This window comes from Neofelis nebulosa, chromosome 2 (assembly GCF_028018385.1).
Source record: "Neofelis nebulosa isolate mNeoNeb1 chromosome 2, mNeoNeb1.pri, whole genome shotgun sequence".
Classification (NCBI taxonomy): domain Eukaryota; kingdom Metazoa; phylum Chordata; class Mammalia; order Carnivora; family Felidae; genus Neofelis; species Neofelis nebulosa.
The window spans coordinates 88,162,866-88,234,954 of NC_080783.1; positions in this window are offsets into that span (position 1 = coordinate 88,162,866).

Here is a 72,089-nt window from a genome sequence, read left to right on the forward strand (position 1 = left end):
TTTTGATTTAAGTTTATTTATGTATTTTGACAGGGAGAGAATGTGTGCTCACTCTGCCAGCGCAGAACCCTGTGCCACTGGCTCAAACTCACAAACCGTGAGATCATGACCTGAGCAGAAATCAAGAGGCAGACGCTTAACCCACTGAGGGATGCAGGTGACCCTAGTTAAATGATTTCTTGATTTGGTTTACTTGCATTTCCATGATGAATAATAACATTGAACCCCTTTTATGTGTTTATAATTTGATATTCTTTTTGCCCATTTTTTGTGTATTTGTCTTTATATTACTGAGTTAGGAATTTTTAAAATCTATATTCTAGAAACAAGTTGTTCGTCATATATATGCATTGTAAATACAAATATCCAAGTTTGTGGTTTACTTTTTTCATTTTCTTAATGATCCCTTTTGATGAGCAGACATTATTTTGTCACTGTTGGTCTTACTGATTCTTTTCTGTTATTGTTAGAACTCTGTGTTCTGTGGTCTGTAGAAATATTTGTTTACCCCACATTATAAAGATGTTCTTCTCTTTTATGCTACAAGTTTAATATTTGTAACTTTTACATTTCTTTCCATCATTCACCCTGCACTATTTTCTTCAGAGCTTTATTGAAGCATAATTGGCATACATTAACTGCACATATCATGGAAGAAGCCAGGTATGGCATCTCAAGGGAATCTAGCACTTCAGTCTAATGGAATTTATGTTATTTCATTTTCTCAGAGTTCTAAGCACACATTTTCAATATGTACCTGCCATGCCCTTTTTTAATCCCACCAGTATGATGTATACTTTCAAGTCTTAAAGCATCATTTTATGTGGTCTTTTATCCAAAGCCTATGAGTGAGGCAAAGTGGTTTCATCCCATTCTACTTATTAAGCCACAAATAAGTTAGGACCAGAGGTTGCTATGAGGACCACACTGCTTTTCAAAGATTCTATTACTTTTTCTTTTTTTTTTTTATTTTATTTTTTTTTTAAATTTTTTTTTTCAACGTTTTTTATTTATTTTTGGGACAGAGAGAGACAGAGCATGAACGGGGAAGGGGCAGAGAGAGAGGGAGACACAGAATCGGAAACAGGCTCCAGGCTCCGAGCCATCAACCCAGAGCCTGACGCGGGGCTCGAACTCACGGACCGCGAGATCGTGACCTGGTTGAAGTCGGACGCTTAACCGACTGCGCCACCCAGGCGCCCCTACTTTTTCTTTATAATTGTGGTTTTAAAACACACACACACACACACACACACACACACACACACACAACATAAAATTGATCATTCATTGTGACCATTTTTAAGGGAACAGTTTATTGGCATTAACTACATTCACATTGTTGTGCAATCACTACTACCCATCTCCAGAATTTTTCATCACCCCAAACGGAAAGTCCATACCCATTAAATAATAACTCATCATTCCTTTTTCCTTGGTAACCACTGTCCTATTTTCTGTCTCTAAGAATTTACCTATTGAATTATGTTTTATGTATGATGTGAGATAGAAGACAGGGTTTGTTTTTTTTCCCATATGAATAGTTATTTGAGCACCTTCCACCTTGCCAATTTTTACTAAATGGTGCCTGTCTGGATTTTTGGCTGAAATGGCATTGAATCTATAGACCAATTTGAGGATAATTGAAAAGCATTGAGACTTCCAATCTATAAACAGGGTAAATCTCTTACCGAGGTCGTCTCTAATTTTTCTCTGTAAATTTTTGCATTTTTGCATAGATGTAGAGAATATGCACATTTCTCACTAAATGTATTTTTAATTTTTGTTCTCTGAAGGTATTGTAAATGGCATTTTTTAAACTTCATTTTTGATTGCTTATTTCTAGGCAATTTTAAATCTTCAAATAAGCCTCAACTGTGCACAAGGTAAAGCCCAGTTGCAGATACTGAGAAAACCATATCTTATATACATGCCTGGTACTTGAAAATCATTTTCTGAAGTAGCTATAATATGTCGTTGTTGCTGTTGTTGTTGTTGTTGTTGTTGTTGTCTTCATGTGGAACAAGAGGATGGAGAAGTTAGATGGTATTTCTGGAGTAATGTGTTAAGCTAGCAACAGGGCCAAAAAGAATCCAGAGTTGCTGGTACCCAGTCCAGGGTTCTCATGGGGGGCACTTATAAAAACATCACTTGAGTAATACTAATAAAGCTGCCAACAGAGACATGGTGTTTATTTGCAGATGGAAAGAACTGAAGTCTTTTCAATTATACTTATGAAGAAGTATAACATTTCCTATTATAAATATTCATAATATTCAAAGGTCATTCTGACACAAGTTTCTTGGTGAAACACAGAAATGCATTCACAGTCCCATTATCACCAGGAGCTCTATTATCAGTGACTTCGTGTTCAAGGGAACATTTTGAAAGCTCTTTTACAAGGATTATAAAAATATGGAGTTGATGAATTGTATACTACTTGACCTTATTCATATTGCTATTTCTGAAATTCTATGTCAAAAAGTAAGTAATTTAAGTGTCTTGAATGATTTATCAGCAAGCTCTTATTTATTAAATGAATCATAATATTTTATAAGTGATGATTAATGTTGTACAATCATAAAGAAATTCATCTTCCACCATCTCCATATATATTCCATAGGTGCTAGATCGTCAATCCGAGATTTTGGCCAGTTTCAATATGTTTCCATACAATATAAATAGTTTGTTGGCCTCTTTGAATGAAAACAACACCATCTCAACTAAGAAAGTAGTCCAATTCTATTTAACAATGGAAACTGACTTTAATTACATAAGATCTTTTCCCACCCTCCTGGCTGAGATCTATTTCAGCAGAAAGACACAATAGGAAAGAGGGTGTGGCTAGCTTTACCATCTGGCCCTTTCACATCCTCCCTCCCTGAGCTGGCTAAAAGTGGTTTCTGATGCTTGAGGGAGCACAGGAGGGGAGGAAGACATATGTGGACTGTGGACGGAATGGAGAAAAGGGAAGCAGGGAAGTTCTCACTACTCAATAGTCTTATAAGTGGCATCTCACTTTCTGAGACTTGCATATATTTAACACTGCCTTACTCTTCTTAATGTGTTTGTGTCTTTTTTCTGAGAATCATGCAATCTCCTTTGAAATGGGTGACTGCGTCTCCATGCAGATTAATATGAAGACCTTCAATACCTATTCTTTAGTTTCCCTCTGCTCCACTCCATTACTTTCTAGGCTGCCCTCTATAGGATCTAAGTCAGTCTCACTGTAAGGAAACACATTTACAGATTGCAGGAATTAAAGACAAGGGCATCCTTGAGGGGCCATTATTCAGTTTACCACACATATCAAATTTGTTTTAAGACAACTGCAGAGCTATTAAGTGAATATTTTATAGGCACATATGCCTTCTATTTTTTCTGATTTTTTTCTGATACTTATGTTAATACTGCTGTTTATTTATCAAAAATATTTACTTAGTATTTATTACAGGCAAATGTTATAATCTAAAGGTAAAGATATGAATATGTTCGGCAGCTTCTTTGAATAAACTGACACTCAAATATGTTTGGCTAGTATGAAAGGTTGTAAGACAGATGGATAGTAATTTATAAAACAACCCATCTGGGTCAAAGAAATCACCTATACTAAAAGTTTTGAGCCAAAATATGTTGTATTAAAGATACGACGTGCTATTTTACTTAGAATAACAAAGGAAGATATACTGACAGTCTCCTTATTCAACTCGGAGATCTGTTTATTGTAGTAGCTAGTATATCTTGGTATTTTCTCAATTATAGATCAGTTTAAATCCTCTCAAGTCAGATGTTTGAGGCTTGGGACTATTAGTTTTTATCAGCCACATTCCATTGTAATAAAAAGTTTTCTATAACTGACAAAGCTGTATCATGTAAGACAATTAATTATTACATAGTAGTTCTTTTTTTTTTTTTTTAACGTTTATTTATTTTTGAGACAGAGAGAGACAGAGCATGAACAGGGGAGGGGCAGAGAGAGAGGGAGACACAGAATCTGAAACAGGCTCCAGGCTCTGAGCTGTCAGCACAGAGCCCGGACGCGGGGCTCGAACTCACGGACCGTGAGATCGTGACCTGAGCCGAAGTCGGATGCTTAACAGACCAAGCCACCCAGGCGCCCGCATAGTAGTTCTTTATACTTCCATGTCAAGACCTGGGATCTAGAATTGGAACGACCTGTGTTTAAAGCTCTTTAATACGAGGTGAGTCTCTTTATCTCTTGTGAGATAATAGAAGATATATAATAAATGATAATATGAACACTAGGAGTATCTCTTGTGAGCAGTGTTAGCAAATTATTCGAACCCAAGGAGGGGGGTCATAGGAACATCTAACTTGTAGCCAAATCGGACAGAACTGGGAACTACTACTTGCAATTGGCATCTGAAGAGGGTGGGGATCAGTTTTATGGATCTTATGCTATCTCCAGATTCATAGTGTCAGACCTACATTAAACTGTAGGAGACCCAGTGAGTGTCATGGAGAATTGTTTGGTGTGTGGAAAAACTTACACACATTTGGTGACAAGAAGTGTCAGTAGTAAAGTGTTCTGTGTAAAAGTAAAGGAGAAACACACAGGATAAGAACTGCAGGTTTTTACAATTCACCTCTCCATATTGTCTTTCCTAGACTCTAAAATATTACCTACTTTGTGGGCTTGTTTTGAGATTAAATGAGGTAATATGTGTAGACTACTGAGTGCTTTAATTATGCATAGTCACACTAGTGCTTAGTAACAAATAGTTAGGACATAAAAATGTTAGTTGTTGTTAGTATTATTATTACTATGGCCAGAATAGTTTAGATCTAGACAGAGACAGGAAAGAGAGCATTTAACTTTTGTTAAATCATTTAGATGATGCTCAGACTATTAATATTCATCTCAGAAGAAGTGATCTTAGATCTTGAGATGAGATTTTGAAATCTCATCTAGATTTTGAAAATTCCAGAGATTAATTTAGGCCTTCTTTAATGTTTCCTCTGCATTAGATTGTTCAATCAGGAACAAAATTATGAGAAATAGTTGGTTGACAATTTAAAAATGTGATCAATTCTATAACTGTGATTAGGTTCATATCCAGAAGTGAAATATATCCAGTATTTATTGTATTAAAAAAAAAAAACAAGAAAAACAAACTTCAAAGACTAAATTTCTCTAAATCTCCATATGTGCATATTATTTACTCACTAACCGATTTTTGAAAAATCATTTAGCTTAAGGTCAAATGTGTACTACAAACACAAAAAACATATAAAATTATTAACAATTATTCCATAAATGGATGATACAGAGATCTAAATCTAAATAAAAAAGTTAAACAGCAATTTGGTCAAATTAAATTTTTTTAGAAAATAGATTAGTAATTTTTATAATTTAATAACTAAAACACATAATCCAAATTTAAGCAAAAAGCAAAACTGTAAAGCAGTAAAAAACTCTGAGAGATTATAATAGAAACATATAACCATAGCAATTCAAAAGAAAACAGAGTAATTTAAGTTTCAGTAAGTATGATATAAAAATTACTTTCAAAATTCTTCTAAAGCCATCACCAAATTGTTCCATGTCATAGAACATATGACATTAAAATTTCTCTTAAACTATGTCAGGATGTGATGGGAAACAAGGGAAACCAGAGAATAAAGAAAAGATCAAGTTTGATTTTCTTAACCCTTGCCTTATCCTTTAGATTGAAAACACCTCTCCCTGGTGTCACAGACTCACCCCCAAATAAACACAACTGTTGCACACCTGTCTATGAGAATACAGGGTAAGGATCATTCTATCTTTAGTCTCATTCTCAATGATACATTGTGTTTTCACAGTACTTGTTATTTTGCTCAGAGATCTTTCCAAATATCTACTATTTCCTTTCATTCCACAAATATTTATTGAAAACTTCCTGTATTTCAGACACTTCCTAGGAGACGAAGGCATAGCAGTAAAGAAGCCTGACCAGTATTTTGCCCTTATTAGAGATTATACTTTTGAGAAGAAGGACCATAAAAAATACAGTAATAATATAAAATGCTAATGTAATAATGCAGAAGCAGGTGACAGAGAGTGACTAGGATGCTATTTTACGTGTGGTAATCAGAGAAATAACTTGACATGCAGTGTCTATTTAACTGTAATAATTTTTATTTTTCTATCATCAAAGAAACAAATGGACACATTTTTTTTTCTAAAAGGATCATCTTAGTTCTGGTCCCTGAAGAGGTAACTTCACCAACTTAACAGTTGATGCTATATTTGAGCTTTTATAGATACATAAGTTGGAAGTTGTTATTGAGCTACACTGACATATTTTTGGTAAAAGGATTACTATAAATATGTGGCATGTGGATTACTGTTTTGTATACAAGGAGCCAGGCCAAAAAAAAAATTAAAAAAACTTTTGGGGTTCCAAGTGAATTGGCACAATTACTTTTAAGAGATCATTTATTTCCTAACCAATTGCTTCCATTTTTGCCATAGTAACTGGTAAAATAAAGCAAAATTTTATATTTACCACCTTATGTCTCCCAGCAAGTTAGTGTCGTAACTAGACCTCTTGATTTCCTGCTATATCATAGTTTCTAAAGCTAACTTGATCTTACTTCTCATAAAAAGCCACCACCGTATTTCCTTGACTTTAAGGTATCATTGAGTGTAATAAGATGCACTGTTATCTTGAAAAAGAAAATGTCAATTAAACTATAACTGAATGGTTATGGTCACTTAGACTCATATTTTTACTTTAACCTGAAAGAGCTCTTTTAGACTTAAGTAGACATAGAGTTTTGTCTATTATCAATCTAATGCATTCATATAAGGAAAGAACATTCAAAGTAAATTGTTTCTGAAAACTTTACACAGACTACAAGTTTTCTGAGAAATTTTTCAATTCAGCCGTTAATATCTTCAAAGGTACTGAGGAGATAGCATTTCTTAAAATCTTACACAGAATAATTAAACTTCTTTAGTAATGGGCTCCGAGCCAACTTCACATTATGAAAATCTGGCTTAATTTAGAAAACCATGTCAGGAATTTTTGTTAAACGGTGTCTTTTCTGATGGTGTCGAAGAGTTTCAGAAAAACACTTTCTGTATTACCTCTGGACTCTCATACAAGCTACTGCCACCTTCCTGCAATTTTTCCTCTGGTATTGTGATGGTTGTCCATGCACAGCTAATGGCAACGATGCCAAAGCTGCAGCCAGGGTGATGGCTGCTTTGAGACATTATTTATTTCAATACACATCCATTAAAGATGTTAACATGTGGGGGGAATATCAGTGTGTCATGACTGATGAAACAGAGTAGTCTAGTGAGCTTATTCAAGTATCACTGGTTGAAAAGGAACAAAGTAAAAATTTCAGTATGCTCGTTTTCCCTCTTGTTTCATAAGTTAAATTAACCTAATGCTTATCTCTAAAATAGCAAATTGTTGATTTGTCCTAATACACTCACATTCCCTGAATAAACTCAACTTGTGAAATCTACATCTTCCCTATCCTTTTTTTTTCTTTTTTTCAAGATCTGTGAAAGCTCTAGAAAACAAAATTCTCAGTAGCAACTGTGATAGCTAACTACATTTCAATCTGAGATGAGCTTCCTTGGAAAAAGAAACTTTGTCTAGCTTGTTTTTTGCTTAAAGCTTTTGCAGCAGGAAAGATAAAGAAGTGTTTTAGGGTGAATGGAAATTAAACTGAAGGCAACAGAATTTGATTAAACTACTCCCTTGTGCTTCAACCCTTAGGGAGATGTATGTGAAAAGTGGTTAACCACAGTCAAATCCAAGTTGAAACACACAGTTCCTTTTTTGCTACTTGCCTCTTCCTGCTTAGTACATCTAAATAAATTATCTTTGAAAGGTACAGTCCATGCCTTCCCCTGCCCACCCCCCTTTCTCTTCCAAGCTAAATAGTAGATTAGGTGTGTCAAGTCACAGTTACACATTTTGTTTTGTTTTTCCCTCATCATTGTCTCGATGTTTGAAAGCAGGTAGATACTGAAGTATAGGTGTCCCTAGAAAATGTTACATGGTAGACTGGCTTTCTGGCTGCCAAGAGATTCTCCTCAGAATCCAGTCTTTTTCTCTTCATTATAATTTACATTCATGATCATACCTGTGCATTGATAGTTGTGCAATCTTACAGCAAAAGAGATACCAACCACACTCAGAAGCAAAGATATAATAACCAGATTTTTTGTTATTAATTTACAAGGAGAAGTAGTCATATATTAAGATATGTATAACTCAGTTTTATCATGTTCAACATAGCTCCTTTTTTTATCCATCCAAATTTGCTCCTTCTACAGACCCACCAACTTAATTGTCACTGGATTTTTATAACTTAAACCAAAAACTTTGGACTCGTCTCTGACTTCCTCATTCTGTAAGCCTTTACAACCATCCTATAACAAATCCTGTAGACTTTATATTCAAAACATATCTACCATTTGGCCATTTCTTTCCATTTCCCTGTTACCACACCAGTCCAGATCACCATCTTCTCTTGCCTGGATTATTGTAGTAACCTACTAAAAAGTCTTATTATTTCACCCCTTGCTGTGTGCTAGTGTATTCTTAACACAGCACCAAGACAGATCCTAATAAAGTCTCCTTTGGTTAAAACTCACCAACTTTTTCTAACAGAGTGAGATTCAAAATCTTGAGGATAACCTACAGCAACCTAATGATCCTATTGCCCACCTCTCATTCCCAATTAATCCCTCCTCAAATTTTGTGGCTTACTCTTTGCTTTATTTTTCTCCATATAATTTACTACCATCTAACATGTTTGTATATAACACTACTAAATAAACTCCACAGCGCAAGGATTGTGGCTTATTTTGTTGACCGTTATGGACCGTTATGCAGAACAATGACTAGTGCATGGTAGACATCCAAAACTCAGTGAACAAAGGAATTTATTGTCAAGTGAAGTATATTCTTTGCTTTGAGATAATTATCAAAACTGTAAGGTACTAGGTGAATACAGACTCAAAGGAAGAACAATTATTTGAATGTTTCATGTTACAATTTCCATGGAGATATAATATGTATTATATTTAGAGTCCAGGTTGAGTGAGTTATTCAGACTTCCACTTCCCTGAAAGTACGTCTTTTATCTTATTTAATTTCATTTTTGCTTAAAAAATTTTAATTATGCAAGTAACATATTATTGCATTAGTCTCTTCATATGAGTGTATAAATATTCCATTTGAAGCTTTAATCTCTTTTTTTAAGTTTACTTACTTATTTTGAGGGGGGGGAGGGGAGAGTGAAAGAGACAGAGAGAGAGAGAGAGAGAGAGAGAGAGAGAGAGAGAGAGAATCTCAAGCAGGGTCCACACTGTCAGTGCAGAGCTCAAACTCACAAACTGTGCGATCATGACCTGAGCCAAAATCAAGAGTTGGACGCTTAACTGACTAAGCCACCCAGGTGCCCCAAGCTTAAATCTCTTTTGATCACCATCCTTCTTTCTCCCCCTCCTTACTGGAATTTGGTGTATCCTTCCAGCAGAAATTTAAAAGACTGTTTATACATTCAAATACATTAGAAAAAAACATATAAAATTTTTCGTGTAGGTTTTTAGTTTTACATGAACAATACCACAGTGTACACATTTTGCAATTTGTTTTTGTCATTCAAATATGTTTTCAGCTTGTCTGTGCTAACTCATGTAGGTCTAGTTGAGTCCTTACAGCTGCTATATATTATTCCATCAAATGAAAAAACTAGATCTAACTATTTTCCTATTTGGGGAACTGTAGTTATTTTAGGTTTTAATTTGGGGAAACAGTTCTTCATAAAGCACTTTAGTTCATCTCCATATGCATATGTGAATTTGCTTTTTCTGAGATATTTAAAATTAGAATTGCTGAGTCACAGTGTAAGTATGTTTTCAGTGTTAGCAGATATTGCCAAATTCTTCTCCAAAGTTGCTTTACTGCTTCACTCTCCCATCAGGAATGAAAACAACACTATTTCCTCACAACTTTTCAATGCATTATTAGCATGTTATTAGTAGTTTTTCATTTTTCCTAATCTGATGAGTAATAAAATAATTATTCTGTAAATTTAAATTGCTATGATTACAACTGAGAATTAATATATTTATATATATATAAGTCATTTTAGTTTCCTCTTCTGCACACTGATTATTCATATTCTTTTCTGATTTTGCATTTCACTTTTATTTTCATGTTTTATCAATTATATATAGATAATATGCTTCATCCTCTATAGTGTATTTTTCAGGATTATTTTTCCACCATTTTTAAATCAAAACATTTGAATTCTGATGTTATATTTTTAGTGTTTTGGCGCATCCATATGTGGTTAAACCTAGTTTATAATGCAATAAATTATGATAAAAAGTCAGGATAGGCATAAAATCAAGTAGGGAACATCTGGGTATAAAATGTTCTGGTGTGCCTGGGTGGCTCAGTTGGTTAAGCGTCTGACTTCAGCTCAGGTCATGATCTCATGGCTTGTGAGTTTGATCCCCACATTGGGCTCTATGCCCACAGCTCAGACCCTGGAGCCTGCTTCAGATTCTTTGTCTCTCTCACTCTTTCTCTGCCCCTCCCCACTCATGCTCTGTCTCTCTCTGTCTCTCAAAAATAAATAAACATTAACAAATTTTTTAAATGTTCTAGTTATTATCTTGATGGCATCAGGAGTTGATTCTTAATGCATGTTCTGTGTGTGTGTATTAAACATTATATAGTATTTTTTAAAAAACTCACTGTCTTGACACTCTTGCACTTCACTTCAGTTTTCAGTTTTTCAAGTGCCTTCTAATTCTCACTGTTTTCTTTACGTACCTTAACGCCAGCATTAAGATAATGTCAAAGGTCTTTTTGATATTTTTATTCCTGTCTCTACTATGAGAACATTCTAATCTCTTTGTTGCCTTCTGTGCAACACTGGCAGTAATGTGTTTTATTTGCCTCTATTTTTCACAGAAAAAAAAATATTTTTGTCTCGCTTCCTATGATTTCTTTTAGCAGTTGATAGTTGAGAAAAAAAAAATAACAGAGAAGCAAAGGTAAGTAAACTGCAGTGAAAAAATTTTGAACAGGAATCAAGTAAGTTATTTTGTGCCTTATGAGTATTTAACACAGGTGAAAAGATCAATTGTTCCCACCCTTAGAATCTTTGCATTTCCATTGACATAAAATGAGTCTTGTCTCTCCCATTTCTGTTCTATCCCCATAGTAACTGCCTGGGAACTGTATGTGTGACTTCTGCTTTGCCCTAGGTCACTTAAATCAGTTTCTTTAAGGAAAAATAAATGTTCTCAGACTGTAATCTCTTGAAGGACAAAGGGCAGATCTTGTAGTTTTCTTTGTTCAGTGCCTGGGACAACATTATGGTGGTGAAAATTTTCTTTGATTCCTACTACTTCAGAGTAAATAGTGGTTATTAAGTCACCAGAATTTTCTCCTCTCCTTCTATTGTGAGGTACCCAAATACAAAGGCGTCTATTCATACTTTTACTGGAAAATAGTCTGAACAAGTAATGCTTTTAAATCTCATTGCTTCCTTTATGAATTTACTACTAACAGCATGTAAGGGTGTCAGAGAAAAGACTTTATGAATGTCAAATAGCTTTATCCAATATTTATGAACTATATTGTGTTAGAATTCCTATGGAGTTATTTAGCCATCAAACTGCCCTAAAAACAATATTTATATTATTTTAAAATCCAAAACTCAATATAGAAGAAATTCAAATGCTCCACTTTTTATGAGAAGCTATATATAAATAAAACTTTTTCTATGTCCTTGAAACTGATCCATATGAGAAAAAAAAATTAAAAGTATGTTTTTTGTGTGTTCTAACTTATGACTTTTCTGGATTAGTCTTATAAATAAAATTATGTACACAATTTACATATATATATATATATATATATATATATATATGTATACACACACACACACACACACACACACACACACAATAGTAAAGCAGGCATAATCTCTACTAGTGTTTACTTATAGTTGTCAGAAGACCAAATGTCTTCACAGGACACCCTACCTAAAACAGCTCATGGCAGTATATTATAAATTTGTTTGTTCATATTTTGGAGTCTGTCTTTACCTTTAGAAAGACAACAAGGACTTTGATTTGGTTTGCTGACATATTACCCATACCTGAAGCAGTTATAAATGAATGAGTGAATAAATAAAGGATAACAAATTTTTAGTTTAGGCACAGTATATTATCTTTTTTTAAAGAAATGTTACCTTAAAAATGTTGGCTAAGCCCATTAGTTGTTTTTAGTGTTATTCAAGTCCTGAAAAATTAATCACATTTTCATTTTCTCAGGGCTTTATGTGAAACCACCAGATGTTATACAGCAGGTCATAACAGGTCAGAATGGTCAGGTCAGGGTTACACAGATATTGATTGCAGGGATTATCTATGTCAGCAATTAGATAGAAGTCAACAAGGTAGGACAAGCTAAAATATGGTAGAGGAGTGCCTGGGTGGCTCAATCTGTTAAGTGTCTGATTTTGGCTCATGTCATGATCTCAGAGCTTGTGGGTTAGAGTCCCACGTTGGGCTCTGTGCTGGCAGCTGGGAGCCTGGAGCCTGCTTTGGATTCCATGTATCCCACTCTTTTTGCCCTCCCCCTACTCACACTCTGCCTCTCTCTCTCTCTCAAAAATAAGTAAACACTAAAAAAATTAAATATATATATATATATATATATATACACACACACACACACACATATATATATATATAGTGGAAATCTATGGCATATATATCTATATCTATATCTATATCTATATCTATATCTATCTATCTATATCTATATCTATATCTATATCTATATCTATATCTATATATAGTGGAAATCTATGGCATTAACAGCACTGTCTGCATATCAATCAATTGCAAAATCTCACTGGCAAATGACAGCTTTTATTCTCATGTTCACAGTCCTGTGGGTTGACAAAGACATAACCTCATGCTACAGGTCCACATGTGTTGGCATGGTTCTGCTCCATGCATGTTCATTCTGTGACCAGAGAAGTAGAAGCCAACTGGGGCATGATGCTTTTCTGGTAGTAGTCAGAAGCTCCCCAATGGGCCGACGGAAACGTGTGGATGCCCCACAAAGCCTAGGCTCACTACTTCAATGCTGTTACTTGTGTCACATCTCATAGGTCAAAAGAAATCACATGGCCATACTCAATTTCTATGGAGCAGAGAAATATATTCCTTCTGCAGGGAGGTCAGGAAGAATAAGTTTTGCTGAAAAACATCCCAATCTACTTCAAGAATCTTTGGCAACAAACGCATTGCTACTAATAAACCAAAGGCAAACATTTTCTTCTGTTACTTTCACAGACTAAACCAGAGCTGGAACCCAGATACTTCTGGGAAGTGTTGTTCAGTGATGTCTCCATCACCAATTACATTACACAATTAACATGTATAGGACTCTATTAGTCAGGATTCAGTTAGGGATATAGATCGATTGCAGTTATTCAGAAGAGAATTTAATCTGGAGCATTTATTATACAAGCATTGGAAGGTTATGAAACATAAAAGAGACACAGGGTAGTTTTATATTGAGAAGTTTTTTTAAAAAAGGTATGATACTCAAAGATCAAAAACACAAAAGTCTTTGTGCTGGAGTCCATGCCTGCTGTTCAGCTAGAACCTGTTGTAGTTGTTGTCTTACCTACCAAAGTTTCAACTAGACCAAGACTGACACTGAAGAGGCAGCTGCCTTTGCCAGATTGCTTAAGTCCAATATCACAGCTCTTCTCTATGTGTTTAGCAATTTTCAACATCTACTAAATCAAAAGTGCCAGAAGCAAGAAGCTTTCTCCCACTTTCTGATTTCCTGTTTGAGCTCCCAGGGATAAGGATGCCCCAAAAAGCTAGATGTCAAAGGGACCTGAGAAACATAATGTGCTGACCTCTGGATCCCTAAAATATATAGCAGATCCAAGAAGGATGGAATTTGGAGACTGTTCCCTTTTGTTTGGAGGAAAATGGAACATTTCTCTGGAACTTCAGGAGAGGAGGGAGAAGTGAAAAAATAGAAAAATGATGGGACAACATTTGTTGCCCTACCAGTCAGCTGGACAAGACATGATTTCTGTTTAAAAACACAAAACAAATAAAAAATGCTGCCTTAAGCTAGAAGTTGAAAGAATTCAGTTCATGCAGTGCACTATGAGACCCCAGGAATGAGCTTTGGAGTTTCAGGGGCCACATCATACTGTGCATGAAATACAGCACTTACAGAGATTTCAAACTCTGGCAATGAGTCCCAGGATAGATATGGCTCAACACCTAGAAAAGAGTGCCAGAGCAGAAAAAATTACACTAGAAAAGTCATGACCCAAGCAAAATAACAGCAAACTTTATCTTCTCTACGGTAACGGATTGAGAAAACAGGGATTTTAGAAGGGATGAATTTCTTGCTTAAATTGATGAAAGTTTAAAGACAATGGGATTAATACTTAATGTGGTATATAGTGTTGCTATAGCCTGATGAAATCAGAGACAATTTACAAAACTACAAACCTTAAGAAATGGAATGAAACTAGTGCATTTATTCTAAACTTTATTTATTATGACCCACATATGGAAACATATTTTATGGTGGATTATATATACACAAATACACACACACAACATAAATAAAGTGTCACAAAACAACACTTACCCTATGTAATACACTTTGATATTTTCTATTTATCTATTTAATACTATTTCAATATATAAAACAGTGCTGGCTGTGATCCATTTAACTGATTTCATGACTACTAATGGGGGTATAACAGTCCCTTTAAAGTTTGAAAGACACTGATCATATTTAATTATCACCTTTTAGTTAAGAAAACTCAGACTCAGTTTGATCGATAACACTACCAATTTCCTAATGCTCCTTACCCACATAGTTGCATCATATTGTTTTCAGTCACAAAGTCCTTAAGAACTGAGGCAATAGTTGGTTAAATTGTATTCAACCACACAAGATTTTTCATCTGTGCTCTTAGCAAATGTTTCACAATGATTATAATGATGTATTTGAACCATGTTCCTTCCTGGGTTTATCTTATCTCCCTAATGAAGTTGTTAGCTCTTTGAGGAAAGAACCATCTCCAATAATTATCTTTATCTCCTACAGCAATAACATGATTCAAAGCAAAGAATTCTAGGACTCAATAAAGGCATATTTAATTGCGTAATAGAAGAAGAATTACAAAAGCAAGTTTTAAATTCATATGCTTCTAGTTGATAGCTGACAGGTGATAGTTGTGTCACCCTGCCAAAAATAAAAATATACATCATTTAGAGTTTTCTCAATAACATGCAAAACTTAACATTTCATTTCCCTGTTCAATATAAAGTTTTGGTGCAGTGTCCTGAGTTTGAAGCCCATTAACATTAACAAAAAGCTTTTTTAGATTTGTAAGAACAGATTTGGAATAGGCAAATCTTGAGATAGAATAACCAGCTCACATTTTCTCAGATTGGTAGAGTGCTGGTATACATTAAGAGCTTAATAGCTATCCAATATTCGTGTTTTGCTAAAGTGTTTGGATTCCATGAAGAAAACAAACAGGTAGGCTTATCTTATATGAAAAGGGAAGAAAACAATCTCCACAGAGACTTTCAATTCTGCCTTTCTATCAAATAGAATTTTTATGGCTTTGGCATAAACCCTTGAAAAGCTGGAATTTTAATAGAAATGCCTATATAGTTTTAAATATAGCACCCCTGGGCTATCTTTGTATTACAGGGAAATTCAATGTCCTTCATAACAACCAAATATTGGAAATATCGATGGTGGTATTCCATTCAATGTTTAGCTATTTGACAATCTCTCTTTTGATAAGAAATGTGTTTGTCACAGTTTACATTTGTCAAGTACTGAATAATTTAAAAACCTGCTATAATCATTTCAAGCCTGTGTACTTAAAACTACTGCTTATGCAAATGTAAGTTTTAAAGTGCACAAATACGGTGAGATATACTTATTACCTATGAACAGTAATTTTTCATGTACTGTCAGCATAATATAATACAAAGAATACTACACTGTGAGAAAGAAAACATGATTGTTAGAACTAAATTTGACATTTGTTATATGTGAGATATTGGTAAGTCACTTCATTAGTTTGGGTCTCAGTATTCTATTAAGAAAATGGGAACAGTAATGACATTCTTAAATGGTTATTGTGAAAGTCAAATAAGACATAAGTGAGAAGTGATTTTTAAGCATAGAAAATGGCTTAACAGGGGCGCCTGGGTGGCTCAGTTGGTTAGGTGACCGACTTCGGCTCAGGTCATGATCTCGCAGCTCGTGAGCTGGAGCCCGGCGTTGGGCTCTGTGCTGACAGCTCAGAGCCTGGAGCCTCCTTCGGATTCTGTGTCTCCCCCTTCTCTTTACCCCTCCCTGCTCACCCTCTGTGTCTCTCTGTCTCTCAATAATAAATAAACATTAAAAAATTTTAAGAAAATGGGTTAACAATGTAAAGTCTATACATTTTTACATGTATATCCTTACTGTAAAATATACCATCACTGTATATATTATTATTACAATATAATATAAAACCTAAGACATATAAAAATTATAGGGATTACTACGAAAAACATCTACAAATTCTCTAAATATTATTTCATTTTTATATAATTCTTTTTCTACATATGTAAATAACATCTTTTTTGTTATTAGCATGAATAACTGTAAACAAGTACATATGTGTGTATGTGTGTGTGCGCATATATGTGTGTGCATACACACAGACTACACACATAATTATTTCTTTAAGAAAATACTTGAAGTAAATTTACCATCCTCTTAGTGAAAACATTTGCAGTCATTTGTCCTCTGCAACTTTGTGCCAACTTTTGATCCCATAAATAGTAAATCACAAGTATTATATATTTGCCACTTTTTAGAAAATCTTTGATAATTCATATTTAAAAAATAATACTGATCTTTCAGTAAGTATGCATTTGCTTACTAGGATAGTTAAGTATTTAAAATAGTTATTAGGCATATTGTTAATTTTTTCTTAATTTTTCTGTTGTAATTAGTCTCTCTCTCTCTCTTTTTTTTTTTTTTTATTAATTTGCATGAGTTCATTGTTTCCTAAGCCTCAGTTTTCTTATCTGGGATATGGGAAAGATAATACTTCATAGAATTTTTTATTGTGATAATTAAATGAGATAATATAAGCTACAGTGTGGATAAAATTATTAGTAGAATTTTAAAGGTACTGTAGTTAAAAAGAGATAGGGGGGCGCCTGGGTGGCTGAGTTGATTAAGCTTCTGACTTCAGCTCAGGTCACGATCTTGTGACTTATGAGTTCGAGCCTTGTGTCGGGCTCTGTGCTGACAACTCAGAGCCTGGAGCCTGCTTCAGATTCTGTCTCACTCTCTCTCTGCCCCTCCCTTGCTTGCACTCTGTCTCTCTTTATCTCCCTCAAAAATAAATAAACATTAAAAAATTTTAAACAAAAAGAGACAGAATTGGAAGTTTAATTATTAGGTTGCATGGCCCATTTTCCTTTCAAAATAGAGCTTTGTAAAAACAAAATTATGACGACAGTCATTATACATCATTTCTTGAAATGAACTGATATAATTTTTCCATTTTTCTTTTCTGGATATCTACTCAACCAGAACATATTTATTAATAACCTAATGGGCCTAGTCATCCTGCTAAAAAGTGATGCTTTAAGGGAGCACATGTAATCTTATAATTTTGAAACATATACACATAACTTGTATGTCACTTTATTATTATCAAATGTCAATTATTAAATATTCTTCTATGATGGAAAGTATACACAAGTTGTGATGCATCCATACAAGAGAATACTACTCAGCAATAAAAAAAACAAAGTATTGGGATGTGCGACAACTTGTTGCTGAGTAAGAAAAGCCAATTTCAAAAGGTTACATGTTGCATGACCCCACTCCTATAATATTCTGAAAATCATAAAATTATATTGATGAGGAACAGATCAGTGATCATCAAGAGTTAAGTTGTGGGGAAGATGTGACATTAGGAGTACAGCAAGAGGAATTTTGTGTGGAGTGAGAGAATGCTGTGGCATTCTGATTGTGTTGGTTATGGATCTAAACGTGATAAAATTGTATAGAGCTACACACACACACACACACACACACATAATGAGTATAAAACCTAAAGAAATCTAAATAAGGTCTGTAGTTTAGTTAATAGTGTCATGCCTATGTCAATTTCCTGTGTTTTTTTTTTTATTGAGGTATGATTGATACATAGCATTGTATTAGTTTCAGGTGTATTGAATAATGATTCACTATTTGTACATACTGTATTGGGAAGTGATCAACACAATCTAGTTAGCATGTGTCACCATACAAAGTTACAATTTTTGGTGTGTGATGAGAATTTTTAAAGCCCATTCTTTTATCAACCTTCAACTATGCAATATCATTATCTGTAGTTGCTGCACTACATATTATGTCTCCATGACTTATTTATTTTATACCTGGAAGTTTGTACCTTTTGAACCCTTTACTCATTTTGCTCCCCTCCCCTCCCCGTCATCTCTGAGAACCACCATTCTCTTCTCTGCATCTATGAGCTTTTTTGTAGTTGCTGTTTTGTTGGCTTTGAGATCATACGGTATTTGTCTTTCTCTATTTAATTTAACATAATGATCTCAAGATCCATCCATGTTGTTGCAAATGACAAGATTTCATCCTTTCTTATGTCTGAATAATATTCCACCGTGAGGTGTATGTTTATGTATACACACAAAGGAATATTATATTTATGATATATACATGAATATATACACATACATATATATGTATATATATACAAATATACATATACATATATATATATATCATATATGTCATATATCCATTTTCTTTATCCATTTATCCATTGATGGGCACTTAGGTTGTTTTCATTTCTTAGCTATTGTAAACGATGCTGCAATAAGCTGGGAGGGTGCATATATCTTTTCAAGTTAGTGTTTTTATTTTCTTCAGAAAAATACCCAGAAGTGCAATTGCTGGATAATATATTTCTATTTTAATTTTTTTGCGGATCCCCCATACTGTCTTCCATAGTGGTTATACCAATTTACATTCCCACCAACACTGCACAAGAGCTCCCTTTTCTCCACATCCTTGCTGGCACTTGTTATCTCTTGTGTTTGGTAATAGAGATTCCAACAGGTATGAGGTCATATCTCATTGTGGTTTTGATTTGCATTTCCCTGATGATTAGTGATGCTGGGCACTTTTTTATGTCCTGTTGTCCATTTCTATGTCTTCTGTGGAGAAATGTCTATTCAGAATCTCTACTCATTTTTAACGATATTGTTTAATTTTTGTAGAGTTGTATGAGCTTTTTATATATTTTGGATGTTAACCTTTTGTCAGATACATGATTTGCAATATTTTCTCCAATTCTGCAGGTTGCCTTTTCATTCTGTTAACGGTTTCCTTTGCTCTGCACAAGCTTTTTAGTTTGTTATAGTCCCATTTGTTGAATTTTGCATTTGTTGACTTTGTTTTTGGTTGTCAGATAAAAAAAATCAGTGTCAAGACTGATGTCAAAGAGATTTCCACCTATTTTTTATGAGATTTATGGTTTCAAGTCGTATATTCAAGTCTTTATTTTGAATAAATTTTTGTGTATAGTGTAAGATAGCAGTCCAGTTTCATTCTTTTGCATGTGGCTGTCCATTTTTCCCAACCAATTATGTGTTGAAGAGACTGTCCTTTCCTCATTATATATTTTTGGCTGCTTTTTTATAAATTAATTGACAATATATGTGTGGACTTATTTCTGGGCTGTCCATTCTGTTCCACTGATTTATGTGTCTGTTTTTATCCCAATACCATACTGTTTTGATTACTACAGCTTTGTAATATAGTTTGAAATCAGGGAGCATGATGCCTCCAGCTTTGTTTCTCTTTCATAAGATTGCTTTAGGTATTCAGATATTTTTGTGATTCCATACTAATTTTAGGATTGTTTGTTCTATTTCTGCAAAAAATGCCATTGAAATTTTGATAAAGATTTCATTGAATCTATAGATTGCTTGGATAGTATGGATATTTTAATAATATTTATTCTTCCAATACATGAACACTAAATATCTTTCCATTTATTTGCGTCTATTTCAGTTTCTTACATCACTGTCTTACAATTTTTAGGGTATAGGTCTTTTACCTCTTTGGTAAAATTTATTCCTGGGTATTTTATTCAAATCTGTGGTTTTTACAATTATACTTTGGTTATGTAAAATATTATACTTGAAGGCAGCTGGGCGAAGGATGCAAGAGAATACTATACATTATATTTGAAAATTTTTATGTAAATAATTTATTTAAAAAGTCAATAATTAAATAATTCATAATCATTGTTCCATGTACTTGTACAGCACTGAAGAATATTATAATTTATGATGATTGATAGTAGTTAATTTCAACAAGCCAGGAATCATGAGCAATTTTTTTTCCCACTCTATCTCCAATACTTAGGAGTTTCTTGAATAGAGTAAGCACCCAATAAATGCTTGCTAAATGCATAAATTAATGCAAAAATTTCATCAAGTAGGTGCATCTGAAATAAGCAAGCTGATTGCACAATACTGGAATTTTAGATGGTTTCTAACATCTGCCTATATATTGTCACTGCAAAGAGCACCTTCATCCTGTACAGTTGATCTCCCATCCCTTATGATTTCTATATATTTTCCATAAGAATCAATTCTCAATAATGAGATGAGTGCATTAAAAATATGTAACTTCAGCTGAGCTTAAAGTTGATGAATTTTGTTCTAAAATTCTATCAATTTACTTTCCTTAAATTTTACAGGCTACTATAACAATTTTACTGAAACTGCCTTATTCCCCACTTCATCCTTGAATTCATATTCCATACCTGAGCCTTACTTTATATCTGCTAAATAACAATTCCCTCAAATCCCTACCCAAACCTGACTCTCATTTCAGCACTATACATCATGGTCAAAGATGCAACAAGGTGCTCTGTCATGAAAATTACTTTGTTAAATGTGTGTGACTTATGCATATCACATATGCAGCATAAATTAGGCAGATAATGGTGAAATGCCCTTATGAAGTCAACTTTAGGAATGTTTCCATTGAACTATGTGTTAACAAACTCACTTTGTGTGTTCAGCTACTTAGTGCTGTTAACACACAAATTCAAATTAAAAATCCTGAGTGAGCTTGAGGATGAACACTATTAATGCCATTAATTGAAAGACAGTGACATTTTATTTTTTAGATAATTCACTAATTAAGTGTCATCCAGATTAAGGTAATAGTGCTCTTTTCAATATTTGGTCAATTTTCTACATTGTCTAACTTTAGAAATTAGATTTTACACCTTTGCCAAAGAAACTACTATATAAATCATTGCCTTAACATTTTTGGCAACTTCAGAAAGGAACTGGTGTGTATTTGAAAATTTTTAATTTTAAAATCAGCTCATAATTTTTAAAAGCAGTTATACTAACTTTCACTTTCTATTAAAACCACTCTTAATTGAATATGACTTTTACCTGATCACAAAAACTTCTAATTATTGAGACTTCATTAATTTCAGGGGAAAAATTTACTGGAAATAGTATTTAACTTTTCTGTGTCATGACCCTGCAGTATCTAAGGTGACTCTTTGTGGCCAGGACATTTCAATTAGGAGCTTAAAGTGATATATGTGCATACCAAAATGAATTTCCTAGTAATATATATTAATCTAGAATGCATGTAAGAGTTAAAGTTGATTCATTTTCTGGTAAAATTGTGTAAGAATCTACCTTTACAAAAATTCATTACTACTTCATTTTAATGGTATTTTATAAGAAGTAAATTTGAAAGTGTGTTTAGTTTCTTGAATAGTCTATGGAAAATATACCATTTCTCTTTTTTGTTTAAAAGATATTTAAGGACTACTTGACTATTTGGACAGTAGTCATGAAATAGTTGAAAATTAAGCTCATTAAACCATAGCACCTGATTTAGTGGTAATCTACACAGCCAGGATACACTAATTCAATGATGATACTGTTCCTAGTGTAAATTTACTAGCTGTAATTCCAATGTGTGTTCAGTGTTTAATATTACAAAATGAGACAAACACTCATAAATTACCATGAGAAGTCCTGGTAATCATCCGCTCATTTTTAGCAGAGCGGTGATTGTCAATCCATTAATTAATGAATTGTCTCAACTGGTTAACATAGATAATTTCTTTTCACAGACTATTGCCAACTCAGAAAACTGATATCAAAGTACGCATTATTACTCCAAAGAAATACTAAGCTGGAATGGGTGGATAAACTTAATAAATCAATATTAAATCTATAATTCCCTATTATTAATATCATTATTAAAACAGTATCTCAAAACTTTGTTCTATTTGATGACATTATGTTGTCTTTTTTTTCTAATGGAAAAATGTCATTAATTTTCTTTTTTTAAATATTTACTTACTTTTGAGAGAGCAGAACTCAGGGAAAGGCAGAGAGAGGGGGACAGAGGATCTAAAGTGGGCTCTGTGCTGACAGCAGACAACTGGATGCAGGGCTCAAACTCACAAATTGTGAGACCATGACCTGAATCAATGTCGGATGCTCAACTGAATGAGCCACCCGGGTGCCCCTGTTAATTAAATCTTAGCAGGATGATAATATGGTTTGAAAACAGGTTAACAAGAATACATAAATATAAATATATGTTAGCACATAAGTTTTTTCCTTCTCAGATTTAGCACTGCAGAATTAAAAAAAAAAGTGCCTAAAGACTTAAGCATTTAGTTGCTCTTTGATTTGAACTTTAAAGCAGCTCAGGACCAAGGTGTCTCCCTGCCAAGCTATATTTAGTCTATTCGGGGTGAATAGTTTCATATTTTTAGATAAATGAGATTGTACGAATTTTAAACTGCTCTTGCCTTATGTAAAATATGAATAATGCTCCTTATAAACTGAATACTTTAGAAAGATATTATAAGGAAAATTGATGAGTTGCTTGCAAGGGGTTCCAAGCTTCTTGGAACAAAAACTTCACATATATTTTGGGTAATATAAAAATAGTTGAGCATCAGTTGTGCCATAAAAGATGTGATATTGTTAGATTATTATAATCTTAAACTCTATATACTTCTAATCTGATTTAAAGATTTTGTCTATCTCTTTTTCCCATAAGGATTCCAGGTCATTTAACAAACATTGCCAGTCACTGCATTATGGTTAACTATAAGCTAGTCTCCATTCTATAGGCAAATTTGGGGTATCATTTTTTGCAGCTGTTGGAAGTAACAATGAATAAGCATGGAAAACCTGGCTTCAATAGAAGGAATTTTCTGACTTGCACAATTAGAAAACTTGATGTAGCATTGTTTTCAGATAATACAAGCCTTTAATGCCATGGCAGTTATCTTAAGATTTTTTCCTCTTCTTGATATAAAGTCTTCTCACAGCTCAAAGGACTGTATGCTTCCTTCTTCATATCTTAGCCTTAAAATTCTTGGGAAACTCCAGGGATTCAATTTTATTGAATCATCTTGGAGTAAGTGCAATCCCCAAACCTATTATCTTAGTGAATAGAATGTACTGACTGTCTTAAAGTAGGTCACATGTTTTACCCCAGCACCATGGTGTCATAGATCATGGGAAACATAGATCCCCAATTAGAAATCAGGGCCTGTTGTGAAGGTTGATTTCAACTTTTGAAGTGGAAAAAAATATATATATCTATATAGAATATGTACATATTCTATTATGTATATATATAGAATATACATAATATAGAATATATTAGAATATAGAATATAGAATGTACATATATACCTATATATATATAGGTATAATCGAATATGTACATATTCTCTAATTCTGAACATTAATGTTTATTTTTTTATTTTGTTTTGTTTAATATTTAATTGTTGATATTACTTGTGTGTTTACTTTTAAACTGATGAGTCTATATTTTATTGATCTTTTCACATTGGAATCTGAGTATTATGAGAGACATTTTCTCATTCATCAAGACTGTTTTGCTCACCAATTCATTCCCTGCATCCAGAATAGTTTCTGGTATATAGCAGGTATGACCAACATATGCAGAATGAGCAATTAAGTATGTTGTCTCCGAATGTGTTTTCTTTCTTGTCCTTTATCTCAAGCAAGGGTATGAACTTTCCCTTAATCTTCCACTGAAGATGCTGAAAGTTAAAATATAATAGAAACAAAGCTTACATGTAATTCATAATTGCTATTAGATATGTTAGCTCAAAGGTATGACCTAAACTAGCCATCCTTACTGTTAAGACCTTCCTAACAAAATGGCTTCTGTTTACCTTCTAGCCTGAATCTTTGTGGTGATGGCCAATTTCCTTCCTTCCCAATTCCTCTGCCCCCATACACTTAAAGGAATGTTCTTGAGCATGATGATCCTACTACCCAGAGTAGGACAAACAAGTCTTTTATTTTTTTCTAATCTAAAATCTACCAAGTTGAATTTCTGTTCCCAGTTTCACCTCTTCCCACAGTGGTTATCATGAACATTTCTACATCCTTCAAATTTTTTTTAATGTTTATTTATTTTTGAGAGAGAGAGAGAGACAGAGAGAGAGAGAGAGAGACAGAGAGTGAGTAGGAGAGGGCCAGAGAGAGAAGGAGACACAGAATCTAAAGCCGACTCCAGGCTCCACGCTGTCAGCACAGAGCTTAAGCAGGGCTCGAACTCATGAACCTGGAGATCATAACCTGAGCTGAAGCCGGACCCTTAACCGACTGAACCCCCCAAGCGCCCCCTCCACATTCTTTAAGCAAGATTTTACCTCCAACCACAGAGGTGTAGTCTAGCTGGATGCCTTCAAAAGAATATTTTATTGGAAACAACAGTTGTGCATCAGCCTCTTTCCTCTCAAATTATTTGTCTTGAGTAATTATAGTGTGGGGCATCAGCAGTTCAGTGCAATAGTCCATTGTTTAGCCTAGCCCAATTCATTTCCAACATACAGCCCAAGTTAATTGGGCTTTCCTGTCTTTAAGTCCTCTATGGTCTCTATTGCTCATGTCTTGTGGCCATTGTTTTCATAAGGATTTTCCCCAAAGACTTGCTATAATTGTCAGAGACAGCACATTCTAAATCCATACTTGGAAAGAAAAATCCTCTAAGGGAAGCATAATCTGCAGATATGCAAGTCTACTTGCAACATAGCCAACCTCTACATTTTCTTACAGAGCAATTGAATCCCTTGGAGTCACATCCCTGGTTTACATCTTCAAAATTATAGAGCACATTTTCAGTGCATGATTTTCCTGGGACAATATAACAGCCTCTCTGAAAGTAGAATATAAGTCTCTAACAATTGGAAAGCAGAAAATATCCTGACTGCTTCAAAAGCAGATTTTTGTTTAGCTTAGTTTTTTTTTTTTTTTATCTGTTTGCTCCTTGGGTCTCTCAACTTTATATATGCCAGCTTCAGATTTCAAAAGATACTAGCATGAAGTTTCCATCTAAGCTGGAGTGAAATAGCTGGTCCGCCCAATCTCCACAGACATCTCTACCAGGAGATCTACCTCAGCACTTGTTAAGCCTTTCCAGGGATCACACTGCCTTTTCTATCCCCTAACCTGTTCTTATGTTGTAATCAGCTAGTTATGACACCTGAAGAGGGAGTGTGGGAAGACCACTATCTTTGGCACTATCATGCCAAAGTGAGATTCTCAAATATAATACAGGTCCGAGCAAAACTGTTTAATTTTTTAAAATATTTATTTATTTGTTTATTTGAGGGAGAGAGAGAGAGACAGAGTGCTAGCAGAGGAGGGGCAGAGAGAAGGAGACACAGAATCTGAAGCAGGCTCCAGGCTCCAAGCTGTCAGCACAGAGCCCGCCGCGGGGCTCAAACCCACAAGCTGTGAGATCATGACCTGAGCCAAAGGCAGACACTCAACCGACTGAGCCACCCAGGCGCCCCTAAGCAAAACTGTTTAATAGAAGTTTTACAAAATCACAGAATCAGTCTTCCTTTTCTTCAATAGGATAATCAGCATCATAGTTTTACCTTTCATTACCTTCTTCCAAATTTATAGGTTAAAGACATTTGAAAGAGTGACAAGGATTATGGCATTCTTATAATCAGGAAGAAAGAGTATCTCATGCATCTCAAAAAGATTTGGAAACTGGTTGGTCTATGGTGAAGGATTTATACAGACAATCGAGAGTTGCTGCTTGTACTCACTGATAAACTTCAGTTTCTCTAGAGGAAATTCAAATGTTTCTCCACATGTAAATTCTGAGGACAGCATTCCTCTAGGGAATATAGAGTTGTTAATGCTGGACCTGATATAATTTGGAGGTTAAACATGGAGACAGTTTAAGAATAGCTTTTTTTCAGGCTTTTAATGATAAAGGCCAAATACTTGAACTTCAAGTTTGCTAACCTTTAAGATCAAAGGTCTTGAGAGAGAAGAGCCCATATTAATGGCTTAATGGAGAACAGTGGAGACATCTGACAAAAAGGAATTCGTTTTAGTAGCACTTTAATGAAGTGAGAATCTGGCAAAATGAACTGAAAGGCTGACAAGTCAAAGGTTGAGGTGGTAATGGACTGGATGTCTCTTGAATTATTGGGACTTCAGTTTGGATGATTTAGTAAAAGATATACTTAAGGCCATTATGGATAGAGCACTCAACGGTGTCATTATTTCAATCCTCTTAACTCAACTACTTCAATACTTTTTGAAATTGTTACTTCCTTTCACTTCTTATTGCCTTTGCCCTGACTACTTACTTGCATAGACTATTACTCTATTAGCTTCTGAATTAGCATCCCACATATCACTGTTCCTTCCCATGGTCCAACTTAACACGGAATTATTTTCCTAAAACACAAATGCTTAAAGTCATATATGGCTGATGAGAACATAAATTGCTTGCACTTAATGGACAACTATGAAGCAATATCAATCAAAATTAAAAATCCACATATCACTTAACTAAGCAATTTCACTTTTAAGAATTCATCTTATAGCTACATTCACCCATGTAAAATGATGAATGCATAAAAATATACATTGAATTCAGTAGAGGCAGAAAAGATTTGGGAACAGCTAAATATCTGTCAGTAAAGGACTAGTTAAATCAATTTTGTTACATTAATTCAATGGAATTTATGTAGCCATTAAAATGAAAGAAACAGGTCTGTATGTACAAAATGTACTGACTGCTAGATTTACTCATTTTGGGGGAAAATAAGTAAGGTGTAGAATACCGTACAGGGAACAATAAATACAAAAAATGGAAAAATAAACAAGAAAGTATTCACAGAAATTACTTCCCAGGAGGGAGTCTAGAAGGAAAAAGTAGAAGAAAGACTTACTTGTCATTATAAACATTTTGCTTTTTCAGAAATTAAACTTTGTACTGTAATGCTCGTTAAAACAATTGATTTTTTAAAAGTATACAATGGTTTTCAATAATCTCTTGGATAATCTTCAAAATCACCAGTATTTTTTATGTATATTGCTGTACCTAATACAATGAAATTAGTATTATTACATATAATGTCATATATATTTATAATACCACATGTAACTATAATGTCCTATATATATATCACAATAGTATATTGATATGTCCTATATATGTCAAATATCATATAGATATAAATATGGTATTGTGATGTATACATTTTGTTTATCTATTTATCCATCTGGTCACAGTGGTGTGTAGGAACATTTATGTCGCTAGTTATCACTGGAAAAAAAAAAAACACATATGTCCCACCAACAGGGCTTTCTTAATTTCCTACAGGTCACATAGTTGGGAAGTTTGGTGGTCTTTGTTATAAATTAGTTCTGTATGATTCTGAAGATTCACTTCAAGTGGAACTTCTTTAGTAAAACATTTTCTACATGGGGTTCAGGGATGGATGATGGGTATTAAGGAGGGCACTTATTGTGATGAGCACTGGGTGTTATATGTATGTGATGAATCACTAAATTCTACTCCTGAAACAAATACTACACTATATGTTGACTAACTTGAATTTAAGTGAAATCTTGGAAGAAAACAAAACAAAACAAAACATTTTCTACATGGAACTAGCAGCCAAACACATAATGTAGCTTTAAAAACAAATAGTTGTAATATAATATACATACAGAAAACTGACCAAGCCATGAATACAGAGCTAAATAAATTCCATTTAACCACATACACATACACACACAATTAAAGACCAAACATAACTGGAACAAAGAAGGTCGCCTTGTGCCACTCTTCTTAGTCATTACAGTGTTGAAAGGGAACTAACTTCTCTGACTTCTAACACCATAAATTAGTTTTGCCTGTTTTAAAAATTTGTATAACAGAATTATATAGTACATTTTTTGTTTCCACATTTCATTCAACATATGTTGGTTAAGATTCATCCATTTAGTTACATGTAACAGTGGTTCATTGATTCTCATTAATGCTTAGCCTTTCATTGTACAACTATAGTACACTTCATTTATTTATTTTACTATTAACAGACATTTGACCCATTTTAGGTTGGGGGGTGTAGTGAATAGTCCTGCTATGAATATTTTAGTATATTTCCTTTGGTGCATATATGTAAGCATTTCAATTGGATATATATATATATATATATATATATATATATGAAATGTGTATATGAAACATGTATATGAAACATGTATATGAAATATATATGAAATATATATATGAAATATATGTGAAATATATATGAAATATGTATATATGTATACATATATATGAAATACATATATATATATATATATATATATATATATATATACACATATGTATGTATATGTGTGTATACCCCCCCCACATATATATAGCCCAAACTACTGGGTCATAGAATAAACATATTCAGCTTTAGTAGATACTTTCAGTTTTTTGTAGTAGTAGTATGAATTTATGTCCTACTAACGGACTATGAGAGTTACTATTACTCTTTGCTCTCATCAACAGTTGGTACTGTCAGTCTTTTAATTGGTATTCATTCTGGTGTGTGTGTGTGTGTGTGTGTGTGTGTGTGTGTGTGAAAGAGAGAGATACAGAGAGAGAGGAAGAGAAAAAGAGAATATTGGATCCTTTAATTTCTCTGATGATTAATGATGGAAATATTTTTATGTTGATTGGACATTTGATATTTTTTTGAGAAGTGTCCATTCAAGTCTTTCTTATTTTTTCCATTTGACTGACTGTCTTTTTTATATTGATTTATAGGATTCTTTACATATATACTCTTTAAATATAACTTAATTGTCAGATACATTTAAAATATCTTCTCATGCTTGGTGAATTCCCTTTTTCACTCTCTTAAGGACATCTTCTGATCAATAGAAGTTCTTAATTTTAAGGCTTTTCAAGGTATCCTTGTAATTGCCTTTATAGTTAACATTTTGTATTTGCATTTGAGAGCTCTATGTTATCCCAAGTTATGAGGATATTATTTTATGCTATCTTTTAGAACCAAGCTAACAAACAGAGCTTTCCATGATGATAGAAATGTTCTAGATCTGTGCTCATACAGTAGTTCCTAACCACATGTGAATATCCAGCTCCTAAAATGTAGTTATTACTAGTCTTAAACTGAATTTTTAATTAAAATTTAAATAACCACATTTGGCTAGTGGTTATTCTAATGAATAACACAGTTTATTTATTTTAAAAAATTCAGGGCAAAATTTATAATACATCTAGAAGGGATTTTTTATATATGGAGATTCAATCAACCCAGCACTATATTTTGGATAGTGCACCTGTCCTAAGTGGATTGCAGTCATATTTTTGTAGCTATATATGTGTGGGTGTTTTTCTTGACCCTGTTCTATTCCACTGGTCTATTATTTATCAATCCTATTAAAGTCTCTTAGTTCTTATACAATATTTTTGATTTGTGATAGTGTAAATCCAATATTTTTTCTTTCTTTTTCAGATTTTATTTTGCCTGTTTGTGGCCCTTCCTAATTCTATATGAATTTTCAAATCAACTTGTTGATACTAAACACACAAACAAACAAAAAACAAAAAGACTTACTGGGAATTTGGGAACATGTTAAATCTAAGGATATTTTGCAGATATTATATATATATATATATATATATATATATATATATATATATGAAATGTGTATATACATATGCACGTTAGATCTGGCTATTATTCATAGTTTTAAAATGTTCTATATACTTAGAGATTTTTGGTTTTATTCTATCATTGAATAGAAGTTTGATAAATTGTTGCACTGTTTGTGGTTTTGTTATTTCGTCTCTTACTTTGTGACTCTGATTATATATGCAATAATTTAGAATGTTATATCTTCTTGAGATTTATTTTCATTGTGGCATGTACTTTTTTCCTAATAATTGTTAAAAAGAAAATCCCAGATGTAATCACTTATGTGAAGGCCCCACAGCAGCAAACCAAGACTTAATACCTAACCTCACTGAAGTTTTAACCCCTCTAGGAATGTGACCTTTAACCAGCCTGGAGTTTCCTGGTTAGCACTAGAAGGTAACCTAGTGATAGACCCCATCCTTTCTCCTTAAGAAGGCAACCTTCCCTAAAACAGTGCATTCTTTGCTAACAAGTTCCTTCTTTCCATTCCCTCCCTGCCTTTCAAAACTTTTTCTTCCCTGCAGTTCAACTGAGCTTTCTATTTGCTGGATGGGATGCTGATCAATTCATGAATCATTGAATAAAGTCAATTTGATCTTTAATATTTACTTGGATGATGACTTAAAATGTACTTTGTATGATATTAACTATTAGTTTACTTTTGGCTAACTTTTTTTTTTTTTTTGAGATGAGAGAGAGAGAGAGAGAGAGAGAGCGAGCCGTGAGCAGGGGAGGGGCAGAGAGAGGGGGACACAGAATCTGAAGCAGGCTCCAGGCTCCGAGATCCCGGTGCTGGGCTCAAACTCACAGACCTGAGATCATGACCTGAGCTAAAGTCAGATGCCCAACCAGCTGAGCCACCCAGGTGCCCCAACTTTTGGCTAATGTTTTAATATATGTTTATATCTTTTTATATTCAATTTTCCTGTGTCTTTAATTTATCTCTTATAAACAGTACTGAGTTAGTTTTATGTGTTTTTTTTTTTTTTTCATTTAGGTTGATACTCAGTTTTTCATTGAGTATTTAGACTGTTGACATGCAATGCAATTCTGATAAATTCAGGTTTAAATGTACAAACATACTATGTTTTCTATTTGCCCAAATGTTTTTCCCCCATGTTACTTTTATTTAGATTAGTAATCATTGCTGATTTAAGGCTTCACCTTTGTATTTGGTCAGTAGTTTGATTATAATATGCCTAGATGTGGTATTTTTTTTTTTTCTGCTTGTGGTTTGTTAAGATTCTGAGGGTTTGTGTTTCTCATCATATTTGGGATGTTATCAAGCATTATTTATTCATTTGTTTTTATACACTATATGATTTTCAAAATGAATAATCATCCTATCATTCCATAATATTTATTTTAATATTTAATGGAACTTTCATACCACCTGTTATTAAAAGTGTTATTAAACACTTATAATTTAATATCCATTAATTCACAAAAAATAATTATAAAAGGGAAAGTCATTCCTATTTATTCTATGTATATTTATTGAGTATGTACTATTTGCAATATTGTGCTAGGTCTCAATTTCAAATATAAGCAAAAGATTTGAATAGATATTCCTCCAAAGAACATACACAAATGGCGAATAAGTTAGTGAAAGATATCAAACATCATTAGTTCTAGGGGAATAAGATCAAAACCACAATGAGATACCTATTCACAACACTAGGATGGCTAAAATAAGATAGATAAGCAATGTGGAGAAATAGGAAAACTCATACATTGTTGACTGTATTTTAAAATGTTACAGCCTCTTTGGAAAACAGTTTGGGAATTTGCTGAAATGTTAAGCATAAAGTTAGTGTATGACTCAGCAATTCCACTCCTGGATATATTCCCAAAAGAATTAAAAACAGGTGTTCGAACAATTCCACTCCTAGGTATATTCCCAAGAGAATTAAAAAACAGGTGTTCAAACAAGAAACTGTACACAAATGTCCATATCCAAATTATTCATAATAACAAAAAGTAGTAGCAACCTGAATGCCTATCAACTGACAAATCTGATTTAAAACAAATTGAGCCCTAGGGGACTCAGTTGCTTAAGAGTCCGACTCTTGATCTTGATTCAGGTCATCTCACAGTTCATGGGATACAGCCCCGAGCTGGGCTCTGCGTTGACATCATGGAAGGAACCTGTTTGAGATTCTCTCTCTCCCTTTCTATCTCTGCCCCTCCTCTGCTTTCATGTGCTACCTCTCTGTCAAATAAATAAACTTTAAAAAAATAAATTAAAAAAATAAAAACAAACATGGTATATTCAAACAAAGGAATATTACTCATCTATCTTAAAAAAATGAAGCACTAGTTTGTGCTACAGTATTGTTGAACCTTGAAAACAATAGCTTTTGTTTATATGGCAACAAACAATGAAATTATATGATTCCATATCTTTCAAAACTGCAGAATAGACAAGTCTATAGAAAAGAAGGTAGGGCTATGTTCTTGTGTGTGGGTTGGAGCCCAAGGGGAGAGTTGTTGAATAGGGAGTTACCACTAATGGGTACTGATTTTCTTTTTGGGTTAAAAAAAAGTGTTTTAAAATTAGATTGTGCTATATGTCACACAACTTTGAATATACTAAATGCTTCTTTGTTATACACTTTTAATACATCAAATTCTTGGTATATGAATTATCTCAGTAAAGTTGTTAAAAGACAAGGAAAAATAAAATAAGGGTAATAATGACAAGATTACACTTATTAATATTTTAAAGAAATTTAAACACACTTGTTTTCTTAAAATATTTCCATTAATTAATTGCTCTTCTGACTTCTTTTGCTAATATCTTCTGTAGTCTATAAGTTTGAAACCAGCCTCCATTTGGTGTAACCAATTTTTAGTTAATTGAAAGAAAAACAGATAACTAGAAAGAGCATTTTCCTCTTCTTAACTATTATTTTTCAAAGATTAACAAACTCATTCAAATTGCACATCTTGAAGAAAAATATAGTGTGATTTGTTATAACTTTGAGAAAGCTTTGAAAAAATATGTATTATTTTTTATTTAGCATTTTAATGACTTGTATATGAGAAGTGACGCAAGAGAGGTCACATAAATTGAACACATCATATTTATTGGGAACGATTTAGAAATATATTTTCTATGATAATTAGTAAAGTACTCATACTTGTGATGTGCAATGTGTTGACTCCATGAAGTAGTCTTAAACATAATTAGATATTATTTTTTTTGTTTTTTTGTAATTGTTAGAACAATATTTACATTTAATTTTAACTTTATCATAGATTACAGGAAGATGCTTATGAAACAAATACAACTTTTGTTCCAGTTCGTGTCTTTACATGATGGATGTATAAGTATAAAACAACTGTACAAAAACACCCCCTGTAAGAAATCGGGCAAATTTCACCATGAGTAATACACCATTTCAAACCTTCCAGACAGTTTTCTAGCTGCACCAGCCCTGAGGTAAAGTTTTACACCAAGAAAACAAAACAAAACAAAACAAAACAAAACAAAACAAAAGAACTTCGCAATTTTTTTGCTGCAACATACAGCAAAAAACAAAAACAAGAAGCAAAGTATAAACTTGATGGAATCACATGGTCAATATCGTTTAAGGGAAAATAAAGTCATAATACAACCTAGGGTGCTTAAAGCTGAAAAACCAAGCTCTGTAGTCTACTGGCCCTGTGAATGCCTGAGATGTAAGGGGCGTCAAGAAGGAGCCTCACACTCCCAGCAAAGGCGCCATTCCCAGCACGATGAAAACTCAGGGCGTGCACATGCGCTTAACGTGGCAATAAGGTGTTTTATTTTCACAGTGCAGATGGAGCACCACGGCCTAGGCACGCTCAGCAAGAATTAAGGGGCAAAAGTGAACTCTGAATTAAAACCAGACAATAAAAACAAAATCCTAAAGGGTAAAGAAAGACTCTGTGGCAGCACACTGGTATGAAAACACACCAGTTCTTCCGAAGATCTTGAGGAAAACAGGCTCTGCTTGCCTATCAGAGAGGGGCACATGGAGTTCAACAGCGTACTAACATTTTCTTGGGAAGAGGCCAAAAAGAAACGTTCACGTTAAAAGCAGTCTTTCCAGAAACAAGTTCTCCTGACGCTAACCGTGAGGGCGAGGCTGTGGTGGGGTCATCAGTCTCACAAATTTATGTTTCATGTTAATGGAAGTGTATTTGGTGACATATTTGGGTTGACCATGATTTTTTTTTCCTCTCAAAATTATAATCAGGATTTTGGGTTTTTTGTTTTTGTTTTTTTTTTATTTCCATGTAAAAGTGATACCATGAAGTATTTGTCTTTGTCTGGTTTATTACACTTAGCATAACTGCCCCAAGTTCCATTCCTGCTGTTACAAGCAGCAGTATTTACTTTTTTCTCATGGATGAATAATTTTCCATTTGTGTATTGCATCACTGAAATCTTGTTAGAAAGTAGAGCTTAAGTATCCCCAAATAAAAAAAAATAAGTAAAATATGTGAGGTGACAGATATGTTAATTAACTAAAAGTGAGGAATGCTTTTGCAATGTGTGTGTATGTCAAATCACCATGATATATACTTTAAATATCTTACAATTTTATTTATCAGTTATACTTCAATAAATTTTCAAAAAGTATGTACTAGTATATCCATTAGTCTTGTATCTCTAGATGTTACTTACCTGTTATAATACTTTCTCAATAAGCCCATCAATTTTTTGCCCTTCCACTTCTCTGCACAACTTCCTTTGATTCCACGACCCCCACCAATGTCACCACCTGACATGTACACAAAACTACAATTTTATGTTTCTTTTTCTGTCTTGGAATACAATTGCTCAGAAATAGGATAAATATTTTACAAATTAATATAAACAACTAAAAGAAGATAGTCTCAAAATGTAGCATAGAAGAAAAAAGAAGAAAAAAGACACAAGGGAAATTGTGTGAATGTAACATGTTTTTAAGAAATTGTTGGATAAATTAAACTATTTGAAATGTTTAGTTTTCCCTAAAATTAAAAAGGGGAAAGTAATTATGATATTTTCATAATGATTTCTACTAAAATAAGGATTAAATTAATGGGTGATGAAAACAGGCAAATACTAAGGATATTAGAGAGGAAAAATAACTGATTAAATAAAGGATATGACACTGTTGAAGGTTTGTAAGGTTATGTCATATTTCAAAACTGGTTGTCTCCTATAATTGCAACATGCAGGGTGTATTAGTTTCAACAAATATGACAGTGATCAAAAATCACTTTCACAAGCACATGCAAGACACATAAATATTGTAAATTGTTATCAAAGTGTTTGATGTCAATATAAAAGACCACCCACTTATAAAGCTCTCTGATCTACTGACAACTCTTTCAGAAATTTAGTGATCTACTCCATTCCTAGTGGCATGAAATTCTATTGTAACCTAATTTCTTATCACAATATATGTATTGCCTACTCTTATCTGCAACTATTTGAAAAACGGTCATATTGTTACAGACAATGATGGTTACACCAAAAGAAATTATCTGTGTATTATTACTCATAAGCTAACAATTGGTTAGCAAACATTTATATGATTTTTAAAAAAATATTTAATGTGTTTAAGTCTAAAATCTTTTGTAATTGCCATAAATTTTTTGAAATGACTAAAATAACTCAAGAAGACTAAAATCTACTTTGAATTATTAGGTCTAACAAAATAAAGCTAGTATCCATTTCAACAAACTATATATGAGAGTCTTATGACAAATATTTGTTGAATCCACAATGTTCTAATGGCTCATTTGTTGACATAATGGGTGAATTTTTCACAATTGTCATTTTTCACTGTTAAAGTACAAAAGCAATGTGAGTAGAAGGTGTAATGTAGAATATTGGTAAATTCATTTGAATTTAATCACAAAAATTTATATGAAAACATGTAAATATGGTTGGATTAGGTGCTATAGCCTACATCATAATTGGTCTCAGTTAAGAGACCTATCTAATCCACTTTTGACTTGTCCTCATTTACTGTAAATGTTGGGAAACTAAAAATTAAATTTCCTGTCCACTACCTCGGAATAGACAAGCTATGCCTGTGCTGAATTCACTAGCATGAAGATGAGTGCCACAAAGCAGAGGAAGTGTGGGGAAGAGAGGATCCACATCAATCCTGGCATATTAAGCTTCTCCGGCTCTAAGCTGACTCCTAAAATTTCATGTTATGTGAAACAATCTCTAATTTTACATATGTTCTTTGTCATGTTTTTGTCCTATATAATGCCCTGTGGAATAGTAAGTGCTACTATGTATTTTTTAATAATATATAGTGATTTAAATATTTTAAAATGTATCCTTTTTCATGCATTTGTCACTGATATGAAATTGCAAATTTGAAGAAATCTCTGAAACAGAAATGACACATGAATAAAAGCAAGACTCCATCTTTTATACTTCATGTATAAAAATTATTTTCTCTTTTCTTGGAGTCTTTTACTTTCAGTAATACATATATATATATAATTATAAACAACTACTATATTTACTATCTACAATATACAAAGTACTGTCCTAGGTTTTCTACATGCATTATTTGTTTTTTTGCCTCTTCACAACAACTCTACAATGGAGGTAAATATACATTTATTTTACAAATGACAAATTGGGATCAGAGTGGGTAAGCAATCTACCTAAATTCATGTGGCCAGAAAATGACAGGCTGGATTTCTACTCACGATTGTGAAGGATAGTCCTTGTTCTTCCTATGGCATTCCCACTCCCTCTGAATCTTGTTCATTTGGTTTTGAAACTGAACAGTTTTGAAAATTGCTGTTTTCCTCTATTTCTGCCAGTAGCCAAAATACTCTTTTAATATATACTTACTTGTCTGTTTTTTATGCTTTACACTCTCATTTTGAAAAGGAAAAAACCCCACATTTTTCCATACATAATTATATTTTAGTGTGTTAGCTTCCCACACTAATCTATCCTATGAAGATTGATGGTGGGATGAATGTAGCAGTAGAGGGAAAATACATATCATGACATAAGCTCAAAGAGAAGTCTCTGGCAAGTGCCATTTCTTCTACGATATAGATTTCCACCTTGACATGTTTTACCAAATATTCCCTCATGCTATGCCTATTTGGTGAGCACTGGTAATGTGTCAGATGTTGTGCTGCATCCTAGGGATACACGTAAAGCAGAGACTCCTCCCTTAAGGTGCTTATAGTTTACCTTGGGACATGCCTTTTTACTGTTCAAATAAATGGCACTATGAAAGGGTCAGAACATCTAGAAAAATTTTTATATATGTGCTCTTACAGTGGCTCCTGGTGGAGCATTGAGCAGTAGGTAAAATCTAAGCCAATTTTTCCCTCCCAGCTGTCCATGGAGGCTGTGTCTAATCAAAGGAAGACATGCCTGTTAGAAAGATGTTGCCAAGCCATATTGTGCCTGCCTGTATTCTACTGGAAGAAATGCCTTTCCTTAATTCATAAAAAGACCAAGAAAGTGATAGGATCCTTGGCATATCAGTACATGAAAGTAACCCCTATCTTGTTCGGGATGGTCAAGGAGGCTTACCTCAAGTAATGGTTAAGAATCTCATCTTTGCAGACAGAGTTCTTTTGTCAAAAGGATAAAGAGCTTTCCAGAATAATACATATACATGTGGGAAGTCAATAAAATGTGCACAAGCAAGGTGAATTCAGGAAACTGAGTATAAGATACAGAATTGAAAAGGTTGCAAATATATGCAGGGAATGAGACCTCGAAGGCCTCATGGCCCACAGCTAGAATGTTATGAGTGTACATTTTATACTGAAATATCTCTATCCACGAAAGGATAGATAACCATACCGTAAGTTAGTCATTTACTCATAAAGGGCATGACCTTACGTTTTTTTAACTTACTGAATCTGAATTATCACCAAAAAGAGAAAGAAAGCAATAGTGACGCTGAGAAGAAATCTCTGTTTTCAAGATGAAACTGGAATTTGTCATTTTGATATTGTAAAACAAAATGGGTCATAATTTGGAAAGAACTGCAGAGCTCAAATAATAATTTTTCAAATTTATACTATATGACACACATCATGCATGGGTAAAATCTATTCAATGTGCAATGTAGTACAATAAATTTTAAAGTAACAGAACATATAAAGTTTATTGATAAAATCTGAAATTTGACAACGCAACTCACCTTTAAGAAATTACCACTTGTTGAGTTTTGGTGTACCATCAAAGAATATCCACAGTTATCGGAAAAGGCTACTAAAATACTCCTCTCGTTTCTGATTATGCATCTGTGTGAGACAGTATTTTCGATCAATACAACATTTAGTAATAGATTGAGAGTCAAAACATAGGCAAGTCCAGTTGTCTTCTATTATCAGATGTAAAAAGAGAGTTGCAAAAAATGTTAAATGCTATCTCTATTTTCACTAACTTTTTTTGTATCTTGGAAAATAGTTGTTTTCATAAAAAATATTATGTTAGCATATAGTGAAATTATCATTGTTTTTAAATGAATAAACAAATATTTTTAACTTTTTTTCAGTGTTCATGACCTATTCAGTAATACTGATAGATACAATCAACACAAACAAAGGCCTTGAGTCTCTTAACTTATTTTAACAGCTGTATGGAGGTATTACTGGTATATAATGATCTGCCCATATAAATAAGTACAATTTGAGGAATCTGACATGAGAGTACATGTATGAATCCATCACCACAGTTAAGGTAATACACATATCCATCATCATAAAAGACTCCTCATGCCCCTTGGTAATCCTTTCATCCCTTTCCAGGTCTGCTTTTTGTCCAACCATCAGTTCTGTCTATTTTCTGCTGTGGATTAGACTAGCATCAGAGATACTGTAAACATCAGATGAGGCAATATTATTTCTATTTTAATTTCTTGATGACTGGGAACCCTCACTAATTGTTATTGTCAAATATTCAGACGGCGCATACATGGATGGGATTTAGAATTAGGGAATTAAAGAATTGTTGTATAGTGAATGTCTGTTAACTCTGGACTATACAGATTACCTTGTCCATTCTGTTTTCTTTTGATACTATAGATAAAACTAAACCATTTTTCAGTTGCAAGATTTAAGGATCTCAATATTTCAAATTATTGTTATAAAAACCAGTAAGAGAATCAAATCAATATTGTGAAGTTTAAAAGGAAAAAATGCTAGTATCTGTCTTTACCAGATAGGATAAAGATCAGGAAAAATTGATATATAGCATCTTTGAATAGAAAATTCTTGTGTTTTTGTTGATAATGACAAGCTCAGCATGACTCAATACTCTGATCACGTCACTGAAAATATTATCATAACATAGTATTAAATTGTGTTAATCAAAATCTCATCTCCAGATAAAGTTATTCATCCCATCTACTATGGAGTTCATACTTGGAATAATTTCTCTAATAGTGTACATCACAATGTAAAACAGAGTTTGGTGAATTAGCATATGTTCAGAACATTGAGGTGTCTGAAATTTCTGACACATTAAGGAAGATGAAAGGAACTGGGGGATTTTAGTCTAGGGATAAGAAAAAAAAGCCTTAAGGGAACCACAGTAAATGCTTTTAAATATTTGAGTAGCTATTCTATTGGAGAAAGAATAAATTTTATGTATTTTATTTATCTTTCAGACATCATTGATATCCATTCATTAAAGTTTTAGGGAAGCAGTTGCAACTTCTTACAAAGGAAGATCCTTGGAACAATGAATGATCTGCAATGATAGACTAGGTAGACAGATTGCATAGTAAGATCACCTTCATTTGTAGGCTTTGAGTAGCAGCTAACTTACTGTCTGTATTGAATGTTTGGTTAGCACATGGGTTTGACAGTATCTGTAATTTTGAAAGGAAATTTTGAAAAAAATGAAAATGAAAATCATAAAGTAGTTATCTGTTAAAATTGCATGAGCAACTGTCCTTTAATATTATATGAAGAAATATGGGGACACACAGTCTTAATCAAAGCAGGAATGTAATGTGATTCTTACTAAAGAATCTAAACAAATCTGAGACCTCTGCTCAATATAGCCTCCATATAAGGTGCTACCTAATTTACTGGATTACAGCATTTTGCAAGGCTTTGAATATAAAGTTAGGTAAATAACTTTAGATTAAGAGTTAGCAGTGAATAAATCATTTAAGGAAGATGCAGACATGGAAGGAAAGAGACAAACACCCATGGAAAGGAGGTAATAGGAAAAGCTGAGTCCTAAGAATGGCAAAGGAAATGAGGTGCAGACCCCTATATATGAGAGGATTAAAAAACTAGGTCACCAGATCTTCTATTAGATCACCACATTGATGTTTGACATGACGTCCTAAAAAATGATTTGCAATTTCAATTTTCAATAGCAGCTGTGCAGCCATTGAAATGTTTTTCTTAGCTTTAATCCTCCCCAGTCACTTGATACTAATTCTGAGGTGATCTGAGGTTATCTCTATTACTTGTGATCTAAGAAATCCCTTAGTATATACCTTTATATACAAATGTTTAAATTGAGATAGGTGGAGTGGGGTTAGCAAGGGGTCTAAGACAAGGAGATGGAAGATCCAGGCTTTAATGGATGCATGAAATTAATACCTACTGAACATTCTCTAACTCCATCACTTCCCACCCAATACTTCTTTCTCAACAAGTAGTTTTGTTACAGTTGGACCTCATGTGAACATTTCTCCTTAACAATATATTTACAAATGTGGCTCATGGACTACTTATATTAGAATCACCAAGATTATTTAATAATAATACATATTCCTATGCCTAATACCACTGAATCAGATTCTACTGAATCATGATGATCTCTGGACGTGAGTTCTAGGAGTCTGCATCTTAAGCAATATAACTTTTATGCACATGAAATTTGAGAAGTACTGCCTTATATAGAGAGAATGTGCTGACCAGTCAGTGTGAATATACCCTAGCTTCTATCAAATAACGTTGGCCCCTGAACCCTAGTAAAACCACCACCTCACTTTGTCCCTAAAGTCTGGTGGTGGAAAACGTGGTGGCTTCTTACTGTGAATATCTGGACTCCCTGTCGCCTGGTTGTTGTTATTGTTGTTGTTTTGGAGTATTTCATCATTTGTGTAGCCAATTGCTTGCATTTCAGTCCTTCTGGTTTATATATTCAGAATGGTTTTATTTTTTCCTGTTTGTGTCTTGACACTACCTGGAGGATGGCCAGTGTTCCCAGAAGTCACAGGCATCTGACCTCTTTTTAATCAAAAAGATATTTGCTTGAGTAAAAGAAGCATTAGGGTCAATTTTTAACTTTAGGCTTCTAGAAAGTTCTGTATAGTTTTTAATTGTTAGCCACTGAACAAAGCTATGCAAGAAAGAAAAAAGATAAAGCCAAAATTCATGTGGCTTTTTGACTTGGTGGTATACAACCCAAATCAGAGATTTGCAGCTTTCAACAGGGGTAGATGTAACATTTTTCCTCTAGGTTCAGCGTCTAGCTCTTTAACATAATTATATAAGTTATCACTGATGTAGAAGGCTCTGTTTTCCATTGAAAACAAGAGAGGTACTTCATGAACATGAATGATAAATGGAAACATTTCAAAGTCATGAATAACTAATCAAAGTGGAGGCTATCTTGACATTTCATAAATCCTACAGAATGTCAAAGAACATTTAGTTTTCAAGTTAGATCTCAGAGTAGGTTGGAAGAGTTACTTATTTCCCGTAAGTGTTATCATGTTTAAAGATTTTATGGTTATTTCTTTTAACTGAGGGAGGAAAAATATGAAAAATTTATTCTCAGATCATCTTTAGTTCATCAAGTTAAAGCGAACATACTGTGAGAAATGTAAAACATTATTTATAGGTTACATTCCTGATTGTCCTGAGAAGGAGTAGGACCTATAGTGAAGACTTCTTTAGGGCAATCAAATGACCTCCTTTGCTAAGAGTATATTCATTCTTGGGGTGCTTGGGTGGCACAGTCAGTTAAGTGTCCGACTTTGGTTCAGGTCACGATCTCATGGCTTGTGAGTTCGAGCCCCATGTCAGGCTCTGTACTGACAGCTCAGAGCCTGGAGCCTGCTTCGGATTCTGTGTCTCCCTCTCTCTTTGCTCCTTCCCCACTCATGCTGTCTCTCTGTCTCTCCCTCTCTCAAAAATAAACATTTTAAAAAAGAGTATATTCATTCTTTGAAAACAAATAATTTTTATTTTTTGTCTTTTATTTCTACAGCGTGTTCAATGGTAAAATCACAAAAATGAGTAAGATATGTTTCTTATCCTGAGCAATTGACCAGTAATTGAAAGTATTAAGAAAGCCAACAGTGAATAAATGAAAGGATTAAGGTTCTTGTTTTTGTTTCTTTTGTTCTGTTCTTTTTAGTTCTATGGGGAATGGAGAAGAGAAGGAAACCAGAGGAATGAGACCTACCAGTTGGAAAAAGGAGGTAGTTTTGTTGGGTACTCCACAGACAGTTTAGGTAGTACTATTTTTATCTTTCATTCCCCAGCCATCTCAAGAAGTATGTATCAACACCCTTACTTTACAGATGAGTGAACAAGTTTGGAGAGATTAAGTCATTTTCCAAAGTTAATTTCAAGCTCCCAGTGTAAGTCCCATGCCATTTCTTTGATTTCTAAATACTGGAATGCTTCAAAGCTGAGTCCTCCACCTCTCTCTTCTCCATTTATACTTACTCCTTACGTCAGCCTTTCTCACTTCTCCTGGATTTAAATATCATGCCACCACTGTGCTAACTACTGTCTTCTCTACGCTCCATACTCACGTATCCAACTGCCTAAATGACATTTACACTTGGGTGTATAACAGGCACTTAAACTTAATATATTCAGAATTGAACTTCCGATATCTCTCATCTCTCAAACCACCTCCGTCTGTCTCTATTTGATTAAATAGTAACTCCAGCTTTCTCTTTTTTCAGCCCAGAAACTTTGAGTAGCTTTTGATTTCTTTTTTTCCTAAAGCACATATCCACACTCCTTTGTCTCAAAATGTATCCAGATTTTTAACACTTCTACATGACTTTTTTCTCTGAGATTTTTTTTTTTCCTTTTTAAAGAGGGCTTCCCTAGGATCAATTGATCTATCTACCTATCTACCTACCTATCTATCATATATCTATCTACCTATCAACTATCATCTATCATCTATCTATGTAATCAGGGTTGGCTTCCTGCATATGTGACCTGTACAATTTCAAATGGTCCCAAGTTCAGAAGGACCTGTTTTTGTTTTAATGTTCTGCTGCCATGATATTGAAATTCTTCAAAATTTTATCTTTGAACTTGTGTTTTGTAAATGAAGCCCAGTGGGAAAATGAAACATATGTATCAGGAGAGGAGACAAGCACTAGATGTGTGTTTGCTGCTATTCCTTGTCACTCCATTTAAAACAGTTTTTTTGATGTCCCATGGGCATAGAATTCTGGTGGAAGGAATCACAATGCATGGAAGTTCAGTTAAGACTTAAAGTACAAGGCAAGACTTTAAGTGTAAGGGAAGCATGTTATACTTATAACAAGTGGGAGTGCTAACAGCCTTGAGAGGCCATGCTTTCATTTAAACTAGAATTTGTTTTTACTACAGAACGAAGGTAATAGTGTTCTAAGAAACACAGACAACTAAAGAATCTAACATATCTTTTGTCTTGTTACTTCCTTCTATTAGCCAACCACTTATGAAAATGATGACACTGAATGGGAAAGAATTGAAAAGATTGGGCAATACATAATTTTTTTTTCCCTTTTAACAGTGCCTTATTAATCAATAAACTGAATTTAGAGGCATTGGTTGAATATACCTGTATCAAGAAGTAAAATAAAGCCAATTGAGTTAGTGTGTGACCTTTCCACCATTCTGGTAAGAACAAAACACAAATGCATGAAATATGAACTATGTAATTTCAGTGATTCCACAAATACATTAAATGTTGTTATTTGGATTTAAAACTGGCTTTGTGCAACACAAAGATGAACAGTAATGGCGCTGTTTTCCTTGCTTTTTGAATGAATCCCCACATTTCCATTTTGCACTAGACCTTACAAATATGTACCTGGAAATGATAAATGTATGTCATGTGTGTGTTTGTATATATGTTATAATATATAAATAATGTACTTAATTAAAATTATAATAAATAAAATTCAATATACATTAATGTAATATATATTACTATATGGTACATAGTGTGTACACACTATGAGGTGTGTGTGTATATATATATATATGTGTGTGTGTGTGTGTGTGTGTGTGTGTATACCTGCTTTGCCTCGCCCTAGTCCAGACCCTGCATTGTGTGAATATACTTCAGTACATATATCCATTCCTCTGGCTGATGGACATATGGGCTGTTTATGTTTCTTACTATAATGCAGAAGGCCTCTATAACACTATTGTATCTTCTTTTGGTAAGCATATATATATATATATTTTCTTTGATAAAAATCTGGTAGTTGAATTGTTCAGACATAGAGTAGATACATGTTTACATTTGTAATAAGCTCTCAAACAGGTCTCTAAAGCAGTAGTATGATTTTACACTCCCATGAGCAATGTATGGGATGCTCAGTTACTCCATATAGTTGCAAGCATTTAGTACTATCAGTATTTTATATGCTAACTATTTTAGTGGTTAACAAATGTCATATCTTTGTGGCTAAATGTGCATTTTCCAGATGTCTGTGGAGTCTACTGGCATTTGTAAATCTTTTATACAGTGTATCTTTATAAATTTCACCATTTTTATTTGGTTGTTTTCTTATTGGTATAGATTTGTAAAAGTTCTTCACATATTCTGTGTAAAAACTATTGGTCAGATATATTTATTATGAATATTTTCTTTCAGTCTGGCTTATTTATGGAGTGCTGGCTCAGTGAAAGGTCTTTAAGCATGGTGAAATGAACTACCCAATATTTTTTTCCCTCAGCAAGCATACAATCATGGGTGCTAAAGAGAAGCCATGCTAAACATTTTTTAGAGAAATTAGTAAATACTTTTTTATTTGTTTAAGAGATTGGATATCTTTTCAAGGCTGTCTTTCAAGTTCTGTGTTGACAACTCTTGATTATGTTTAATGCTTGCAGCTTGTGACCTTCTGACTTTCAATTTTCATATGTTGTTATCTTGGATTCACATAAAAAAAATAAACTTCTTATCTTATAATAAAATTTGTATCCATTACATATGATATTTTTGCAGTTTTTTTCATTTATTTGCATAGTGTTTAACCTAAATAAATTGAAATCTCTTGACATTTGCCAAGGACAAGTGTATTCTGGTCTTTATACTTAGGATTTTAAACTACAACAAATAAAATTTTACATTAAATTTATTTATTTACCTCAGAGATGACAGATTAGGTGAGAATCACAGGTACTGAAGTCTAGCCACCAATGAAAGAATACTTCACGGTTACTCATGGCACTCTATTTCTTCTTCCCTGGGAATTGTGTGCTTTTAACTGACAGTATTACTTAGAAGATGCATTGCTTCCCAGGATAGATATCTGCATAATAGAAAAAAATATATTTTGCTTCAGAAATCCCCTATAAAAAATGACGTTAGTTGTTCCATTCAAACTGGTTATTAAGCAAGATTTTGAAAGTGATAATCAATAGCCCTCATAGGAACAAAAGCATTTTCTTTTAACCACAGGGGAAATGTGCAATAAATAAATTATGCCATTCAGTGAAGTGTGAACCCGGAATGTAATTATTAGCATTACCATTTAGATGGCAACTTTGTTGGGTATTTTACTGGAAATTTGTCTTCACAAAAATAGTCAACATGACTTCTGATTATAGGTTATTAAATGTGTCTATTACACCTGGGTGCTTATTTTCATTAAATAATTCACACAACTTCTAATTTTGTATCTGTGAAAAGTCTGGAAATGGATGCTTATATGTTTTATATTTGAGGTGTCTAAGATATTTTTATTTCCCTCAGAAATCACATTTCATCTCTATTGTTAACCTATTTATTGTTTTACCATAGTTTTATTTTGAGAAACTCTATGCATTTTGTTCAATACTTTGTGTTAGGATATCATAGTGAAAAGCTTGAGCTCTAGATTCAAACATTGGGCTCAAATCTTGACTTTGTCACCTCCTGGCTTTATACCCTGAGCAAGTTATTTAACTTCTCTATGCCTCAGTTTCCTCATCTCTAAAGCAGGAATATTCAATATACTTATCTTGTAGGATGTCTGAGGTCAAATAAGTCAATTTTAAATGCACACACACACACACTTAATTTGTGTGTGGCTTTATGTGTGTGTATGCTTATAATTAACTTTATAAAGGTTTAAAAATCCATTCACTGGAATTGAAAAAAATTACTGAATACCCGTGGGCAAGAGAAGAAATTGGAACTGATATCATCTTATACTTAGAATAGAACACAATGAAAATATGTATTGTCTAAACAAGGGGAAAAGGTAAACTTAATTGGAGGTCTGGTAAAGAAGATGAACAGATGATTCACAAAGAATTGCCATTGACTTAAAAGAATATGATAATGCCCTCAAACTCACAATTAGTCAGAGAAAGCCAAACATTAATGAAACAACTCTTTACATTCTTAATAGGTAAAAACTAGAAAAACTAAGAAAAAAAAAAACAACATTGACAAAGGTATGAGTAAATGAGAAGTTTTATAAATCTTTTAATTATTATGATGGGAACATAAGTTGGTGCAACAATTTTGAACAGTAATCTGTCTGTACTTAATGAGCCTAGATATGTGTTTTCTCATGCCCCTGGAATAAGCTGTAAGTATATATTCTAAAGAAATTATTGTATAGTACACAGAAGTGACCTTGTTGAAAATAATGTAGGGAAAATGAATAAATAAGATGTTATTATGGGCCCTACTAAATATTACCTATTAGTGAAAAGCAACAAAAGTTGTGCATACAATATCCAATGCTTTTAGGACATTTAGATAGCCAGAGTTGCCTTGACTGAGGTCCCTGTTAGGGAAAGACTTATGAAGTCCCAAAGAGGAAGCCTCTTCACAAGTAAAGGGGGTGAAGATGATCCAGTAGTCTGGTATAGCTGTGCTTAAATGTGATAGACACTGAATATGAATATGGAGTTACTTTTCATCACTGGATATTTTTATCACTGGATAAGGGCTAATTTTATTGAGTCCTCTCTTTGCTTTGAAAAAAATGGATAAACATTCCTGCGCAATTAAAATCTGAAGCTCCACTAGGAGTACAAACATGAAGCAACCTTGGCAGAATTTTACACTGAAGGAGTGAAAATCCAACTTGACTAACAAGGTTATAATCTCTGCAGTGGCCAAGATGCATCCTGGAGGATCTTGGACTGAATCAACTCTAGGAATATTGAAGAATGGTTGGGTTTGAGTACACCAACCAATACTACAGGGCACAGTAATGCTTGCATTTTTTCATTTTTTGAAAATAAAATTTAAAAAAAGGTAAACACTTTTATATACCTTAAGCAGATGTTGCAAATAACAGCAGATCCTAGTAATTAAATAAGCCATAGATACTTTTCCTCTCCACCTACCTTTGAACTTTTAAAAAATATTTTATTTGTTTTTTTTCTTTGTTTTTTTTTTTTTGTTTTTTTTTTTGTTTTTTTGTTTTTTTTTGAGAGAGAAAGAGAGTAGGGGAGGGGCAGAAACGGGGTGGGGGGGGGGCGGGGTACAGAGGATCTGAAGCAGGCTTGACCTTGACAGTAGCAAGCCCAATGGGGGGTTCAAACTCAGGAACCACAAGATCAAGACCTGAGCTGGTCAGTCGCCCAACTGACTGAGCCACTCAGGCTTTGAATTTTTAAGCTATGTTTTGTTTTACAATGACAGAACTAAATTTATGGGTCATTTACTGCCAATATATAGGTCACTTTTGTGCATTATTTTTGACATTATTTTATCTAATTATTTTAGAATATCTTCCCTCCCAGATTTATAAAAAAAAATCCACTTCAAAATTTTGATATCTTCTCACATCACTTTCCCCAAAACTGTCTTAAGCCTTGTTTGGAATAAAGCAGAGCATAATTAAACAAATAAATAAACAAGAACATAAATAATCCAATTATGATATAAATAAGAAAATTTAAAACTACTTTAAAATTACAGGCTACCATCTATAGAATGAATATGTCATGAGATGAAAAGTACAACATAAGAAATATAATCAATATTATTGTGATAGTGTTACATAGTGAAAAACACTACATTTGCAGTGAGCATAGCATGAGGTATAGAGTTATTGAATCACTATTTGTATGCCTGAAACTAATGTAACACTGTGCATCAACTGGACTTCAATTAAAAAAAAAATTACAACAGAGAGGATTTAATCTAAGGAATTGGTTGTATGGGTCGCAGGGATGCAGATAGAATGATGAGGTAACAGATACCAGCAATAGTAGGAAGTCGTTACCACCTGTAGGCTGTTGAGACAAAGGGAGGAGGGCAATGTTAGAGTGTAGAGGCCAGTACTGTCTGACAGAGACTTCAATCCACTGGGCCTTTCTGGTGGGAGCTGGAGCCATGGGGCAGAAGGGAGCTATTGGAGTACTTAGGCAGGGGGAGTGGAGATATACTCTGGCCTCTCCTGATCTTCCATTAATGGAAGCCAGTGAATCCTAGGAAATGTAGCCTGCAAGGCTTGACCTGTGAGCATAGCAGAAGTCAAGAAGGGCAAGGAATGGATGTGAGGGCAGTTCCGCTAGAGTCACATGAAATGGGGGAAATGTATTTCCTCAACGCAAAGTGGGAGGGGAAGAACTCTTACCAGAGGGAAGAGTATTGCGTGTACATACACAAACTGTCTCAACCATTTGATAAATAACCCCTTCAATATTTCTAGGAATTGTTCTTTTTGCATTGGTGTCTTACATAGAAGAAAACCAATAACAATGAAAAAAAGGTCCCTGACATTTGATATATGCCATAAGGAGTTCCCTCCATATTTTACCTAGTATCTATAGACTGCCTTCATTGAGGAAAAATAAATCATGCATGTAGTCAGAGAGACTGAGAGAGAGAGGGGAGGGGAGAGAGATTCTTTGGTGCTTCTTGTCTAAAAACATCAGTCCTATTGGATTAGGGCCCCATTCTTATGACTTCATTTATCTTAATTACCTCATTAGAGGCCTCATCTCCACTCCAAATACTGTCAAATTAGTGGTTAGGGCTTCAACTTATGAATATTGGGGGAACACAATTCAGTCCATAATAGCATCCAAATTACTGTGACTTAGCAATGACTGTAGGCACTCTGGTAAAGAATCTATGCCAAGGGAGAGAGTGTGCATCAAATTAGGCTTCACTCAGCAACGGGATTGGAGAGTTGGAGAGGATGAATCATCCTGGTTATACAATGTTGGCTTCATTCACCCACCTCGATTAGCTAACAGCTAGCCCTGGGCATGTATCCTGGAGAAATAAGCCAATGCATTTGTAAAATCAAACGAACTTTAACAGCTCCACGGCCAACTGATCTTACTGTGAAACATGTACAGAGGAGCCCACGTAGGGAAAGAGAAGTTATGTCTCTACCAGTGTGTAGGGCATCTCAGACAGTCTTGAACTGGGCACTCACAGGTGATGGGATCAATGTTTTGGGTAGCAGTCTTCAAAAATCAAGGTGAGAATGTCTTGGGAAAGGATAGCAAAAAGAGTAGCTGCATGAAAGTAGCTGTGACAGCAGTCCTGGCACAGCAGCAGGCAGATAGCTTGGGTAATATTTTTGGCCCAGTAGTTTGCAGATGATGTGAGCCTACTGAAAGTCACACAGATGTGAACTGAATTGATTGGTGGGTATAGTATTATCAAGAACCATTAAAAGGTCTGAAAGCTGATACTGCTTCTCAGTTAAGAAGTTAAGTGGCTACAATTTCGTGAATGCTGCAGAAGACCTGGGACTTGGCCCAAAACAAAAGGCTTGGTTACTCCTGCCACAGCGGTCATCATGAGCTTTGTGGTCACATCGTTTCCCTTTGCTCCCTAAATCCCACAGGTTGAAGTGGCCCAGGTGTGGAGGTGCAGGTGGTGGCTTTGTGTCACAGCTGAATACTCCTGGCTTAGCAACCCTGATCTTTTCAAGGGGGCCCCTAGCCAACCTTTCCAACCTTTTAACTGAAGGGAGACATTATCTTGATTATCCTGATCAGGAAACAAATTTGCAACTGCCCTAGAAGGAGACACTATCTTTATCTCCAATTCCCTTTGCTATACAAATATCCTTGATAAGACATTTGACAGCATAGAAGTCAAGGCCTTTTGCTCCAAAGACATGCACCATGGAGAATTGTCTCTCAAAAGGCACGACACATCAAGACTGGCTGAGTTAGGGTCAGGAAGGGCTGAGGATATTAGTACGTTCTCATTTGTATCCATAAGCTGAAGACTACTATCTAATACTTATAAAGGCAGCTATGCAAAGCAGTTTTTAAATGTTTCATCTCTTTGGATTAACACTAATTTTTCTTCCTCTAACATAGAATCAGTTCTGAATATAAAATATAAAATAAATCTAAACAGTAATCTATGGAGGTAAGTGAGCAAATAAATGGATACATTAATACAGTGTGTTCTTTTTGCCCTTTGAACAATTAATATGCCTAATAACTGAAGAGATTGGGCAATCAAAAATGAGTTTGTAAAGAAATTTCAAGTAGGAGATGAGTTTTCTAGCACTTAATCCTTTATTTTTCTGGAAAGTGCTGGTCAGGGAAGGAAAACGTTGGTATTGGCAGCAGAGTCCTTGTTAAAAAGGACTTTTTGTTTTTTTACATCTGAAAAAAGTACATCTGGGACTGAGGAGACTGGTGAGGAAAACTCTAACTGTAAAGCTTCCACGGTCCTTTGAGATGTCAAAGATGGACAGTAAATCCCCTGCTGAGATTGGTGGTTCTTGTATTTGTAAAAAAAAAAAAAAAAAAGAGAGAGAGAGAGAGAGAAAGAAAAAGAAAGAAAGAGAAAAGAAACACTTTAAATGTCTTTGGTTATAAACAGAAACAAATTATGAATTGGTTCAAATCAATGAGTGGCAAAAATGTCCATGCCTGCTAGTGATTTTTTTTTTTTTTTAATATATTGATTCATTTGGATATTTTGGAGGGATTAGGAAGACAAGAGTTTGGGGATCCTGGAAATGGGAAATGAGAGTAAGGGGAGCCAGAATTTCTGGTTTGAGAGTCAATCAGTAATCTGGGGCCATGTGGAAAGAGGACTTCTAAGAAGCCCTTTGAAGATGTATGTAAGGGATAGGAAAAATAAGATAGCACAACATTCAGTTTTGTAAAGTGAGGTTTATTGAGGTATAATTTAGCAAACTACCCCCTTAGCAGTATAGTTGTATGGATTGTGATGAATGTCTACAGTCGAGTAAACATCACCACAACGTGCCTGGCACTTCACTCCAGAAATTTTCATTTCCCTTTATGGTCTATTCCTTTACCCCACCCTGGTAACCACTGATCTGTTTCTGTCCCTATAGTTCTATCTTTTCTATCTCTATTGAGTTTTCCTATAATATAGGAAATTTTGAGTCTGGCTTATCTTACTTGACATCATGCATTTGGAGTTCATCTATGTGGTTCTATCTGTTCATAGTGCATTACTCTTCGGGTAGAATCTACTATTTGGTTGTTTTCTATTTCATGCTATGGCTGCTGTCACCAACTTCCCACCTCATCTCCAAAATCTTAAATAAGTTTTATTAACTTATAAATTTAGTGTTAACCTTATTATTGCTCTACCTTGGAGAACTAGGCATGTTTTTTTCATGTTTTCCAGTTATAGAACATAGCATAGTGGGAGATGGTCACTTAGTTGTTGGGGAGAGAGGTTTGCAGTAGGCGGGATTAAGAATGAGATCATCAATGTTCCTTTTGCTAGCTCATCTTCATGAATTTTCAAGTCAGGATTCTAATTCCTGCAACAACCTAGGACCCAATTCGAGTCATTTTATATTTGACTTCAGAACGTCTTATAGAAATTCTTTTTTTTTTTACTTATATTTGAAAGTTTGACATCATTTTATGTCAGGCAAAAAAAATACATACATACATACATATATATATATAATGAGCTATACATATATATGTATATATGTACACATATATATACATACATATATATACACACAATACATATATATATATATATATATATATATATATATATATATATATATAAAATGAGGTATAAAAATTAGGCCCTGATTATAGAGTTAATACTTAGTAAGTTACTTGAAATGAATAGGATTTTCCTTCAATGGCAAATGTTTCTATGGTTTTAGAATATTCTATAAAAATAATATCATATTGTTGATAAAACTACCAGAAACAGAGAGTTAATTCTTTCATTGATGTGTGCCTTACAAAAATAAAATTACAGTAATCACTCATGGTAACATCGATCACTTAAAATAAAGTTGTAAAGGATCTTTGTTTTTATATTTACATTTGATTAAAAAATAAAATCCACTCCCCAGATGCCACTTTTTTTCCTTTTAAACCAGAATGACATATTGATTCAGGTGCTTAATTTTTAAAACATTTTCTTCTTGAGAAATGAGTCTTCTGTCAACTCCTTAACTGTACACAGTTGGAATTCATACTATTCCACCTAAGAGGCTTAGCTTTCGTCTTTTATTCTATGGTCTTCAGCTGTGAGAAAACCTGCTGCTTGTTTTTCTTTGCAATCATTTCCTTCTAAGTAATCCTTTTTCCTTATCTCCCTAATACTGAGTAAGCATTATATTTCTACTGTATTTTTCAGACTATTTTATGTTTTGCTACATTTTTTTTTTAAGGTCATATAATATGCTCATTTCCTATATGCTACTCTTTGTTCAATGGCAGGTTTGACTCAGTTTAGGTAGGGGACACACTTTGAGCTACTCTTTCAAAAGCAGGCCTGCATTTTCTTTGTTCCTGCTATACTGTTTTACCAAGGTTCCAAGAGATGATGATGAGTCATTTACTGGTTTTTCTGTTCTTTATTCAATGTGTACATAGAAATGGAGGTAAATATCCAAAGGGGTCAAGACTTTGACCTTGTCATTATTTTCTATCAATATTTTTAGGTAAGCATTGTTTGCAGATATTTATTAAAAAGTTGACGGCTTTTCAAAACATACTTTGCCAAGAAGATACTGGATTATTTTATACATATCATTGATTTAATCTATAAGTACCTCACTGATTATCACCAATTTAAAGATGAGCATACTAAACCTTAAAGAGGTTAATATCACCCCAAGTTTGCATAGTTACGAAGTAGCAGATTCTGGATTCATCTGTGTCAGTTGACTTTGAGCCTGTATTTTTAAATGCTGGGCAACACTGATTCCTCAGAAGAGTAAATATGGAGAGTGAAGTTGCATCACTTTTCTATAAGATTCATTATGTAAAAAATGATAAAGGCAAACAACACACACTAATATTTTAACCAAAAAAGAAAAAGAAAAAGATTCTATTGTATAACTTTCTTTTTCTTTTTTTCATCTTTGACTTTTATTTTAAAACTTTGTGATTTTAGTCACCCGAAGCCCTGCTTTGTTTTATTTTAAGAAATTTTCTATTTTATAATAAAAGAAAAAGTTTTAGGGGCACCTGGGTGTGTCAGTTGAGTGTCTAACTCTTGATCTCAGCTTAGGTCATGATCCCAGGGTTGTGGAATTGAGCCCAATGTCTGACTCCGGTTAAGATTCTCCTTCTCACCCCTTCTCTGCCCCTGTCCCCTACTTGCACATGCTCTCTCTCTCTCTCTAAAATAAAATTTTAAAAATTAAAATAAAATAAAAAAGTTTTAAAAAACAATTTCTTAGCCTTGAACTAAACAAGTGCATGCTACATGATATTGGAGGGAAAACGTGGTGAAAAGATTATTCCATTCTTACCAACCCAGATCATTTGCTCAGACCAGCTGTAGTATGTGCCCACAGACAAAGCACATAGATAAAAGATAGACCCGATGTGTATCTTAGTTTACTCATATGTGGCTAAATAATTTTATCCAAGTTATTAAACTTGCTTAGCCTTTGGTGTGTCATTTGTTAAATGAGGCTAAAATTTCTTGTCACACAGAAGATTGAAGAAGACAGGGGTGCCTGGGTGGCTGTTTGGTTAAGCGTCCGACTTTAGCTCAGGTCATGATCTCACAGTCTGTGAGTTCCAGCCCTGTGTTGGGCTCTGTGCTGATAGCTTACAGCCTGGAGCTTGCTTCAAATTCTATGTGTTCCTCTCTCTCTCTCTGCCCCTCCCCTGCTCGTGCTCTCTCTCCCTCTCTCTCTCTCGAAAATAATGAATAAACATTAAAAAAAATTTTTTTAGAAGATTGAATAAGACATTATAGGAAAATCTCCTAAAAGGTATAGAAGCCCATTAATTGCTAGTATGTGTCCCCTGGGACCTTGTACTTCCTGCTCCCTGTACCTCAAATGAGTCAGATGCCTTCACCATAATGCACCACACAATTGTCAGCCCAGCCCAAGCAGCAAGTCATGAACCAGACTTCCCTCCTCCAACCTCCCTACTTTCTGCAGACCTCCTTTCATTGCGATCTCATTTGGTTTGACTCTGTACTTCTGCTGACCTTGGTATTTTGACTTTTTTTGGTGACCATTTTTTATTTGCTGACTTTTCATAATTGAATTTACAGTGACTGTATATCACCCCATGGGATTCCTAGGGGGAACTTCCTGTTTCTTTCATTTTTAATTTGTCCCTGTGGGTCCCAAATCTAACCCTAAACTCATGAGCAGCTCCCTAGTTAGGGTATCTCAGACTCTGTATTCATTGCTTGTCAGGGAAACATTGAAATACCCCTCCTTTTATGTCACCCTTTTGGTGTATTTTAACACTTGAAAAAGAAAAAAAAAAAGCTTGTTTTGATTTATTTCTGGTGTTTTCAGTACATAGTTGTGTAGTTGCATATTTTCTTAGTGGTCACTCAAGTGTATATTAACACATTATGTGACTTAGAGTCTACTGGTATTGATGCTTTATCACTGCAAGTGAAGTGTAGAAATTTTACTTCCCCTTAGAATCCTTTAAATTCCCTACTTGTACAATACATAGACTTATTTTTTTCTACATATATTAAACACCACATCAGATGATATAAATTTTCTTTTAATCATCAAATATGTAGTGAGACTCATGAGAAGGATAGTCTGGTATATTCAGCCTTATTTTCACCCATTCCAAAGTGGGTTTTTTTTTTTTTCTTCTTTTCTTTAATAGTAAACCTTCTTCTATGATGATTTCCATACTGTTTATAGATATTCCTTTACCTATTTTTTAATGATAGATTTGCCAGTGAAAAATCCTCTTAGTTTTCCTTCATCTGTAAATGACTTTATCCTGAAGGATATTTTCATCAGATGTAGAATTTGCAGTTATTTTTGTTCAGCATTTGAAAAATGTTGTGCTGCTTTTTTCTGGCCTTTAAGGTTTCAGATGAGAAATCCTCTGTCATTCGAATTGGTGTTCTCAAATAAGCAATGCATCATTTCTCTCTGTTGCTTTCAAGATTTTTTTTCTTGTCTTTTAGTTTTCAGAAGTTAGATTATGGTGTGTCTTGTCATGGATTTCTTTGGGTTTATCCTATTCAGGATTTGCTCAACACACTACACACAGAGATCAAACACATGTATACATGTATGTGTACTCATATACCTCCTTGAAAAGGAAGAACGTATCTCAAGAATATTGAGTTTGAAGACACTGTGGGTTTAATTTTCAATCTTTGTAAGTTACACAGTTGAACAAACTCCAGTAAATTAATGGCCTGTAAATTTAAAACTAGTACAAGGTGAAAATAACAATTGCCTCTGTACTACTTCTGGATCACAAACGACTCTTTAAACATACAGTTATGCTCTAATATTGATTTCACAAATAAGTTATAGAGAAGTCGAGAAAATTAACCTGTGACTATTTTATTTGAGACTAATGTTCAATTTTGAGACTTTTAAAAATAGTCTTTTAAAATATTTTAAATATTTTAAAATATTTTAAAATTATTTTTAAAAATAATTTTTAAAAAATGAGTCAAAATTTATTTTTTAAAATTGTTTTCAAAACAAAATTGAAAACCAATACCTTTATATGTAGTTGGTTGGATTTTCAAGGCCACAAATTCAAATGTACAAAATGAGAAATTTCTTTGTGTGTCTAGTAGAATTTTGCCTAGCTTTTGTACAGCATTTCCTCCATTGGCAGAAAGATAGTCTACTTATTCAAAAGAAACTCATGGCTTCTACTGTTTTCTGTATAAATATTTAATCAGTTCAGTAATTTCGACCTCCACCTTTCCTCCTATTTTTGCCAGATGGTAGTCTAAACTCAAGATCAGGTAATAAATGGCACACTGAAAGGAGTGAAGGAAGAGAATATGGGAATGTTTACAGAGATGTGGGTAAGGTTAAGGGGCATCAATAAGAGATGATGAATCACTCAGGGATTCAGAGAGAGGGAAGTTGTCACTATCCCTATACCTAAAGGAACAACAGGAGAGGAAATACCTGGAACCCAGTGAAAATGAACAGTCACAGATCATGGAGAAGGAGACAGTCAACTGCCAAAATTTGTCTTGTGAGGAACAGATGGAGTGAGGTAAGGTATGGAGGGAGTGGGTGGAGAATATAAGTCAATATCTTGATGTATTTATCCTCTCTCTCTCTTATCTCTTGCCAGTGCTTCTTATTGTCCTAATCTAATCATAATCCAAAAGGCAAGAGAGCCTACCCAAATGAGGGAGTCTATGCGAGAAAGCCTCTAGGTCCAAAGCAACACTGAAATGAATAGATCTGGAGAGAAAAATGTGAACTATCAATCAAAAGCTCACATATCATTCTCATATTGAGGAAAAATATCTCATCCTTGCATCAACAAGGGTCTTCTTGGTTTCTACTGTGGTGTATAGTTCCCACTGATTTTTTAAAATGTTTATTTATTTTTGAGAGAGACAGAGAGACAGAGTGTGAGTAGGGGAGGGGCAGAATCGGAAACAGGCTCCAGGCTCCAAGCTGTCAGCACAGAGCCTGATGGGGGCTCAAACCTATGAACCGTGAGATCATGACCTGAGCTGAAGTCAGACGCTCAACCCGCTGAGCCACCCAGGCATCCCTGATTTTTAATCATGGACTTTTACTTCCATTGTTCAAGTTCTGGGTCCTGTGCCTTCTACCATTGTGAACATTTAGGGTTCCTGATCATTCCTCACCTCAGGTGTACGGCCCTTAGATGTCTCTGTGCTCTTCTTGGGGTGGAGGTGGAGGAACATTAAAATTCTTGTGATTCTCTGGGTACAAGAAAGTTTGGGGGGCAGTAGGGATCTCTTTCTGCCAGGTCATCCTCTGACATTCATTCTTGGAACTTGCGCCTTACAGGCTCCAGTATAAGAAAGTAAGATGTCAGTCCTTCTGCAATTAGTTCCTCACAAACTATTGGTCTTTGGTCAACTACTCCTGACATTAGCTTGGGAAGTGAAGACCAGTGGGGAAGGGTCAGGCCCTCCTTTGTGGACTTCAAAGTTATCTCATTTCCTTTCACAATTCTCTTTTCATTCCAAACCATGTATCTTTGTTTAGTTTGTAACAAGTAATTACTCTTACTGTATCATCTATTTTTTTCATGTGTGTTTATGGTATTAACTATGTGCTTTGATTTTTGGAGAAAAAACAAAAGTAAAAAATTATGTTAAAATATCAAAACTTTTTTTTCAAACAGGCCAGCTATTCAAATTCAAAAGTGCCTTATTTAAGACTATAGGATGACTTTGGTTACTATAGAGTTAACCTCCACTTTTTATTTGTTGTGTGGTATGATCAACTAATTATTAATTCATGTCAGCCAGGATTCGCTGTGGTTTTATTTTGTGCCAAGTGCCTAGATTAAAAAGTTTGATAAACTGGGGCTCTTGGGTGGCTCTGATGGTTAAGCAAATGGCTACTGATTTTGGCTCAGGTCATGACCTGACGGTTACGAGATCAAGCTCTACGTGGGTGTCTGCACTGGACTTGGAACCTGCTTAAGATTCTCTCTCTCCTTCTTCCTCTGTCCCTCTCTCACTCACACACTTGTGCATGTTCTCATTTTTTCAGAAAAAAATAAACAAAAAGTTTGATAAACCAAAATAAAAAGACTATACGATGAACTATGAGTATTTAAAACAGTGTCCTAAGAAACTTAGTTGGTTACTTTGCTTTCACTTGTGTCCCCCACCTCCCAATCCCCATTTAAACAGGCAATGGATGCCACTAAGTTATGGGTAGATCAAGGTGGCAAGAAAATAACCATGGAGAGAAAATCAAATCTGCTATCATTTCCCAATATTGTTGTGTCATATATAGTTGAGCAAATAGATTTGCTTTGGCAAGTTTTCCCCTTAGAATTGCAGAACGGCATACAGGTTAAAATTTACAGTGCAAAAGTGCTTACAGTTATGTGTCTATTTTCTAAGAAATAATTCTGTAATAATAGAAGCAATTTAAATACACCGTTATGTTACTTGTATACTGCACCTTCAAAAATGAATTAATAATAGTATCTGCATACACCTTCTGAATAAACATTACAAAGATATTCCTGTATCACATAAATCTTATCAACACAATAGATTCAGTAGAAGCTTTGGAATACCACAAAAAAAATGTTCTTATAGTTTCAACTCTCTTGATATCAACTCTACATTTATCTTTGCTTTAAAGTGACTGTCCACAGAAATAAGTCAGGGATTATGGATTATTTGACTGACCAGAGTCGTAGAAACATAACTTAACAACTATATTTGTGAAACTGTTCTCAGAGAATTTAAATGTTCTATTGAAATTAGATTTCTCAACAAGATAAAGAAAAGAAGGTCAAAGGATGTTTATATTCTGGAGCCCACAGAAGCACAACAGACACAGTATACTGTGGTAAACAGGGCCAGATAGGGCAAGGTTTATTACAATTACACTATTCATTTTCTATACTTTGCTACCTTGGCTACAGATCTTCTGAGAATTATTAATGGTTAATTACAAGTAAAAAGAATCTCCAAAAATTTAACAGGCCAACTGCCACTCTTTCAAATGCAAAAATTTAACTATTTAAGTCCCCTAAAGGTGTTTGTAAATGTTTGGCTGCTATAAATATAAACTATTACAAATATAATAGTTTAATAGTTAAGTATTTAAACTATGTGAATTATGAAATATATTAGTTCATCTAAATCATGTCTGTGAAAGAATTTATCAGCTTTCTGTAAATCATTCAATAATATTCAGATAGCAGGGGGTTTGCTGTTAAACAGAAAATATTTTGGCTTTTTTATTGCTATAGTGTATGAAAATAATAGTCTCCTCTTTCATATTTGATATATCTTATGCAAACACAATTAAACAATTGATCTTTTTGGACAATAATTAAGAGAGCTTCTCCAAACTGTTGCACTAAGCTATCCTTAGGTCAAACTCCAATTGCCTTCTCCCAAAACTAACCAACCAAGCAACCAACTAGGCAACAATTAGAACAAAACAAAGACAAAAATATCACTGGGTAAATAACCATCTAGAATAATAAATATGTAAATAAATAAGCAGTAATATCATGATATTCTCCAAACCTGTAAGTATGAACAATGCCATTCTTAAGCTAAGTCATTTGGAGAGATTTGATGTTTTAAAAAATAGGCTCTGTATAGATATAGATGGTAGATAGATACACAAATATATCTATACAGACAGATATATATATATACATATTATATGTGTATTTGTGTGTATCTAACCTCAGAGAATTACACTAACCGATTTCATTTCCATGACAAGTTTGAAGCGACAAAGTTACAGTGATGGAAAACATAATAGTGTGTGCCAGACATCGGAGTTAGAATAAGATGGTATTCTATTCTTAAGGCATAAGATGGTAATACGAAGGAGGTTTTGTTTGTGTATGGTAATGGAACAGTCTGTATCCTGAATGTGGTTTTGTTACTCAAATACATGTATGTGACAAACTTTCATAGAACCATTATCTCTACTCAGTGAGCGCCCGCACGCACACACACACACGCACGTACATGCAAAACAGAAGACCTTTCAATAAAGGTTTGTAACTGAATTAAATAGTATTGTCCCAACATCAGTTCTCTTATTTTGACAATGTACTGTGTTTATGTAAGTTACTATCATTGAAGAAGTTAGAGGAAGAGTACATGGGGAATTTCTGCACTCTTTTTGCAACTCCTTGTGAGTCCAATTCTTTCAAAATGAAGAGTTAATTTGCAAAATTGACCAAAGACTGACAAAGATATTTGAATTAGCAGCAAAGGTCATATAAAAGGTATTAAAACAATATTTTATAAGTTTAAAAAGCTAAATAGAGAATGAGTAGAAGTAAAATTGACCCAAATCAAACTTCTAGAGAAATGTTTGGGATGAAAATGAAAGTGTCTGAGATTAAGAAATACATTGCATTTTATAATTGTACTGTGATTATGTAAGAGAGAGTATATTTTATGGAATTGCTTGTTTGATATTATTTCAAAACATTTATTTAAAAGAGAAAAAATAGGCTTAGAATTAGTACATGATTTATCCATGGTCTTATAGACATTGAATGTCAGAGGCTACCCAGTATTCTTGCCAGAGCGATACACTGTCTTAAAGTGACTCCCTTTCTTTTTCCTTTTTTAAAATTTAATTAGGTTCCTTTTCTTACATTAGATGACTTACTTAAGCTCAGGCTATATTTTCACTGAGAAGACATGAATCCATATACAAATTGAAGTTCTTCAAGTTGTCAGCTCCCTCTTATACAAGATAAGTATAACTGAAGTATGCTGGCTTCATATATTCTATATGATTTATTCCAATGAATGATCTAAGAATTTTTAGTAAATTATTGTATTGTTGATCTCCTGCCAGGCTTGTCTGTTACTATAAAATCTGAAAATTATGTTTCTGAACTCTGAGTAGAAACCTAGTATTGATGGCAAGGAATTGTATGACTCCATGACAACACTGTCCTAAAAATGTTAACAAATGTTCCCCACATGATGGTATTTCTTCAACAGAAACCTCATGAGATGGTCATCTTTCAGTAGATTTGCTTTAAGGGCCATTAAATTCAAGATGTGGTTTCATTTTATGCCATAGTTGAATAAAAATATGCAATTTATGAGATTTTAAAAAAAATCATGGCCATTAAAGGGAATTCAATTTGACTGTAAATAAAGCTCTTTTAATAATCACACACTGTGTTTCAGGCACTGTTCTAAACATTTTATGTTCATTATCTTATTTAATTGAATGACTTCTTTCAACAGTGATACTCTTGGCCATTATAAAGATAAAGAATCTCAGATTAGAAACACTAAAGTAATTTGGTCCAAATTACACAGCTAGTACATGGGAAAACTGGGATTTAATCCATGCTCTGTCTGACAAGAAACTTTACCATTACTGCATACATCCATGCCTCTGTACTCTGCCTGAATGAACAATTCGTTTGGATGTTTCATAGACAACGCAGATTCAATCAGTAGTGAGAAAATCTGGTATTTTGTTTGTTTATTTTGTTGTTTTTTAAGGGTGTATCCTCATCTTCTTTTCTTTCTTTTTTTATTTCAGGTTTTTATTTAAATTCTAGTTAGTTAACATATAGGGTAAAATAGGTTTCAGGTGTAGAACTTAGTGATCATCACTCACATATAACACCCAGTGTTCATCAAATGGGCCACAATGATTTGTGACTCCTAGATTTTGCAGACACTATTTGTGCGTACCTAACCATAATTTCTGCCCTATCGCTCTGGCTAATGAGAGCCCAGTTTCCTTCAGGTAAAGTCAAAATTTGTATGTGTATACCCTGATGTTCTCATTCCCTTTGCTACTAAGTAATTTAAAGTAAGCATATAACCTAGTCTAGCCAATGAGATGTGAAGGATGTACTGGGTATGTATGAGAAAAATTTTCCTGATCTTAAAGAAGCACTTTTTCTACTTTTAGATGACAAGGTGATGTCTTCAACAGCTTTGCCCATAAAAGGTGTGAGCCAAAGGATCAAGGTGACATTCTGAAGTTGGAGGAGCAGAAAGTTTCACAGAATCTGTGTCCTTGATGATATTGCTGAGCCACTGAATTAACAATCTTAGAGCCAAACTATTCCTAGACTCCTGGTATGAGATAACAGATACCTTCACTGTTTAAGCCATATTGTCTCTTACCAAAATGTTTTTTACCACTTTCAGCCAAATCATCCTAACTAATAAAAATTCTCACTGATGTAAGATCAGGTTGTTATCTCAATAATTTATACTGGAACCTCATCCTTTTTGTTGTGTCTTCCGAGATCCTCAAAAATGGCCAAAGCTGACATAAACATGTTTCCAAAGTGACTGTGACTTTTTGGTTTTGTCTTTCTTTACCTATAAATCCCAGGGCATTAATATGTCTGCTAGTGATCCCGTGCATTTATCTCTGGCTATATCAATCACCATTCAGACTTACAATTTTCTGTCTTATGATGAGAGCTTTTAAGATCAACTGCTTTAGCAACTTTCAAATATACAATACAGCATTATTAACTTCATTCACCATGCTGTACATTACATCCCCATAACATTTATTATAAAACTGGGAGTTTGGAAAGGCTTATTTCTTTAAGTGCTTGACTAATAAAAAAAAAGTGCCTAGGTTTAGAGACTCTGAGATTCATACTGACATAATTATATAGGTTTTTACTGCATGACACTCATCCTCACAGAATGCATAGATACTTTGAGGGTGGGGCACTCAGCTAGATTTAGTGGACTCAGGCTTGGCTTCAGCATGCATCTCAACAAATAGCTAAGAGTTATTAGCCAACTCTTGTCCCTATTGTTGGATGTAGTCTACATTGATAACTTCATTCATTTATTGGATATTTTCTTTTCTTTTTTTTCCTCCTTTTTAAAGTTTATTTATTTGTGAGGGGCAGAAAAAGAGGGTGCTCAAGTAGGGGAAGGTAGAGAGAAAGGGAGAGAGAGAGAATCCAAAACAGGCTCTGCACTGTCAGTGCAGAGCCTGACGTGGGGTTCAAACCTACAAACTGTGAGATCATGACCTGAGCTGAAACCAAGAGTCAGATGCTCAACCTACTGAGCCACCTAAGCTCCCCATTTTCTTGGAGATTTTCTCTCAGGCCCTCAGTTTGTACTTCCTAAAATCAGGTTACTATGTTCTTCTTCTCCATCAGACATGTATGCATAGATATGGATTTCTACCAGTGTCCATGTTCAAGTTCTTTCCTGTAAAGGCTCTATGTCCCAGTACCTCGGGGTATGTGACTTGACTCCTGTTTGTGTGCTCAGGTGTTACTTGCCCAAGGGATATTTAATACCACTAACAGAGTTGCTATTTTTGTGAACAAGCAAGGAATTAGCCACGCAATTAAAAGATTTAAACATCACTATAGTATCAGTGTATACGACAAAATAAATATAGAGAAAGACTGGAGGCAGAGTGATCGGTGGATTATTGTCATAATCCTGGTGAGAAATAATGATAGCTTGAACTAAAGCTAGGGCATTAAAAGACACAGCAGAGAGAGCCAATCTGAGAGAGATTTTTATTGTCAAATTAAATATGGGGCGTGAGGAAAAGGGAAAAATCTAGAATGCCCCCAGATTTCAGTCTGATTTATATAAATTCACTCTCTATTTACCTCTGGTCTCCAGAAAGTTATGTTTAATTAAGAGGTGGCAGTGGTTTAGGATACCTTATAGAGATCAAGATGACCTAAGTAGCCCAATGTACACAATGTGAGACCAAAAGAAATTATAGCCATGCTCAGGGGATTATCTCAGGACTCTAAATAAAATGATGCAATGAAACTAAATAAGTGTAATGCACTCTGCTTGTCCTTTCTACCCCGTTTGGCTCTTCAGGGGAATATTTATTTGTGAGGGAATGCTAATACATATTATGCTGAAAGTGTTTACTTCCAACACATACTTGTGTCCTCTTTTTTTTTTTTTTTTTAACGTTTATTTATTTTTGGGACAGAGAGACAGAGCATGAACAGGGGAGGGGCAGAGAGAGAGGGAGACACAGAATCTGAGATGGGCTCCAGGCTCTGAGCTGTCAGCACAGAGCCCGACGTGGGGCTCGAACTCACGGATCGTGAGATCATGACTTGAGCCCAAGTTGGCCACTTAACCGACTGAGCCACCCAGGCGCCCCTATGTCCTCTTAATCTATAATGTAATGGAAGAAGAGAAAAGGTTGTGGAAGCAATGAAAATATACAGAATTTGTATTCAAGGTTCATCTGAATTTTATAAGCCAAATAGATTTTCTAGAGATATAAGGATCTTTTAAAACTATTTCAGTATGGGATAGTTTGGGGTTTCACAAACAAGCCAGGATACATTTTCACAAGTAAAGAGAGTCTCATTTTTTTCCTATGGTTGTGCACTAAAGTAAGCAGTTATGTCTATTCAAAAATACAAGGATACAGAAATTTCAGGCCTAACAGCTGCTCATAAAATTGAGTAGTATTTGTATGGTCATCTCCAGGTGCCTGTCTCAACAGTATTATAGCTAGTGCTTGGTCCCATGTCTTAAAGGAAGAAAAAAAATCTACTGACCCAAGTGTTGATGGGGTCTACTGTTTATAATTCTTCTTTCATCACCTAATCTTTAAAAAATAAATCATTGTGCTTTCCCACCTAAGAATGTGAGAAATACTTTTTGCCCAGTGAATGGAAATGAAGAGCTGGTTGAATTTTGATAATTACTCTCTCACTCTCAACCTGTGCTGATGGTAGCCTCCATAATGTGTGAAAAAGATTTTTTAGTTTCAAAGAAGATCATCTCATTCTTCCCTCAGGTCTGACAGGTTTACCAGTGAGCTTGTTATGACTTCTCTTTGCATCATGACACTTTGATTTAATCATCCCTAGAATGCAATTGTCTGAGATGAATCTGAAAGAGGTTTTGTAAAATGTTCCTGAATTTGACTCTTTGGGGCTGGGAAGTTGTTTTGTCATTCTCGTTGTTCAGAAATGGATCAACCTCTTTGAAGGCGATGGTGCAAGTGATGTAAATGTACTCATTGTATTTGTGAGATTCATTAAAATCGCAACGGTGACATTTCCAAACACATGTAGTGTTCATATTTTATATTCAATAAGTTCTGTGATCTTTACCCCATATAATGCTATTATTTATGCACACTTTCCATTTTTCAGAAATGTGCTATTCTTTTCCTTCCACATTGTTTGTCGGGATTTCAGAGGACAGTCAAGAATCTACCTGGACATATTCTGGTAATGACAAGGAAACTTCCCTGAAGGGAGACCCGAAGCTGTATACTCCATTGAATAAATCCCTGTGGAGTGAGAAACGGTGATTGGCAGCAGCTGACCAGGACACTTGCATTCTTTCAGTGATTGTTTCCTGAACACGCAAATTCCTTAGGTGAGTGCAAAACACTTAGTATTTCATAAATGCCAAAGGTGCCAGTCGTAGTGGGAATTGGCTTTTAGGAAATAGCTTACCCCTAGAGAATGCAACGAAAGCATCTCATGTGTTTACCATTTGTGAAAATGCACCTTTTGAATGATTTCTGTGTTGCTATATTTATGCCACTGGACTTTTTGCTGGTAGCTGCCCTATTGCCCTTTAGTGTCCCAAGTGAGAGAAAAAGAAACTAAGATTTTCTCTCTCTTATTAGCACATCGTATGTTCAGTGTTCTGCTGCTGGGTTTTGTAGCTGTCTCCTGAATCCACACATCTGCCTCCAGTGACTAGAACTAACAAAAGGAACCCCAAGATGGCTGTCAGGATCCTGCCTTCCTCTGCTACTCATGCTAGGAAGTGGCAGGCCAAAAATCATAATTGCATGGCAAGATTCTGCCTGAAACCTATCAGAAAAAGTGGTGTGATTCTCATCACCTTTCTAACCAAGGTTGAACCAATGACTCTGTATTTATTGTAGAAGTGCATTCATTCACCTTTGGTGGTGGTTCATAACTTCTGTGCACATGAATAAATGTTGTGCTCTTGGTTCAAAGAGTAACCAGGTCTTAAAGGTAAAGTATAAATTAAGATGTGTCATGAAGTATTGGAATTTTTCTGAAATCTAAATGAGATCATAAATAACAGATGAAATGCAATGGCTTAGAACTTAAGCGTAAATGACTGTATAGAGATCTGAATTTCCAATTACATTCAGATAAGCATGACAAAATTTGGTCCATCAGTGTATTGAAAACTGTGGTCAGCCTGGCTCTGGGTCAATTCTATCATTTTAGTAATTCTCCATGGTGTGTGTGTGTGTGTGTGTGTGTGTGTGTGTGTGCATATGTGCGCATGTGTGTATTCCTGTATGCATGTATGTGTGTGTGAGTGTGTGTTTTAAGGATGAATTGCTGGCAGAAAGAATAACAGTCTGTTATGGACCAACTTGACAGCCTATAATCAGTTATGCTGATGCTATATCACATAACTGTGAGTTCCCCACACTTACATTCAGTTAAAATATGGGAAATAGAGATCTGAGATTCTCCTGTAGAAATTAACAGAAAAGCAGTGCATAATTAACCAAACTGTGGTGTGCAAAGCTTCAAAGTCAAAATAACATCCAAGACATAAGAACTGACTAAAGAAGCTGTTTAGGTACAAAATGACTTATCAGTACATTTCATAATAGCCTTGCCTGTTGCTCATGATCTCCACTTTAGAAACAAATGCAAATAACTACACAAACACGATAGGTGGTAAGTAGAATAGTGACCCTTGCTTCACAAAGATGTTCACACTCTAATCCCTGGCACCTGTGAATCTGTTATTTTTCCATGGCAAACATAGTTTTAAGATTTGATTATGAATGCAGACCTTGACATTATCCTGAGATGGGGAGATTATTTTGTATTATTCAGTTGGTCCAATCATATCATGAATCTTTAAAAGTGGAGACCTATCCTGGCTGGGTTAGAAGATGAAAAGGAAAGAATGACAGATTTTTAGCATGGACAGGACTGGACCATGGCTGATGGATTTAAAGATGGAAGAAGGGGCCACCAGCCAAGGAATCCAGGTGGAATCTAGAAGCTGGGACAGCTGTCAGTTGACTGCCAGCAAGCAAACTGGGATCTCAGTATTACAACTGCAAGAATTTGAATTGTGCCAAGACCCAAATGATCAAAGAAATGGATTCAAAACCTGATGTCTCCAGAAAGAAACGGAGTCCTGCTGTCACCTTGATTTTAGTTCTGTGAGTTCCATGTAGACTTCTAGCCTGCAGAACTGTAAAACGATAAAGTTCTATTAAGTCACTTTGTTGCAGTTTGATACAGTAGTGAAAGGAAACTCTTACACTGCTCTACAGACCAGACATCTACCTATCTCATCCCTCTATCTAAATATGTGTATCTATCATCTATCCGTCACCTATCTTGCAGTGGTTTTGAAACCTCACAGTATGGCATCACATTTGTGCTTCAGACATTCTTTGAAAGAAAGGAGGGAGCAAGCAATTGGCCCTTCAGGTGCTCACTGCATTTCAAAAGCAGTCCTTCTCCTTTTCTACATAATTTGAATAATGGACCATTCTGGTCAAGAAAATCCTAAAAACTTATTTTTCCTTCCCTTCTCCTGTGTTCATCTATTTTGTTTCTTAAATTCCACACACGAATGAAATCATATGAATTTGTCTTTTTCTAACTGACTTATTTTGCTTACTGTGATACACTCTAGTTCCATCCACATTGTTGCAAATGGCAAGATTCATTCTTTTTGATTGCCAAGTAATTTTCCATTGTGTGTGTGTGTGTGTGTGTGTATATATATATATATATATATATATATTATATAAATATATATATGCCACATCTTTTTAATGTTTATTTATTTTTGAGACAGACAGAGACAGAGACAGAGACAGAGACAGAATGCGAGCAGGGGAGAGGCAGAGAGAGAGGGAGACATAGAATCCAAAGCAGGCTTCAGGCTGTAAGCTATCAGCACAGAGCCCAATGTGGGGCTTGGACTCACGAGCTGTGAGATCATGACCTGAGTCGAAGTCAGATGCTCAACAAACTAAGCCACCCAGGTGCCCCATATATCACATCTTCCTTCTCCGTTCAGCAGTTGATGGATATTTGGGCTCTTTCCATAATTTGGCTAATATTGATAGTGCTGCTATAAACATTGGGTACATGTACCCCTTTGAATCAGCATTTTTATATCCTTTGAATAAATACCTAAACAGAGAGGGAGGCAAACTGTAAGAGACTCTTAAATATAGAGAACAAACTGAGGGTTGCTGGAGGGGTGGTGGGTGGGGGTAATGGGTAAATGGGTGATGGGCATTAAGGAGGGCACTTGTTGGGATGAGCACTGGGTGTTATAGGTAAGTGATAAATCACTAGGTTCTACTCCTGAAACCAATACTACATTGTATGTTAACTAACTTGAATTTAAATAAATAAATTTTAAATGGGAAAAACTTAGGGGTGCCTAGGTGGCTCAGTCAGTCAAATGCCTGACTCTTGATTTCTGCTCAGGTCATGATCTCATGGGTTCATGAGTTCAAGCCCCATGTTGGGCTCTGCGCTGGTCTGCTTGAGGTTCCCTCTTTCTCTCTCCTGCACTGCTTGCTCTCCCTTTCTCTCTCAAAATAAATAAATAAACTTTAAAGAAAAAAGGAAAAACTTAACTACACTGTTTTTGCATTTTTTAAATCTTATTGAATGAGTTAAAAACAGCGAATAAAAGTATTGGTTTTAATGATGAGGACTACAGCTCTTATAACCTAGATACACTTGGGGTGAAAGTTGAAATTCATTAGGAGAATTGAAAGTGGAGAATATTTTGACCCAAATACATGTTCATTAGACTTAAGCCTGTCAACTGTGTGTTTAGTTGTGAAGAGCAAGAACAGAGTAAGAAATGTATGAAATGCTTGAAATATAGCAGGAAAGATCACATCTAAAATGTGATATGCAATTAGAGATTTTATATTTTAAGCTTCTGGGAAGGGCTCCCCTTCTTTAAAACATGCAAGCCATATGACTTAGAAAGTTAAATCAAACACATTTTCAGCATACTAATACAAGAGATATCTAAAAAGAGGACGCTTCAATTGGAAGAGAGGTTTTCAGGAAAGCAGTAAAAAGGCAGCCAGTTAGAAAAACAAACAGTGGCAGTGTGCCTAAGCCTCAGGGAAGAGGGAATGTGCTCTAGGCCACAAGTAATCACAGAGTCTTTGCAGCAAGTCTGTCTTACTTGGAAGAGATATAAATCAGGTCCTTATGGCTCAATGGTACTATTACTTTATACTGCAACAATGATCTTTCTGATAATAATCAGCCTTTATATGTAAGGTCTGCCTGAAGCGATTGAAAATGCTGATCAGTATGTGACAAACTGAGTGGTCATATCTCTCATTATAAATAGATAGCTTCTCTTTCTCTCTCTTTCTCTCAAGAGAAAAAGATAGATAGCTGGATACATTTTAGAGATACACAAATATATAGGATGTAGATAGATATAGATATGTATATAGTGAGTTGTATAGATATGGACATAAATATATAGATAAATATAGATATATCCACAAATAAACATATATATCAGTCTCCAGGTCTTTCTCAACTGGAGTATCATGAGAGATTTAGGTCCTGTTGCCCTAAGGCATCCACTGAAGGTTATGACTTTATCTTTTCACTTCTGCATTTAAATGGTATGCACTGAAACAAGAAAACAGTCACTCAAAACATTTCCTACGTTCTGTTGTTCAAATGTGGAACCTTAGTTGAGAAACCTCAGTTAAGATGATTGATTAGCACAAATTACCTTGCCACCCAAATTCCTCAAATTTCCTGGTCTGCAAACCTGTGAGCCACCTCTGTATGTTGATTTATGTTATCTCTACCACTAAACATTACATCCCCAATGATCACATACTTTCTTTTCCCCAAGTTCTGTACATTTTTCTTCCTTTGTAGAACCTAAACACCTAATGGACAAATATTACTAACTAGGCTAAATTATTCTTTGATTATCAAACCTCATTGGGTATGCCCAGTTTGCCTCACCTGGTGCTAGATGCTAGGTGGACAAAGACAAGTATCTTTATCCTCTTAAGAACTCATGGTCTACAGGTTTTTCTTGACCAATAATGGGATTATATCATTATTCATAAGTTCATGCTATTGTAAGTCAAAAATGCACTTACTACACCTAACTTACTGAATACCGTAGCTTAGCCCAGCCTACCTTAAATGTGCTCAGAAAACTTGCATTAGCCTACAGTTGGAAAAAATCATCTACCACAAAGTCTGTTTTATAATAATATGTTAATTCTCTCAAATGGTTTATCGAGTACTGTAATGAAAGTAAAAACAGAATGATTTTCTGGGTACAGAATGGCTGCAAGTGTATCGGTTATTCACCCTCATGATCTGGTGGCTGACTGGGAGCTGTGGCTCGCTGCCCTGCTCGACAACATGAGAAAGCATTGGAATGGGTATCACCATCTGGGAAGAGATCAAAATTCAGAATTCGAAGTACGATCTCTACTGAATCATATAGCTTTCACACCATCATCAAAAAATCCTAAGTCAAAGCATCATAAACCAGGGACCATCTGTAGTGGGTTCAATAACTAGTCCTGACATTACTGCTAATTTTCAATTTATCCACAGTGAATTTCACTAAAGGTTTCTTTCTTTTTGTAATAGAAAACAAAAACAAAAACATAGAGTGTATTCTTAGCCATACATTTTTTGTTATATTATTATCAAAAGTTATTATAAAACCATGTTGAACATGAAACTCAAGTGAAATTAAATTCTTTTAAGTTGTTTTGAATTTTGACTAATTTAATGGCTCTTTCATTTCCATATCAAACATGTACAGGGTGGATTTAATCATCCAATTTTTTCTCACTGAGACCTGATTGTCAAATGGAGTCAATTCATAACATCTATTTTTATATTGTTTGCCCCAGAATCCTAAGCATGTTTAGACAGGTCATAACCGGCATATTTAAGTCTCTAAGTAACTCCGTAGAAATGCCACAAACATCCTTAAAATTACACATGTAAGGGTCTTTTCCTCCTAGAACTTTGCATATAGAAAAATAATGGCTTATAAACCTAGGTACTGAAGTGCAAAACCACCTGAACATTGTTTTAATTCGCCAGAACTAATAAATCTTAACTTTTATTTCTTATTTTAGCAGTTAAATAATGAAGCTGAAGACCGCAAAAGAGCTTTGTTCGTTTAACTTTACAAAAAAGGGTTTTTTGTTTTGTTGACTTATTTTACGTGAGTGGATTATGGATTTTTTGGTTCAGTGCCTCAAGGGGAAAATAGTATTTGAAGTTAAAATGCATTCTGAGTGCACGTGGTAGCATGTTCAGAAACAGTGATCGAGATGTACAGGTAGTGATGTAGGTAGACCTTAAAAACATGGTACTGAGAGAAAGAAATTAAAAATGCACAAAAATATGTATTTTATAAGAATGTATATACACAAAAATATGTATTTTAAAAATAGTGATACTATAGCTCTGTTTTACTATATATCTATCAGTCTATCTATCTAATCTATCTATTTACCTTACCAACTACCTGTCTATAACATGTTAAAATGGTTGCCTTTCTTGCTGGGTAGAGAAATGAGAGTAGGGAATTGGGACAAAAGAGAATCAAAATTAAAATAAAACAAAAGAGGAGACACCCAGATTGAAGCAAGTCAAAAAATTAGGTATATAATTAATATAACTCTCTGTTTCTCAGGTCCAGAAAGACAAATACATAAAAAAATAAATAAGTAAAACAGTAAGTCCCTAATTTAAAACAAAAATGTAAACTTTCACACAGTTAACTTTGGTGCATTATCTATGGCACAATTTTTGCGAATAGTGGC